Here is a 72,089-nt window from a genome sequence, read left to right as displayed (position 1 = left end):
TTAATAAACTGGGTTGTATCCCTTATTCGGTAAATGTTGAATACATTTTCGACTACTTTGTCTTTAGTTCTTAGCACAATATTTAAACTTCGAGTCAAATTGCTTTTTAAAATAAGGATATAAAGGAAAATAAGAGAAAACTACGTAAAAATTTTAATCATTAATGAACTTGGTTATATCCCTTATTAAGAAAATTATCACTGTTCGGTAGATGTTCATTTTTTGTGTAATGGTCAAGCAAAGCGTCTATCGTGGCGAAATAATTGAGTTTATCGAGAGAGTATTCGTTTCCGGAGCTGTAGATTTTGTATTCTTTCACGTGCAAATTGCGAGTTAAATAGGACAGGACTTTATCGTCGCTCTGGCGCGATTTCCGGATCAGGTAAGTTCCGTAAACTTGTTTGGCTTGCAACAGACAGATCAGGTGATCGCGGTCTGGGTTGGGGTCGTCGACCGTACACATGGCCTCTAGAGATGGTTTACACTCGTCCAGGGTTTGGTACGTTTCTTGTATTTGTTTTAAATTGGCGTAATCCGGTTCTGGGATTACATTTACAACCTCGCTGTACCGTGGGGGAGGTTTTGGCTGAGGGTCGGATGGCGATCGCGTGAATTTTCTTTTAGGTTTGGTTTTAAGTTCGTCTTCTTCCTTACAGACAGGCAGCGGGGTGATATCCTCGTATGTGCTGGTACCGGAAGACAACGCTTTAAGTTTGGCGGCGAAGTCTGAGGGGACATGCGGCAAGGATTGAGATCTTTTAGTTTTATAAACCGGCGCGACCGGTTCTTCAAATTCATCCGAGCTGTCCGAAAAATCAGAATCGGTGTCATTGTCAATGTTTTTATCTTCCGGTGGGAAGACGATAGATTCGAGATCGTTGTATTCTTCCTCGTTTCCTAATGAAGAGAGCAGCCCTCCTAGTTCTGGAATCTGAACGTTGTTGGAAGCGTAGATTTGGTTTTTAATTGCCCGCATCCAGTCTTTACGTTCTTGGTCGCTGACGCACGCGAAAAACTGTGACTTGACGGATTGTTTTTTCTGCGCGGGGACGATAACAAAGCACCAGTCATGTGACTTGGAGTCCTCTCGTTTCACTCTGTTGTAGCCGGTCAAAGAAAACCGGTTGGAGGCCGTCTTAGAATTCTCGTCGTGGAAGACGTAGACGGCTTCCTTGACCAGAACGATGAACCGGTACGGCCACTTGCCGATGGTCAGTTTGGAGTTTTTCTTGCGGAGGAGGCCGTACTTGATGGCCGCCTTCATCTTGATCAGGTCCTGGGCTGACAGCCCGCCGTCTGACACACGGACGTTACTGGGTGCTGACGTCATCGCGAGATCATCGGCTAAGGATGGAGGTCGTCAAGTGGACCTGGAAATAGAGGTGGAGGTTAGTTGTAAGATCTGAAGTTGTGTGCTTGTTTATTAAAGGTTGGAGAATGTATTCTGAATGTTAGTTGACACATCGGATGTTTTTTGTCTGTCGACAGTTGGAGAATTGGAGGGGAAATTTAGAATGTGTGATCTAGAAGTTTCTGTCTGTTTGTAGAGGGATGGAGAATAAACTTCTCTCTCAACATCTGCTGGGTATCGTGTTAGGTAGTGCTGAGCGGATGTGGCCAGATCAAACAAGGAAAGGCAGACTCAACAATACTCAGATCATTCTTATGCTGGGTACTGGTGTTTACTAGAGCTAGGTGAGAAAATGGGGATGGGGGGAGACGAGTAATTCTAGATTTAAATTCTCGGTCTGGTCTGTATTTGAACCCATAACACCATTCAGTATATGAGGTGTGTTACAGTATACAGTGTCAGTTTTAACACCAACACAACCTAAACAATTTTTCAACACAACCTATCGGGGTTTCAGCACAAAAACATATTTTTATCAACACAACAAACGGATGTGTCGCAAATTTTAATAACTTAAATTGCACTGTCCAGCTCAAAATTAATTAAATAGAGAAATAAAATGTTCATTAACCAATAATATCCTATGTACACTTAAAATTTTAATTGACTACGAATATAAAAAAAATTAGGTAGGAAAATATCGAATACAACTAAGGTTTGCACTGGCCCTGTTCAAACATGTGTATATATACATATACATTATATATATATATATATATATAATGTATATATATATACATATATATATATATATAATGTATATATATATACATATATATATATATATATATATATATACATATATATATATATATATATATATATATATATATATATATATATATATATATATATATATATATATATATATATATATATATATATATATATATATATATATATATATATATATTCCCTTTCTTCTGAGAAACGATTTTTTTCTATTGCAAAGAGAGTGTTGAATTACAAAACTCTGACTGTGACCTCATAATGTGTTATGACATGTGCACTAAAATTGTCTTCGTTTCCCAACGGCTGAAATAATTCTCAACAAGGACCACTTTACCTAGTGAATGTATAAAATCAGGACCGAGGTTTGCACCAAATGTAGTCAGTAAATGAAGAATAAACAGAAGGTTTGAGTAAGCCGGATATGACGTCATGTATCTCAAGTGTGAAAGCTACTGTTTTGTTGGTTTAACGTTTAGATTATTCAGGCTGTTTGGAATTGTATACAGATAGGCTTGAACTCTGATTGTTGCTACGTAAGTCACATGCCAAATAAAATTGACTCTGAGAGATTAAGACTATTGCAGTAAAGGCTCAATGTAGTTGGTTTAATGGGAGAGAGGGTCGTCCATAAATGACGTAAAATTTAGAGATAATTTCCAACGCAACGCCTGCAAAAGTCATGTGTAGACAAAAGCCATGGAAGCAAATCCAGAAAGAAAAGTATGCTGACGTCACAGGCAAAAGGCCATGTGACGCAAAACTACTTGACACGTCTAAAAATAGTCTAGGAGAAAATCCTTTATTTTACAATTAAGACCTAGGAAGAAGAAGTAGATAAAACCAATGTGAAGTTTAGTTCATTAAATTGTGTGAACTAATCCCTAAGTAAGGATAAAGTAACAACCTGAACAGAGCAATTTTGTTTTCTTTATACATCAGAAAAAAATTACCTAATCGAAGTTCATTTTACTTCTTCAGTTTTCATACGAATTATATTATTGTATTTTATATTGATATACTCTATAAAGGTCTATTCTACCACATAACACGATAGTAACATTTACAACTGTCTTTACCTGTCTGATATAAATACCCGAATTTAAATTTTCAAAATTTTCGGTTATTTGAGAAATGTTGTTCTTGCAGTCGTTGGTTTCGGTGTTTGTGTACAACAAAAGTGAATTCGCGCACTAATTTGAGGACCATAATAAAAACAACTCAAAACTGTGACTTGTTTAAAAACTATATATATATATAAATATATATATATATATATATATATATATATATATATATATATATATATATATATATATATATATATATATATATATATATATATATATATATATAATATGTATATACATATATGAAGTTTATCATAAAATTATAATAACATCTTATTATTTCGATATATTCTACTTAATCAAACCCGAAGTAGCTGGTATTTATATTAAAAAATGACAATAATTAGAAATGTGTGATCTCTTCACGTTTGCTTTCTATTTTACAAACATACTGTATTTGCATATGTATGTAAGTAAAACATGTAAGATCTTTTATTTAGTGACTTTATTCTGTGGGGATTTTTTTTCGGTGACTCCATTCGTTGAATTTTTTTTTTTACTAAAGTACGTAGTCCCAACAGGCTGTGTGCAGTCAACCGTGAAATGCTGTAACACACCTTTTGTACAGTGAGTGGGTAGGTGAGTGGGTGGTGCAGCTGGGGAGGGGTGGGGGGGCAGCCAAGGGTTGTTGGTTCTTGTGTAACCAGGTCATGGTTGACTAGGCATGCAGTAACTGGAAGTGGGCATGTTGACGGCGTGTTCCACATGGCTAGGACCGGGTGGAGTGGGGGGGGGGCACATTCAGCTACCGCCTGGCTTAATTCGGTGCCCTGGCGTGTTTACACCCCCACCCCCACCCAGGAAGTATAACTCGGGTAAACAAAACAGAAACCAACACGCTTCAGTAACCAAGGTACCAATCGTTAGGCTACGGCTGCTTCGGGTTACATTAGAGTTTGTGTTCAATTTATTAGGACGCTTAAAGTAGGATCGTTGTCAGATTAAATGTATCGTTAGTTTAGTTCCAACCCCCCCCCCCCCCCACCATCAGTTCATGCTGTAACTTCCCCCACCCCCAGGACTTGTGGTCTTCAAGAAGCAGACTTACATAATTCTACCCTGAAAGACGTGCCAATAATCTGAGATTGGATTTGACAAATGAAAAAAAAAACCTAGTCCATCACCTGTAGACATAAACAGCTGTTATTTAATATCTAGTAGGTGGTGTATGTTGAACACTTGCACAGACATTGAGCATAGACGAGGTTTTTGATTCGTGTCCGAGTTAAATTGGCTTATACCGGGTTTGTAGTGTCTCGTTTTTGTCTTATTAAAACATTGTTTACAGATTACTATATGTACCATATGTCATGACGGAATGAATGGCCGGATACAAGTATACCTGTCATATCAGATGACCAGATGACCAGATACACACATACACCTGTCATAGCTGATGCTAACATACACCTGCCATATCGGATGACCAGATACACCCATAAACCTGTAATAACATAAAAGCCCTCCACCCCCACCCCCATACACGCACACATCGCCATTCTTTCGAACACACACCTCATTAAAACCCCATACATATCCCAATACATCAAACAGATCAATACAACATACTCACACATATACACTGTACTAAAACACACATATTAACACATACTCATACACACACATACTCACACACAACCTACTCTCCCACACATACACTCACATACACACAACTTACACACACATCCTCCATACATACAAAAATACACACACATATACTCTCTCTCACACACACCCTACTCTCCCACACATACACTCACATACACACAACTTACACACACACATCCTCCATACATACAAAAATACACACACATACACATACACACATATACTCTCTCACACACACACACCCTAGTCTCCCACACATACACACAAATACTCACGCTCACAAAAACAGAGAGTCTACCGCCGCCCCCCCCCCCCCCCTCCCCCGAACGAAATGAAATGTATATAGAAAATATATACTTTTAACAGTGTCCACATTTTAAGTCATGTGATTTTCTTGTAAAAAGTGTATATATTATATATATATATATATATATATATATATATATATATATATATATATATATATATATATATATATATATACAATAGAAAAGCATTTAAAGAAACCTAAACACAAAAAAACGACAATAAGCTTCCCAAACTTACAATAGTCAGAATCACAGAGCAGACGGCACCGGTCCAACATGAAACCACGTGACCCTACTCTCCCAGCACAAGACACCCGGAGTTCTTGGAGCGGTTTATCAATTTATGAACTAACACCCCCAGTCCAGAATAACTCAGCCGACACCGCTATTGCCAGGCACTAATCTAATCACAGACCACTAGAGCCCTTTTCTTACATTCCCAATCTACTGATTTTTTTCTCAACCTATCTACTTCCGGGTGGCTCAGCCGGTTTCCCCCATATCCTATCCTTCGTTGGTCTCCGTCTATTTATAACTCGTCCATTCGCGTATTTTTAAACCGACGCAATATCGAATCGTTCACGGGTGAAACTTGTTTTGTAAACAAGAATAGACCGCGGCATACATAGACAACCTTCATGCCTGCTATGTTTACAAAAAACTTTCAGTAGGGGGTCTATAGACAGTAACAGATTTTTAAAAATAAATTAGACAGGTAAATCGTATTCAGATAATTGATCGGGATTTTCCAGTCGATATCTTAAATGAATAGGCTAAACGGATGTATTGCTGTTTTAAAAGTTTAGCTTTTTAAATAAAAAAAATCAATTAAGTAAAAGCCTACAACAAATTAATAATTTATTTCAGTTTTTAATAATGCAGTTTCTGATGTATAAAATTTTCTTTTTGAACCGGATGGTCCATGGGGCAAGTGAAGTAGAGTTCACCTGTTTCTAAGACTTCAACATATGAAAGGATAGTGTGGTCAGCACTATACCCAACCGACTTAGATTTCCCTAACATGAGTTAGGTACCCAACAGAGCTGGGTGGACCCTGGAACTTAAAGCCGGATTCGAACTCGAGACTTTCGGGTTAGCAGTCTAGCGCTCTACTTCTATTTAATTAATGCTTGGCTTAGTCGTCTAATACGTTTTGTCATTCTGCTAATCTTAATTAACTTTCCACTAGCGTAGATTTGTAATTTTGGTAAGTGCAGGGAAGTGGAAGTTTAAGAGTGTGTGTGTGTGGGGGGGGGGGGGGTTACCCATGTAGAACAGGTAAGGAAGTGACGTCACGTGGTGAGGATGTAATATACATGTTCGAATCCAGAGACACTTTTTTTGTATTGACGCACAACTGAAATGTGATCCTTGGTTAAATGTTCCGTGATATTCTCAATATAGACAGTCAGGATGGTTAGGTTTTAAGGATGGGGATGGGTGGGGAAGGGAAAGTTAGTTACCTAACTGTTTGGTTAAAGGCTTCACAAATTACTTCAGTAATTTGATTTTAAACACGTTTTTTTTTATCAAGAATCTGCAAGTACACCAAACTAACATCAATTTACCCGAGGAGGTTTCTCTTTATAACAGCCCAAGATGCATAACAGTGAACGCCACAGGGAAGTTAGCCTTCTGCTCCGAGTATCACGTGGGCTCAACTTAAAGCGTTACCCAAAATAGAGTTCGGCGGAGAGGTGTAACAGGGGCCATTTGGTCCCCATGGGATTCACATGGTTAAGTCAAGTAAGTCAAGTAAGTCAAGTAAGTCAAGTAAGTCAAGTAAGTCAAGTAAGTAAGTCAAGTAAGACAAGTAAGTCAAGTAAGTCAAGTAAGTCAAGTAAGTCAAGTAAGTCAGGAAAGTCAAGTAAGTCAAGTAAGTCTATGTCAAGTAAGTCAAGTAAGTCAAGTAAGTCAAGTAAGTCAAGTAAGTCAAGTAAGTCAAGTAAGTCAAGTAAGTCAAGTAAGTCAAGTAAGTCAAGTAAGTCAAGAAAGTCTAGTAAGTCAAGTATGTCAAGTAAGTCAAGTAAGTCAAGTAAGTCAAGTAAGTCAAGTAAGTCAGGTAAGTGAAGTAGGTCAAGTAAGTCAAGTAATTTTGGACAACAAGCAGGGATCAGCGTGGTCGAGTCGGTTAAAGCCCATGGTTGCTAAACCGAAAAGTATCAAGTCCCGACCCCCGGGCAGATGAGGCTCGATATCTGAGGACAGCCACTCTTCTAGGAGATACAACTCCAAAATCAAACACCTGCTGCCTTGTAGTTTGTTCTTGGTTGGGCAAAGGCTTTGGAAGCAAATCCAAAAAGAAAAGCATGATGAAATATCGGAGTCCACGGCCTATAAGACGCATTACTCGTTGACACGTAATCAGAGTTTCTTCCAGGCATCTCTTCGGGGGTGCAAAGCCCCCCCCCCCCCCTCGAAAAAATTCTACCGCCCCCCCCCCCCCCCCGAACGAAATGAAATTTATATAATTTATATAGAAAATATATACTTTTAACAGTGTCCGCCCCCCCCCCCCCACCCCCGAAGAAAGTCTACCGCCCCCCCCCCCTCCCCGAAAATTTCAAGTGCCCCCCCCCCCCCCCCGGAGAAAAAAGTCTGGAAGAAACGCTGCACGTAATACTTAATTAAAAAATTAAGAACCAAGAATAAGACAACAAGCAGAGAATACAAAGCATAAAGAAAATAAAATTCTATCTCAGCATTGCCATGCAGATGAAGTAGAGTTCCTCTATTTGTTTTTGACTCGGCCCATGAAGCGATTGTAGAGTTAGCACTATAACGGCCGCCTTGATTTCCACGAGTCATCAGAGCTTGGTGGAGTCAGGAGACTCCGGGAACCGAACTCAAAACGTACAGGTTAACAATCGTGTGCTCTACAGTGTTTCTTTCAGGCATATTTTTTTGGGGGGGGGGGGGGGGAGTACACTCCCCCCCCCCCCCCCCCCGAAGCACTTCTAACGCCCCCACCCCTTCCCTCCTCCCCGAAACGAAATTTAATGTATACAGAAAATATATACTTATAACACTTTCCACCCCCCCCCCCCCCCCGAAAATTTAGTCCGTCCCCCCCCCCCCTCCCCCCGAAAGATTTAAGTGCCTCCCTCCCGGAGAAAAAAGTCTGAAAGAAACACAAGTGCTCTACCATGTCGCCGACGCAGACTACACACACTTGGCTAGAAACAAATAAAGTAATTAATTACTGAATAAATTAAAATTATTTCTCACCAAACAACGTCACTGTCACGTAAAATCCAGATCTTAAAATAGGTCACTTTACCCGTATAACAATCTAAAAATAGACACTCTAGATTTGCTTAAACTGCTTGCGTATTTGTTCATCTCGCGTTGGTCGTTGACACCGGAGAGTTTCAGTTAAGGGGACAAAACCGAGGTTTGAAATGTAAATATACAGTAGTCAGCGGTAACAATAGAAGGTTTATTGACGGTGTAACGATGAAGACTAGTACTTGTAACACAACATGGTATTACTTGCTGACGAAAACGGTTAGCCTAAGCATTGCGACATTTACTATAAGGAAGTCAAAAGGTTTAGAAGATCATATCTCATTAATGTTTTTTGTTCTGAAATTAATTATTACAGGTATATTGGACCGAGAATGAATGGTGGAAGTGGCGTCTTTTAGAAATTCCGAAAATTATTTTTGACTTGATTTGCAGTCGTCGTCAATTAAAATGTTTCTTATAAAACGTTTGTGTGGTTGTAATTTATATAATGAAGTTACGTTTGACTTTCGGTTTCGGCAGGGCTATGGTTAGTGTGAGTGTGTGTGAGTGTGTGTGAGTGTGATTGTGGTATAAGTGTGGGTGTGTGAATGTGAGTGTGGTGGTAGTGTGAGTGTGAGTTTGAGTGTGTATGAGGGTGGGTGTAAGTGTGAGTGAGTGTGTGTGTGTGAATGTGAGTGTGTGAGTGTGGTGTAAGTGTGAGTGTGTGTGTGAATGTGAGTGTGATGTAAGAGTGAGTGTGAGTTTGAGTGTGTATAAGGGTGAGTGTGTGTGAGTGTGTATGTGTGAGTGAAAATGTGTTAGTGTGAGTACGTGTGAGTGTGTATGAGTGTGTGTATGAGTGTGTGTAAGTGTAAGGCGAGTGTAGGTGTAGGTGTAGGTGTAGGTGTAGGTGTAGGTGTAGGTGTAGGTGTAGGTGTAGGTGTAGGTTTAGGTGTAGGTGTAGGTGTAGGTGTAGGTGTAGGTGTAGGTGTAGGTGTAGGTGTAGGTGTAGGTGTAGGTGTAGGTGTAGGTGTAGGTGTAGGTGTAGGTGTAGGTGTAGGTGTAGGTGTAGGTGTAGGTGTAAGGGTAAGGGTGAGGGTGAGGGTGAGGGTATGGTAAAGGGTTAGGGTTTCGGTTAGGGTTAGAGTTATTGTTAGGCCGGTTAGGCTAGGGTAGTTATACAGTGTAGCAGTGTCAGATTGAGGTTACTTTTTGTATATAAGAAATCGAAGGCCAGTTAGCTATTGATTTTCTCGAATTTAAAAATGCTAGGTTTCCATCCGTCAATATTTTCTTAAATGAGACAAGGTCATTAGGCTTTACGCATGAATAAAATATTATCTCCTTTAAAGAAGGATACACTTATTTAGAGATATTTAAAATTTAAGTCTACTTGAGTTCAACAACCAGCCAGGTTAAAGGTGAAAAGGTCATGCTCTACATTTGACGCTTGTCGAAAACAACAAGAATGCGTCCTTAACTCAATGTACGCAGTACTGATAACATATTGTTTGTAGCAACAGGTAACATTTGTAACACAAACATTGACCAAAGACTCTTTTCGTGATGTTTTATTTTAACTAATACAATCTCTTTTTTTTTTCGAAAAATATAATCAATTTGTATCATCTTTTTTTTGTAAGGGATGAAGTGGTTTGGAAGAAAAGAGCATGATTTCTAACTCCTAATTGTCTGAGTTCGAATCCCCAGGCAGATGAGGTTTAGTGTTAAACGTTAAATGTGATTACGTTTATACAGCAATGATTTCGAACATTTTTCTTAATCTCGTAAAGGACAGCAACCCATCTTTTATAAGAGAAGAGAACTCCAAAGTCAAACATTTTAACCAATTAGCGAGTCCAAGCCTGCATAGACCAATTAGCCAGTATGACATAGACTTCTTTCTTCTTCTTCTTCGTTCTTAATTTTTAGTGTTGGATGGGATCGAGCCTTATCTGCCAGAGGGTTTGAACTCGAGACTTTTTCGCATTTATCATCCATTACCTTTGGCCGACTCGACCATACTTCCATCACAATTAAGGATACGTGTCAACTGGTTATGCGCCATTGAGGCCATTGACTCCGATTTCAGCCTGCTTTACTTTTTGGATTTGCTTCCATAGCCTTTGTCTAACCAAGAACAAGCTACAAGGCAGAAGTTGTTTGATTTTGGAGTTGTCTCTCCTAGAAGAGTGGCTGTCCCCAGCTAACAAGCAGGGGCGGAACTACAGTGCCGCCAGACCCCGCAATGCGGGGGGGGGGGGGCCACGCCAATTAGGGGCCCACAGCCGACCATAATAAATTTTTTATTGTTAAAAAAAATAATTTTCGTGCATTTTTGACTTGATGGTTGTTTTGTAAAAAAAAAGATTACCGTAGCTGCGGTTGGATTATCTTTATTCTATAGACAACACCCCACGCTCTTGTATATTCTCTTTCCCTTTGTTTTTAAACCACTCTGAAAGCCGTCCTCTTTCTCCTACAATCAAACTTATCAAAGATAAGCAAACGTTCACGCCACCTCCATTACTTATTTCCCTTTTTTAAATAGTCAAATAGGGGTGCTCATAAGCTCCTTGTAATATATTTGTACTAAACAAATTAAAAAGCAATTATTTCTCTGAATGATTATTTTTTATTAACTACTTAAAGAATGACACTGTATAAAAAGGAAATGTAATTAATATTAATAATATAAATACAAAAATTAAATAAAAATAAACATAACACGAGACACCATTACTTATACAAAGCTGTCATGGTTTATATTCTTTTGACCGACTAGAGGTTGAGAGGTCTTATAGAAGAGATAAAATAAAACCGATTTTCACAGAACACACTAATGCACTTACACACATGACATGTTATTGTAATTTGTTTTAAATAAAAAAAAACCCGAACAGGCCTGCAATGAGTATCCCATGTTTGTATTTTGTATATATATATATATATATATATATATATATATATATATATATATATATATATATATATATATATATATATATATATATATATATATATATATATATATATATATATATATATATATATATATATATATATATATATATATATATACATATATATACATATATATATATATAGGGGGGGGGGCCTAAAAATTTTTTTGCGGGGTGGCCCTTTTTTTCTAGTTCCGCCACTGCTAACAAGCCTCATCTGCCCAAGGGTTCGAACTCGAGATTTTTCGGTTTAGCAACCATGAGCTTTTACCGACTCGACCACGCCGACCCCTTTGACATGGACTAATTAGCCAGTATGTCCTGACATAGACTAATTAGCCAGTATGTGTTGACATAGACTAATTAGCCCGTCAGGTTATTTAAACGGACTGAGATGCCTGACATCAAACTACCCGTAACTATGACAACAGGGCATCAGCATAATCTGTCAGTTAAGAGCCCCTCCACTACATCCTTCTTTCAACTAAGACAGAATTCCTACCTACATCATTGCCCAAATTTATCTTGGGTGGGCAACTGATTGACAATGATCTGGTAGGTATGATTGTTATATATCAAAGATAATTTTTTTTAAATTACTTTTAAGGGACGGCGTGGCCTAGCCGTAGAGTGCTAGAGTGCTAGCAAAAAATCTCGAGTTCGAATCCGGGTTTAAGTCAGTAGAACGTCCCTGAGTCCACGCAGCTCTGATTGTGTACATAACTCACGCTAGGGAAAGTCAAAGCGGTTGAGCATAGTGCTGACCACACTATCCTTTCATATGCCGAGGTCACAGAAACAAGTGAACTCTACTTCGTGTACCCCATGACCGTCATGTTAAAAAAGTGAACTTTACTGTATTTAATAGGGAAAAGTTGGGTTTTTTTAAATCGTTTTTTTCGGTCCGTTAGGTCAGCTTCCATGAAATCACCTACCGCCCTGAAATTAAATGGGGGGGGGGGGTGGACACTTACATTTTTGAGAGGCGAACAAAGGTTGCAATGTAGACCTATATTTTCTATATAAAATAGTTCTTCTATTTAGTTCGAGTGGTAGTGGTGGTGGCGGGGGGCGGGGGGGGGGGGGGGGAAGCGGGTTAGACTTGCTGTGCCCCCCCCCCCAACTCGAAGAGATGCTTAAAAGAAACTCTGCCTTAAAGTATGTAACTACGACGCTGCCAGGCTGCAAAGATTAAAATAAACTGATCAGTACTTACAGTTTTGCACGAAACTCTAGCAGGTATCTTTTTAAGTGCTAAATTTTATCTGATTAAAAATGTCCTTTCCTTCCTAAGAAGTCGATAATACTTGTTTGTAGCCTAACTGTAAAAACTGATTTATCTTTGTAGGCACCCATAATTCCATTAATGTCACGAGTTCACAACTTTTATGTAAACAAAGCAAAGCTATCGTAATGCGCATGTCAATAGGGTCGCCGTGTATTTACTTCCTGTTCCACTTACCCCCAGTTCTTCCATTTCTGATTCGCTCTACCAGTTTTGGAGCATTTAAAAAAAAAAATAACCCGGTTGTTATCGATAGATTACAAAAGAAATTATAGATCCTTAAAGACGCGGGTTATTTTTACAAGCTTTTATTTAGTTCTCAATGTTTGTTCGTTTATTCGTTTGTTCGTGTGTTCGTTTGTTCGTTTGTTCGTTATTTCGTTCGTTTGTTCGTTTGTTTGTTCGTTTGATTGTTTGTTTGTTTGTTTGTATGTTTGTTCGTTTGTTTGTTTGTTTGTTCGTTTGTTCGTTCGTTTGTTCGTTTGTTTGTTTGTATGTTTTTTTTTGTTTGTTTCTAGTTTGTGGGTTTGAGGCAAATCTTGTAACTCAATTTTGACCCACTTCTAATTGAGTGATTTTGTTCAAACTTTCCAGATAAATTCCACTTCAATGACAATATAAATCTAACTATTTTTTAATTTAATTAGATGATAAGTTGGTCATTAAAAATTAATTAAACGGTTTCGAAACTAAGGGGAGATAACAAAAAACGGATTGTGTTTTAAAGCAACTATTTATAAAAGCTTTGGTTGCTAAAATCTGTAAACGATCTCATGAGCGACCAAAGCTTTTATTAAAGAAAGTAGATTAGCTTTATTTTCTTATTCTCAGTGCATTTAAAAGCTTGTTGCTAAAAAATGTTTTTTATACTTGTTTTATATAGTCTTTTTTCTTCTTGACTTGTGGATCATAAATCAAGTCTTTTGTGCATGTTTATTTCATATCTCCAGCCATGTTAATCCAGGCTCTCTTATTTCCTTTACAAAAGATCAATTCAAATACATCATTGCCTCGTTTCCCCTTTTCTCAAAGAATTACACTCTAGTATCTGCATTGTTGTGTTATGATGTAATTTTGAAATTCGTATAAAAGTTTCCTCCCGGCACCTCTTCGCGGGCGGGGTGGGGGGGGGGGGCTGGGAAAGAGCCACCCAGAAGCAAGTCCATCGCCTGCTCCCCCCCCCAGTCCGTCCAGACAAAATAGGAAAAAAATAAAATGTATGTAGAAAAAAATATTTCACCAGCGTCTTTTTTCCAGGAAATTTAAATTGTGTATAAAATCAGCGTTACTTTTTGGTATGCACGGAGAAATGCCGGGAGAACGATCGGAGGCAGAAAAGGCTTGGAGAACGATAGGGCGCTGAGATGCCGATAGAGAACGAACGGTTGTTTGCAGAGATCGCAGTGAGGACAGAGACAGAACGATACTTGATAACAGTGCCAAATGAGTTGACCACGGCCTAGAGGTAGCATTCCTAAGCCGTGGATGAATACCTAATGGACAATTGGTTACACCCCTCTGTTGCATTTGGGTGGTGCTAGGTGGGGTTGAACAATACCTAATAAAGAACGTCTCTCTCTCTCTCTCTCTCTCTCTCTCTCTCTGTATATATATATATATATATATATATATATATATATATATATATATATATATATATATATATATATATATATATCCCCCAGTCCCCAACCACACATCTCAAGTGAAGTCTACTTTGGACATTTCTCTTCAGTTGGGCCCATAACAATCTTCAACATTTGTTATCTCCCTTATGGCGTACATAGCAAATCTTCTCAGGCCAAGAGACGATGTTACCACCTTTGTTGAAAATCTGAATCTTCCTGCTATCAGGGTTGATAACTCTCAAAGTCAACGAGTCTAACAGGTTAACATTAGAACTGAAGATCTACATTTTCTTGTGGAGGGATACTGGTCTGAAGGTTGTGATGGTGCCTGGGATATAAGAGGTCTTGTAGGTTGTTGGTCAATACGTAGAAAGGATTGTAGGTTTTTTATATATATATATATATATATATATATATATATATATATATATATATATATATATATATATATAGTATTATGTATTGAGACAGACTGGCCCTTGAAGAAAGATTAACCAAATATTAAATGCAATGAGAAAAACAGTAGATAGACAACACTGATTAATAAGAGAAGAATGTTGAATTTATTTTCCATAAAAAACATTTGGCAGTACATACACATAGACTCATGACATTTTAAGTCAAATCTCATTCATATATGCTCAATTTAAACTCAAATCTCATTTAGATATGCTCAATTTAAACTCAAATTTCATTCAGATATGCTCAATTTAAACTCAAATTTCATACAGATATGCTCAATTTAAACTCAAATATCATTCAGATATGCTCAATTTAAACTCAAGTCTCATTCAATATGCTCAATTTAAACTCAAATCTCATTTCGATATTCTCAATATAAACTCCCATAGAAGCATACAGATATACACAAAGAACTATGATATAAATCTATTGATCGTTAAAAATATACCCCCCAAAAAATCAATAATTCTGCCTATACTGTGTGCTACTATTTATAGCAGACAAGAACACACTAAACACTAAAATTACAACATGTCAAGTTACTTAACACGAGCATTGTATTACATAAATGACGATGTGCACTTAATAACAAGTCCATTGTGTTACACAATTACGGTACAGATTTTTGTTTTAATGTTCGCGTTACATTTTTTTCCATTCGACAGTTAACCTTTTAAACCTGGGTTACGGTCGACAGTTAACCCTTTATACGTGGGTTACAGTCGACAGTTAACCCTTTAAACCTGGGTTACAGTCGCGTAGCTAGGGTGGCAATGAATGAGGGGGGGGGGGGGGAGTCCACCTACCATGACAGTTTTACCCTATATAAATGATATATTAGAGGGGTGTCCGTCCACCTATTGGTATGAGTTTACCCTATATAAATATTGTATTGACAAATAATTGAAGGGGTGTTCGGCTAGTATGACAAATCAAAATGTCGTTAAAGACTTGGTACAAGTGAGGTCTTTGGACTATCAGTAGGTCGTTAGGAATTCAATACGAGAGGTCTTTGTACTATCAGTAGGTCGTTAGGAATTCAATACGAGAGGTCTTTGGACTATCAGTAGGTCGTTAGGAATTCAATACGAGAGGTCTTTGTACCATCAGTAGGTCGTTAGGAATTCAATACGAGAGGTCTTTGGACTATCAGTAGGTCGTTAGGAATTCAATACGAGAGGTCTTTGTACCATCAGTAGGTCGTTAGGAATTCAATACGAGAGGTCTTTGGACTATCAGTAGGTCGTTAGGAATTCAATACGAGAGGTCTTTGTACCATCAGTAGGTCGTTAGGAATTCAATACGAGAGGTCTTTGGACTATCAGTAGGTCGTTAGGAATTCAATACGAGAGGTCTTTGTACCATCAGTAGGTCGTTAGGAATTCAATACGAGAGGTCTTTGGACTATCAGTAGGTCGTTAGGAATTCAATACGAGAGGTCTTTGTACCATCAGTAGGTCGTTAGGAATTCAATACGAGAGGTCTTTGTACCATCAGTAGGTCGTTAGGAATTCAATACGAGAGGTATCTGAACTATCAATAGGCCGTTAGGAATTCAATAAAACAGTGGTCTTTGAACTATTTGTTGGTGGATGTTAGTAGCTAGGTGTTAGTGAGGTCTTTGTTTACTTCACCTTTTTGCCCAGATACTTAGTAGATATAGAGACACATGGGACCGCCCTATAAATACTTGGTAGATATAGAGACACATGGGACCGCCCTATAAATACTTGGTAGATATAGAGACACATGGGACCGCCCTATAAATACTTGGTAGATATAGAGACACATGGGACCGCCCTATAAATACTTGGTAGATATAGAGACACATGGGACCGCCCTATAAATACTTGGTAGACATAGAGACACATGGGACCGCCCTATAAGTACTTGGTAGATATAGAATGGGACGGAAAGTGTGGCGTAACAGTATCAGATAAGCAACAACGGTATGTGTATGTTTACACAGATAAGTGAAATCAATAAAAAAACTACAAAAAATAAAAAAATGAATATCACAGAGTCGGCTACAACATAACTATCTAAATTATCTTTGGAAAAAAAGTTGAATGTTTTTTTAACTAGATGTGCTGTCTATTTACAGTTTTCGTCTTAACATTTATATATTTCAAATTGTTCATCCACAATTAAGTGGATGGAAATCTCAACACCAGAAAATGCTTCCACCAATTGTCTTTATCGGCACTGCCGTACACGACGGTTAAATGTTTAGGATTAATAACTTAGTTTATGTCTTTAAGTTTTATTCTTCAAATGATAAAACTTATCTTTAGAGTTAAAATATTTTAACTAACTTGGTGAAAACCTCGCTTTAGAATAAAATCTGTACTGGGCAATGGGGTTTTTGTGTAATTCTCTAGCAGTTCGTCTATAGTAGCGAAAAAAGCGTGGCTGTCTAGAGAATACTTGGGCTTCTTCCCGCGGATTTTGAACTCCTTAACGTGCATATTGCTGGTGAGGTAGGCAAGGACCTTCTCGTCGCCTTGACGTGACTGACGGATCAGGTATGTGCCCGGCTCCCCCTTGCCTTGCAGCCTGCGGATCATCTCGTCACGGTCCGGGTTTTTGTCTTCAACCGTGCACAGCTTTTCTAAGGAGATCTTCGCTTCGAATGTCTCAGGATAGTCGTATGTCTCTTGCAGCTGTAACTGTTGAGTGTTGACGTATTCCGGAGGTTCTGGTTCGCAGACTTCACTATAACGAGGTGGGGGTTTGCTTGGCGCGTATTCTAAAGGAACATCCGGGCATTTTCGTCTGATTACTTCATTCGTTGCCTGCGAGTCGACTACGTCATAGGTCTCTCCCTGTGAGTTATCGTCTATATTCCCCGCGTCGTTATATCCGCTAGGTATCGTTAACGACATCGACCTCTGGGTAACGATACTCCCCCCGCTTCCCGAATCAGACGACGTATCAATGTCTGCATCAGGCTTGGCGTGGTTCGGATCCCCAGAGTTAAAAATCGGTTGTTCTAACTCGTTGTATTCGTCGGCGTCTTCCTCGGTTAAAGACAGCGACCTGAGTTTATCTTTGTAGGTGGTGTCGGGTTTGGTGATGTTGTTGGCGTGGTACATCTGGTTCCTAATGGCTTTCATCCACTCCAGCCGCTCCTGGTCGCTGACGCAGGCAAAGGTTTTTAATTTGACTGACTCCATATTACTGGCCGGGATGATAGAGAACGCCCAGTCTTGACCTTTGCCCTTGGTTGGTTCCCGTTTGATTTGGTTGTAGCCCTGTAAATAAAAAACTGACTTCACGGCTTTGGCGTTCTCGTCGCGATAGACGTACAGGCAGTCGTTGACCAGGATGGCGAACCTTCGAGGCCACTTGCCGAAGTTTTTTAGGCCCGGTTTTTTACGCAGTAGTCCGTATTTCAGCGAGAATGATGGGGCCTTCATGGCGTCCTGCGCTGATAATGATGGTTTCAAAAGACGAGAGTTCGCGGGTAGCGTCGCCATTGTTCGGTTTGATGGTGTTCACATCAAAAAGGAGATTCTGGAAATAAAAATCACAAAATTAAAAAAACAACTTTAAAATATAAAAACTAAAATGTAAAAAAAAAACATAAAAATATAAAAAATTTAAAATGTAGGAAAACATTAAAATATAAAAACTTAAAATATAGGAAAACATAAATACATAACAGCCAGTAGCGTACGCAGGGGGGGGGGGGGGGGGGGGGAAGCTGCCGCTCCCCCTCTGGCCAATTTCAGCAAAGTGGCGCCTTTTTGGAAACTTTTTAAACTCAAAGTTTTAAACAATGATATTTGTTAAAAAATATTTTTGGTCGACACATCTATGTAAATCACAACATTTCGTTTCATGCAGCAATTAAGCATTATTGTACTAGTCTAGTAGTGTCTACGTTTACAACACGTATTAACAGCTGCATCAGTTTGCCATTCTAAAAATAACCATTACGATGCATTGAAATGTTTAAAAAACCTCTACGGTAGTACCATTTGGCAAGAGGGGTGTTAAGTTTAAGGCAACTGTATAATGTATTTGCTTACGAATAATTCAATTAGAAAATGTTATACATAAAACTTCACACATAATTACTTTATATATATATATATATATACAGTTACAACCCTCCTCCCCCATGGACCCCTTTGTAAAAAAAAATATTGTCATAATACCACTGCTACTTATTTAAATCTATTTCTGTAATATATATTTGTGTAATATATATTTGTGTAATATATATGTATATTTAGAACAGTCATCTAAAAACTGACGCTATGTTCACTCTGAGTTGGTTCACCCCCCCCCCCCACACACACACACACTTCACCACCACAATTGTGTAGAGCGACATTAATGCCACACCTAGGTATACACTGGGTTGGATAATTGACCTAAAGTGAACGGACAGAGGTGAATGAAGTTGAACCCCCCCCCCCCCCCCCATACCCACCCCGAACTGATCTGTTAAGTACATGTAGAAAAACGCATAATGATGTACCAAAGTACCGTGCCGCCAGAAAATTAGCTTTTTAAACGTAAAACTCTGTGAATATTGTTATAGTAATTACCAGTAAAAAGGTGTGTGATCAATACAGTGATCTAACCCATACCTATCACTAAGTTAAAAAAAGATCTTTAAAGAACTCAAAGAAGCAGTAGTTAACTAAAATATATGATCTGAACTAAAAGACCGATATTTAGTTAAGTGTAGGCTGTTATTCCGAAAGTTTTTCTATTTTATCGAAAAGCGTGGTTTTATACTTTCATTATGCTGTAATACTTAAGCATTTATGATGACGATATATTAAATTCTGATTATAGACAAAAACATTTTGTAAACACGAATAGTGTTAAACAATTTCACTATATTCAAAAGTAATTATTTATTTGTTTGACATTTATAATTAAATGTGTAGGTATATACATATTTATATTAAGAGAGTGATTATTTCCCCTATTTCACTTGTCTTAAATAATTTCCCAGGAACTATTATGTAAGAATTTTTTTTTTTGCAAGAATTACAAAACAGATTGTGTTACGTTCTTTGTTTTTGGTTGTAGTGTAAATATATATATATATATATATATATATATATATATATATATATATATATATATATATATATATATATATATATATATATGTATATATATATATATATATAAATATATATATATATATATATGTTTAGATTGATACAATTTTTTTGTTTTGTCGGCCTACATTATGTGTTTTTTCTTATTTCTTTAGAGTGCTACTTTCAATTTATTTTACATCATAGCGAAGTTATATATATATATATATATATATATATATATATATATATATATATATATATATATATATATATATATATATATATATATATATATATATATATATATATATATATATATATATATATATATATATAATAAACGTATATAGAACGTGTTAAAAATTCGGCGCCTTTTTTTGCTCTTCTCTTTTCGCTCCCCCTACAACGAAAACCTGGATACGCCTCTGATAACAGCCCTCATGTATGTAAGTTAACATAAAAACAAAACCATTAAATGTAGGAAAACATTAAATATAAAACAACCTCAAGTGCAGGAAAATATAAAATTAAAATCCTCAAATATAGGAAGAAAATTAAAATACTGAGAAAATAAAATAAAAATAAGAATAAAAACATAAAATGGATGGAAACAAAAATAAAATCCTCCAGAAACTAATTGAATCTGAACATTATACATCTAAAGTTTAAAATGTTTAAAATGTGTCTTATATGACGTTGTTCGTGTAATCACTCTTTTAATATGCAGTTTTATGCACTTAGATTTAAAACTATAGCACAGCTAGAAGTCTACGTGCGTTTTTTTTTTTTATTACTGCCAAAGTATTTTCATTTAATTAAATTTTTTTTTTTTTTTAAAATGAGCCTTTCTGGTTTCCAGAAAACCCTCTGAATATTTAAGGTTTTCTTGAAAACTAAATAGCTCATTTTTAAAAGATATATTTCTAAATTTAATGGACTTAATATGTAACTTAATACACCCTATCAAAATTCACACCATACAATGTTACGCTTCAGTTGTTCTGTGTAATGGGATTTTAAAAAGTCGGAAAATCTTTGTACACGAAACGCAAACTTTGGTGAAGGAATTCCCTATGTCGTTTACGTGGATTTGATCATCAGATAGAGGTTTTGATCGGTTTCCTGTGGTGGTGGTGGAGGGGGGGGGGGGGGGGAAACTGGTAGCTAAATTGTTCAGTAAACTAAAACATTATACACTAGGATGCATTTTTAAAATAAATTTTAAGGTGTTTAAAATGTGTTTTTAGTTATATCTGGGTCGAAGGTCACTTGGGTTTTATAAAAATGGGTCGCCACCGGATCAATATTTAGGACCCAGTGAGATGGAAGGTATATTAGGATACTTACGTTTGTTTTGACAGTATCCTGGAGTGTGTGTAGTTGAACTTGTAGGGGGGGGGGGGGGCGTTTTTATTTACATGTGTGTGAGTGGGGTTATTTTTTTGTTTACTTATGTGTGCGTGTGGGGGGGGGGGGGGTATTAACTTGTGTGAGTGTAGGGTTATTTTATTTACTTGTGTGTGAGTGCGTGGGATTATATTATTTAATTGTATCTGAGTGAGTCTGGTTGTTTTGTCTACTTGAGTGTGAGTGTGGTGATTATTTTGTTAACTTTTGTGTGAGTGTTTATTTTTTAGGTTTATTACTTGTATGTGTGTGTGGGGGGAGGGGGGCTCGATTACTTGTGGGTGTAAAATGTGGGTTATTTTGCTTATTTATATGAGGGGGGGGGCTTTGTTTACTAGTGTGAGTTTGGAGTCATTTTAGTTGTTTGTGTCTGAGTGAGTTTGTTTATTTTTTCTTACTTGTTTGTGAATGTGGGATTGTTTTGTTTACTTGCGTATGGGTATCGGGTTATTTTGTTTACTTGTGTGTATTTAGCGGGTAATTTTGTTTACTTGAGTTTGTTTAGCGGGTAATTTTGTTTACTCGTGTGTGTTTAGTGGGTTATTTTGTTTACTTTCACTTATGGGCGTAACGTTCAATTATTGTTCCATGACAAATGGACCAAACACTATATTCCGACTAATTAATTATATTTGAGAAAATTGTTGTAAAACTCTCAATAATCTGCTCAAATGTGGTTATGAACTGTTAAGAGCTATGACTAAACAATTTAAACCAGTTACTTAACTGTTGAAATTTTAAAAATTGTGAATTTAGCTGTTTCTTCTCTTACTGCATTAAAAATTACCGGCATAAAACTGTTTACCATGTTATATAAGATTCGTATTTTTGTTTTACAGAAACCTCAACATTTCAACAACAAAAAATAATTATTAACTAGAGGTTTTTCGAAAGCAAATTTAGTATATTTTAGATCTTGCAGAAAATCATTTACCATTTATGCCTCAGCTGGCCATAAGATTGTAACTTCAACACATAGCTAAACATTTTTTTTACTGCTACACAGTCTTATCAACGAACACACACCTCATAAATCAAGCATGTATTCATTCATTTTTATGGTAAAACTGGCTAAGCTGTATAAAGCCACAGTGTTAGGTTTAAGTTTGAATTAAAATATAGATAGTTTATAGATGTATTTTAAACTAATTGAATATATGAATCGAACTGTATAAAGCCACAGAGTTAGGTTTAAGTTTGAATTAAAATATAGATAATTTATAGATGTATTTTAAACTAATTGAATATATGAATCGAACTGTATAAAGCCACAGTGTTAGGTTTAAGTTTGAATTTTAAAAAATCGATACTTTAAAGCCGTATTTTAAACTAATTGAATATATGAATCGAACTGTATAAAGCCACAGAGTTAGGTTTAAGTTTGAATTAAAATATAGATAATTTATAGATGTATTTTAAACTAATTGAATATATGAATCGAACTGTATAAAGCAACAATGTTAGGTTTAAGTTTGAATTAAAATATAGATAATTTATAGATGTATTTTAAACTAATTGAATATATGAATCGAACTGTATAAAGCAACAGTGTTAGGTTTAAGTTTGAATTAAAAAATCGATACTTTAAAGCTGTATTTTAAGCTAATTGAATATATGAATCGAACTGTATAAAGCCACAGTGTTAGGTTTAAGTTTGAATTAAAAAATCGATACTTTAAAGATGTATTTTAAACTAATTGAATGTATGAATCGAACTGTATAAAGCCACAGTGTTAGGTTTAAGTTTGAATTTAAAAATCGATACTTTAAAGCTGTATTTTGAACTAATTGAATATATGAATCGAACTGTATAAAGCCACAGTGTTAGGTTTAAGTTTGAATTAAAAATTCGATACTTTAAAGCTGTATTTTAAACTAATTGAATATATAAATCGATCTGATTTCGGACGACAGTGTGTGTTTGAAGATGGATCGTGATGGTAGTAAATAAGGGAAATATTTTTTTTCAACTTATCACCAACTGGAAAAGAAAACAAACAAAAATCCTTTTTGACCTTAATTTTCTATAATTTTTTTGCATTTTTTTTTCTGTATGAAAATAGAAATGATGATTCATTCATTATTTGCATATTTTCTGTATTAAAATAGTGCGGTTGATTCATTCATTAAATGCATGTTTTCTCTAAAAAAAAACAGTGAATTATTCATTGAACAGCTTTGATCGCCGGAAACTTATCAGTAGACTTAGGACTAATCCAACATCAATTAAAATACTTCCGTTGTCTAAATGACAACCTTACAAACCTGTAGACACAACCTTGAATGACAACCCTCACCATAAAGGCGGTTATATCACTAATACAATCTACAGATTGTAATCATAATCCTACCCATATTTTCTACCCAATCAAATAGTGTCAATTTGGCTTGAAATATTGCTTATCTTCGTTAAATATTTATACTTCGATAATAACTTAAGCAACTAAAGTATTTTTAAAATACATACACACACGATTGATTTTTAACTTAAACAACTTACTTGTTACTTGTGAAATTATTGTAGCAAACTCATGTAACTTTTTACCTCTAAATGAGTTTTAACCGCATTGCGTAACAAATAAACATTAAATGTAAGTGTGTTGATTAAATACCTATACACATCTATCTTTAGCACGGTAAAATTCCCAAGCTTGTATTTAAAATACTTACGTGAGGCGAGGTGTACTTTGTTATCTCATTACTTCCTGGTCTCAGGTTGTGGGAGCTTATGCAGGTAGGTTCTGGGGTGGGGAGGGTCGGTTACGTTGGACGTAGGTTAAAGGTTATCTGTAAGTTAGGATAGCGGAGGTTAAGTCAAGTGACTGTGTTTGAAGTCTTGAAACAGAAAAAAGATAATTTGAAAGGATGAAACAAAATGAGGCAAAGGAATTGAAAATAGATAACTTGAAGGATGAAGTAATGAAACAGAAAATGGATAATTTGTAAAGATGAAGCAAAAGGAACAGAAAATAAATAAATTGTAAGGGGTGTAAAGGGTGGGTTTTGGTGTGAGGGGTGGGTTCTGGTGTGAGAGGTGGGTTTTGGTGTGAGGGGTGGGTTCTGGCATGAGGGGTGGGTTTTGGTGTGAGGGATGGTCTCTGGTGTAAGAATTGGTTCTAGTGTGAGGGGTGGGTTTTTGTGTGAGAGGTGGGTTTTAGTATGAGGGGTGGGTTCTAGTGTGAGGGGTGGGTTCCGGTGTTAGGGGTGGGTTTTGGTGTGAGGGGTGGGTTTTTGTGTGAGAGGTGGGTTCTATTGTGAGAGGTGGGTTCTGGTGAGGAATGGGTTTCCATGTAAGGAGTGGGGTTTAGTGCATGTGGTCTCTGGTGTAAAAATGGGTTCTGGTGTGAGAGGTGTGGGTGTGAGGGGTGGGTTCTGGTGTGAGAGGTGGGTTCAGTGTTTCTTCCAGACTTTTTTCTCCGGGGGGGGGGGGGGCACTTGAAATTTTCGGGGGGGCGGTAGACTTTCTTCGGGGTGGCGGACACTGTTAAAAGTATATATTTTCTATATAAATTATATAAATTTCATTTCGTTCGGGGGGGGGGGGGGCGGTCCCGAAGAGATGCCTGGAAGAAACTCTGGGTGGGTTCTAGTGTGAGGAGTGGGTTTTGGTGTGAGAGGTGGGTTCTGGTGTGATGAGTGCTATCTTTTAAGAGTATACTTAAGCACAGAGTGTTGTTCTCTCGGGCATATACACACACACACATATATAGGCCTGTATATATATATATATATATATATATATATATATATATATATATATATATATATATATATATATATATATATATATATATATATATATATATATATATATATATATACATATATATATATATATATACATATATATATACAAAAACACACACATTTTCTACTGTCTAATAAATACTTTACTTTTCAACAAAAAGGAATCAAACCAAAAGAAGGAGATGGTGTTCCAACATTTTTACCATGCCTTTAATAAGTCAAACATATTTTTCCAGTACTGTTTAGATCTATGCAAGTCTATTGAACCGTTTCAATCAATATATCTTTCAATGTGGGCCACTTTCATATAGATTTCAAAATGGTATGGCAAAAAATGTACCAGGAAGTATTTGATTAGGCCAAATTTTAATCTACCCAATGCTCGAGTTTATCTACCTTAAAAAGCGAGAGAGTTCGGCCAATCTTTTTAAATGCGCTTCAGCAATGAAGCTTGGGTCGCAGATACTCCAAATAAGCTACAGTAATGTGTACTGAGGAGGTCATGTGATTGTTAAAAATATCAAAGCACGTGACACAAAAATGTATTATTGTAAACGATAAAATACTTTCCTTGCTGCATAGTAATTGGCCCAGTGTAGACATGGCACATCTTTTAAACGTGGGTAGGTGAAGTAGAGTGCATATTATGTTTTGCTGGAGGAGACCTGTTTGTCAAGTATGACACTCTGAGACATGATTTAAGACGGGTATTCAATATGGCTGAGTGTATAAGTGTATAGGGTTGGTAGTTTCAAGGGGAGGAGGGTGTGAGTGTAGGCCAGGGGTCGGCAACCTTTTGAAGCGGAAGAGCCACAAGTTACAATTTTCAAAAGTTCCCTGGTTTTAAAGAGCCACTAACATTTTTTTTAATTTGAAATATTTTATTTTTTGATTAAGATTATTAGTATTTGTTCAAGGAGCTGGAGAGCCGCATCTTGATATCAAAAGAGCCGCAGGTTGCCGACCCCTGGTGTAGGCCTATAGGGTTGGTAGTTTTTTTTTTTTTTTGGGCGGGGGGGGGGGGGTGAGTGTAAAGGTTTGGTCATTTCGGGGGAAACTGAATATATAGGGTTGGTAATTTCGGAGGGGGGGGGGCTGAGTGTATAAGGTTGGTAGTTTGGGTGGGGAGGGGGAGTCTATAGGTTTGGTAATTTCGGGGGGGGGGGGGGGTGAGTTTATAGGATTGGTAGTTTCATGGGGAGGAGGGGGGAGTCGTTTAGAGCTCAATACTTCATTCAACGATCGTGGTCGATATCTCTCCATCATTTCGTTATGGGTGATTCTTATCTATCCTATCTTTTCATCACTTGTCACTAAATTGAGGTGTTTTGTAATGTGAGTAGGGTTAATTTATTTTTTCCTGGGAAGGGGGGCTTTAAACTATAGGGCGGAAGGCACTGATTGTGTGTGTATATATATATATATATATATATATATATATATATATATATATATATATATATATATATATATATATATATATATATATATTCGTCCTGGGAATGCCTGAAAGAAACACTTAATATGAGGGGGATAGCGGCCTTGTGAAAATGGTATGTGGAACAGGGGTGGTCTAAAGTTTTAGTTTTCTATAATTATAATGTGCACTGCCCCTGTTGTTACGGGGCTACACATAGATGTGCTGACAACGAGGCTACCACCGGCAACGTATAGCAAAATTCTCCAAACATGACCACACCAACAGACCTAATGATGGAGTGCTGGTGTATAACGGTGGACGGTGCACCACCCGGAGCTAAAGCTGGGCAGCCACGCCACTGGTTTGGTTGATAAAAACTTGTTTTGGCCGACCCGGTACTTCAAAATAAAAAACCTGCAGCCGATATTAAATCGGGGTCATGGTATGTTTGTTTCGTGTAAAGCATGGTCACAGTTTTCTCGTTTTGTTTTTATCTACTGGTATCTTAGACTAAAAACTCTACCACTGAAACCCGAAACTTTTGCATCAGAAACCTGAGACCGGTTTTGTTATCCCTAAATCGAGCGGTCTAATTTCAAACAACATGTTTGGTTGCACCCAACGCCCAGGCTGCTCATGGCGATGTGAACAAAAACTATTATTGTATCGTCGTCTGCTGTGCAAATAATTGTGTATCACGTGATAAACACAAAGTGTGTGCCTATTGAAATAATTTGTATACGATGTTTGGTTGACGCGGCCTATATTAGAGGCTCCTGAACTCCCCATCATCTTTGTTGCCACATTAATATAACGGTGACCAGAAAAAAGTGCGCAAACAGATAAATGCGCACATAGAAAAATGCGCAAAGAGAAAAGTGCGCACACAGAAAATACGGAAACAGAAAATAAATTGCATACAGAAAATTCCACACTTTCTTTTAGCGCATTTTTTCTGTGTGCACATTTTTTAAAATTTAGCGCATTCTTCTGTTTGCGCTATATTCCGTTTCATATTTTGCTGGGAACCTAATGTAACACCAACCTGTGGCATACTAAAAATTTGGAAGCCAAAAAAAAATATATATATAAAAAGTTGCCAGCCAACATATTATTGTTTTAATAACATTTTAGTTGATCTATAAGCTTCGCCAATCGCTTTTTTATGAAGCTGTTAAAATCACTTCTATTATTTAATTATGTGACTCCCAATATTTATTTTACAAAACACCACAGTCTGTGAAGAAGTAGAATAAAAAAAAACATCGTGGTCTGTGTGAGGGAGTGGAGGTTGGGACTACTTAGAGATAAATCCTTTCTAAAACCTATGAACAAGAGGGAAAACCTAATCTTTTCACCAAAATCTAAAAATAACAAGATATTAATTTAGTAAAAATTAAGATTATTGTTTATTATTTTACAAAATAAAATTTTTAAAATATAATGTGGATGTTGAACTAATTGTTCTACTTAATTGATTTTTAAATAATAAACGCTAGCTTCAATCTACAATATTAATAGCTTTTAAGAAATAATTCATCAGTAACACTGCTAACAGCCATTTTTTTTTTCTTTTTTTTTTTATTTATTTAACAGCCATAACTATTGAAGTAGGCCTACTATTACAATTGAACATTCGTCAGAGTGCATTCTGTTAAAAGGAATATTATTTGTTAGAAAGTTGATTAGAAAACCGATATTGTTTTATGTATAACTATTATTGTTATTTAAAATGATTTGTAACGCACAAAATACTTGTATTAATGTTTATAATTATTTCGTTTTGTACATAACAAAGCTACATAACAAAATATTTTGTCAACAAGTTGCTTATTTTAAGTTTTAAATTAATTTCTTTTTACTTTTTCAAACAATTATACATTACCTCCCTTGTATAAGTTTATTAAAGCAAGAATTAAAATGAAGGCTGGTGATAAAAAAAAAATTAGAGTACTGCTATAGATAAAAAAATTCCCTCTTTTACATAGCATTCTGTAAATAACAGATGTCTTATGTAATTATGTGCAAATCTTATGTAAAGTTTATGTCAATTGGTTTGCTGTAAATCTTTTATATATGTTACTACAGGCAAATGTACTCACACACATGTTGATGTTACTTGTTTTAATTGGAAATAAAAGTATTACATTTTTTTTTAAAGGACTGTTATAGATCTAGATGTTTGAAGGGGAAGAATAGTTGTACTCAAAATATTAAGTTACTTATATTTTTTTAAATCCCAAATATATTACAGCTCTACTTAAAAGTCCAAGCCCTCCTTTTCCCACCCCTGATAAGGTAGAAATATAAAAGTTATACTGCAGATAACTAGTTCATGTCATACGAAAGTTATACTAGCACATAAATAGTTGACTTGATATCATATGAAAATTATGCTTCCAGATAATTCACTTCATGTCAGTTCAGCTAGGTATTACACTGCCCACATAACCCAAACCTAGAGAAACAGAAAAAACCACTATAAGCACCAAAGTTATATAAATACCAAAATATATAGACCTAATCAGACAAACAATAAGAAAAACAAAGATTTTGTAATTTATTCATACATTTTATTATATTTTAGGTAATTTGACTGTCACTAATCAAAAATATTTTTTCTTACACTATAGCAGGTAAATAGAGAATTAAAAAAATTAAAAAATAAACATGTGGGGGTGTAATCAATTTTAAATAAAACATTTTTGTTCTGTTTTAAAATGACAGAAGTAAGAAATCAGGCCAGCATTAATTTAGAGTAGAAATCACATAGAACTACTGGCATATGGCAAACATTCACTCAGAAGAAATCAAGGCTAAACAGGAAATTATTCCAAAAACAACAAACAATTTAGTTCCAATTTTGTAAAGATAAATCAATATTTTTTTTTAGCATATCCTTCCTTTCCTATTGATAAAAAAAGTGTCATTAGCGTGAATATTTTTAAAAAAATTTGTATTTTATGCATTATGCAACTGGACACAGCCATTCAGGGATGTAATTTAAACATTTGTTTACCAACCTGTAGAGTGTGACTAAGCAGCCAAGCCATATCTTTACAAAAACTACTAAACTTGCCGGAGTTAACATTTTTCTTCAAGAACTTAAATAATTAGTAGTAATTAGCACCAAGATTGACTACTCTGTATAAATTAAGCTACATTTCACATTAAAAGCAATGTAATATATTTGTATTATGCATCTACATGTTGATATTTTACATCAACTACTTATTTTTTTTTAAATGATTAAATAAAAAAACTAAATGTTGAATAGCTAGTTGTTTATAAAAACTAAAATTAAAGTATTGCATAAAATCATCACTTCTTTATTTGTTACATAAAAATAGGATATTGCTTGTAAAGGGGAACCAGTGTTTATCTACTTAAAAGCCAAGTTTTAAAGAAACACATACAAAGTGGCAATATAAATAAAGAAACCCAGCTCGATCATTTAGACCTCTAGTTCCCACCATTTGTTAAAATAGCCCTTCAAGTGTAATCAAGTGGGGAGACATTTCAGGTCACAAGAAACATTATGGGCCTTAGTTCAGGCTTCAAAGTGGCACTTAAATTAGGGAGGTCCCCACGTTGGAAAAAATAATATCTATAAGTATGAAATGAGAGATTATTCAAAACTTTAGATCTGGAGCACCTTTCCAAATTTATCCCAGATAGGATTATTTATCCTATCCCTATCACAAACCAAATTGCTATCCCAACCTTAAACCATATCCTAACTTATCCTTAACCTATCCATATCTATCTCTAAAAAGTTGGGGGTAATTGACAGTGGGGTAATGTCCCACTGCAGTATTTTTAGTGTGGGCTGGGGGGGGGGGGGGGGGGAAGAATAAATTATCATGGGGTAAATTATCCAAGGGGTAATGATGAAGTGGGGGAGGGAGTAACTAGGGGGGGGGGGGGTAATTGGTGTGGGGGGGGGGGTGTGTAATTTACTGCTCCCTCTTTACATCTACATGAATTTATTTGAAGGACATTATTGCTTGTGTATAAAAAGTATAACATTCACCATAATACCCGTTCATGACAGGTAATTAGGCGACCATTCAGTTATAATAGCAGTGGAAGCTGTTGATCTAAGTATAAGCATCAAGCAAACAAATATACATCAGATCAAATAGACCAACCTACATACTTATTATGCCCACAAAAATATTTTTTTTTACATCAAAGTAAAAATGAAAGTGAGTAATATAAATGAATATTCCAAAAAATACAAAAAAATGGCACAGGAAAATTGTCAATCCCACCTTTGTAACAAAGTGTTAATAATTAGTGACTTGAATATAGAGATATAAAAAAATACTACAGATATACATTGTAAATTAATGTCTCTCTACAGTATAATACAAATATACATGGCACTATAAACAAAATCCAAGCCACCAGAAATGGTTTTTGTGTGGTTAAAGTATCTAGCTTTGTTAAAGAAAGTGTTTTACAGTTCTTCTAAAAAGTCAAATTTCAACCTTTTTGATTGCAGCCTAAATACTGAATAAAATATGGTGTAAATTTGTTTCATGTGTGAAGGTGGGCATCTTTTGTAATGAAAGAATTAATTATTGAGCAATTAATGTAAAACGGTAATAAGAATCAAATGATGTGAATACATTTTCTATGGTCTATTTGAGAAAATAAAACAACAAATATAATAAAATAAAAAATGTTCTTATAGTTGTTTTTTAAAGCACTTCTAGTGGAAATAAAAAGGTTTGAATGGCAAATGTTTAAAAATATGCTGCCAAATGTTAAAAATAAAACTCTGGACATAAAAATGGTTAACTAATCAATATACTGTTGGCTAAAAACTAAATCACAGAAGAAAATAAAAAAATGTATAGATTTGGCCTTCCTTGTGTTTACCTTCCTGGTTTATATAAAATATCACTGGCCACTTGCCAGGTAATACACAATTTCAATACTGTCAATATACCCTTTCAAGCATTGAGACTGAAATATCTTTACAGTACTAACACAAAAAAACAAACAGGAACAGCTAATTACCCTTTGATAAAATTCATAACACATAAAGACATTTTATTTTAACGACATAACTTGGTTTTAATGAAAAACCGTTTGAGATTTAACTACACACCCCCCAGGGCCTAACAAAAACTGAGCAGAAATACTCTACTCTCACAGTTTTTATTTTGATTTATGGCCTAAATTTAAATGGACAACCCTGCAAGATATAAAATACTGCATACTTGACCATCACTTACCCCAGTCACAGTGATCAAGGTATATTTTTAAGTTAAATTTTAAACAACTGAGTATATCAAAATATTAATTGTACCCGAAGAATAAAAATGATGAATGAGAAATAATTCTTTGGTATAATGACACAAGTGCGTGAGAAAATTAAAGAATATTCAAAGCAAAATATTTTCACAAACCTTAAAACAATTTTTTTTAAAATAAATAAATATATGTTCAATAACTACAAGAAAATGTATCACAATTTATAGAAATAAAACACAACCAGTATTTGCTTTCTTCTAACAAGTGAAGACAATAGATGTGTAAATAACAGCCATTAATTCATTTGAACATGTATGTGAAGACAGTATAATGTAAATAACAGATAACATCTAGTGTGATAAAAACACTAATATTTGCTGTAAATAATGCAAGTTTTCTCATGTTCGTAAAGTATAAAATAGATTATTTACTCTGCTTTACCAGGATAAATTTAAGTAGGTCATTCGCTATTGTAAGTTACTTTTACTTTTAAAAAAATGTTTTTATCTTGGTGAAGATCTGGTATGATTTGGAATGTCAACAGTGTATGTGACAGTGCCAACACAGCAAAATGGAATGTGATAAGATAACAAGTGATAACATGTTGAAGATGCCAGATAAATTGATAAAAATGTGGTTACATTTGTTGGTCAAAGAAATACATTGTGACATGGAATGTAATGTTTGGTGGATAAAAATACATCCTAAGTGATCAAAACCATTATATCAGCAGATTGTGCAACTTTTTAAATTGTCAGCTTCTTGACAGTAACATTCACTGCACTTGCTAATAACCAACTTTTACCTTCAAATTTTACAATTTTTATTTGTTGTACATTTATTTTTTTTTAAATTCCAGACAATTTTTGCATCTATGTAGTTGGAGAGATGTAATTTTGTTTTAGAATGCTAAATCCTTAACTTACAACACTAATTTGAACCATAATTTTCATACATTAACAACCATCTATAAACTTGCATAAACCTTCACCTTAATACAATACTTGCTTGAGACAGCAGTAACATCTTGAGTATATGCTTGTAATATCTACGGTATATCTACGTATAGTTCATTCCTACAATATAATGTTAGTTGTGTTGTGGTGCATCAGTGTCTATAAATAGATCAGCTGTCCTCATCTTGTAAGGACCAGGACACATCAGGTGTGAACTCTGCACTGTCCTCGTTGACCCCCATAGCAAACCTGCGGTCAATCAGTGCCTAACGGGGGACCCAAAATTAATATAATTATTTCATGTCATTTAACTTAATTATAATCAATTACTTACTTTCAACCAGTGACTATATATAAATTGGTAAAGAACTTCGTTATAGAACCAAATCCAGTAAATCTGTTAATAACAGCCATTAATTAATTTAAAATGTAACTTAAGACAAGGTAGCTGTATAAATATTATACAGGTCTGAATAAATAAAATACTTTTATTCAAAAAGCAGTTGTTATAACTTGGGAAAAGTTAAGGAAGACAACTACTCATGCTATTTCTGGACCATCGGTTGCTAATGGTAGATAATCCTAAACTTATCCTTCTTTTTTAAAACTAGATTCACATTATTAAAAAAGATAAACTCTTTTAAGGTAGTAAAAAAGAGCATGATATTCCAGAAATGTGGCCACAAACTATTCAACAGCTGAACGGAAGAAATATATAATGCTCTGGGTTATCTGTACACTATAAAATTAGTAAGAATGGTAGGAGTTGTCTTACCTTCTTCAAGATGTTAGCCACAGACGGCATCTGACCCTCCTCCCTGACCACACCCAACAATGGCGCCGGCTCCCTTGTCTGCACTGCTCTCAGTTTACCTTTCTGCATCAACAGAGCATTGGCCTCCAGAGACAGGCGCATGTTGTTCTGAGGACTCTCCTGTGGTTTCTGGACATCCGGAATAGTTTTCTGACCATTACTTTGTTGTGCTACACTTTTATAGTCTCCTACAGGCCTTTGAAGGTCAGGCTTGTGAAAGCTTGATGCGCCATTTACTCTGGGGGAATTAGTACACTGGTCAAGTTTTTGTCTCTCCATTAACGATGTCCTATATTGTCTGGGAGAATTATTTTGCATGTCCAACCGTTGGACATCGGAGTGATGGCTGCCATGTGTTGCATGGGTGTCCTGTTTTAGATTGTCCACTAAAGGACTGGCTTGTGATCTTGTTGGGGCTGATACGTGTGTGCCACCTGGCCGTGAATGACTGGGTGGCAACCTGGGGGTGTCTGGTCCTTGTCTGATGCCAGCTAGAGCATCCTGTTTCACCAACACAGGACTTGGCTCAACCCTCATGCAATTTAATTTTGTACTGTCAGCAGCTCTGGGCTGAATGAGGGAGGTGTTATTGTCCAGCTTCAGAGACTGTCTTGGGGAGGTATTATTGTTATAGTTCAGAGTCTGCTTTTGGGAGGTATAATTGTTAAAATTCACATGCTGCTTTTGGGCGGTATCATTGTCCATTTGTAACATTTGTGTATTGTCAAATTCCAGTGAATCCCTTGGAGTTGCGTCATCCTGACTTAGGTGAACATTCAACTCACTAAACTTTCTAGCAAACTCTAACCTGATCACAGCATCATTAGAAGACACAAAATTTACAGCAGTGCCTCCATTACCCAAGACCCCATCAAGTGAGTCTACTGTGTTCAGGCTAAACCTCCCCACTTCTGGCTCTCTAAGGTTTCCCATAGTGTCATCAGGGGGATGAAGGAAAAAGCTTTGGTAATTTGTGTTGCTGGTAGACCTGTTGCTTTTTAGTGGCTGTGTTGAACTGACAACACTGAAGTGGTTGTGCTTGTCAGATCTCTTGGGTTCAGGCATGGAAACCAGTTGGTTAAGTTTTTGTTGTTGTGATGACCTAACATCTGGTTGGTCAAGTTTTTGTTGTTGTGATGACCTGGTTACTGGCTGTTCAAGTTTTAGTTGTGATGACCTAACAGGTTGGTCAAGTTTTAGTGGTTGTGATGACCTGATATCTGGTTGGTCAAGTTTTTGTTGTTGTGATGACCTGACATCTGGTTGGTCAAGTTTTGGTTGTGATGACCTAAAATCTGATTGGTCAAGTTTTTGTTGTGATGAGCTGACAACCCTAAAGTGGTTAAACTTGTCAGATTTTCTGGCTTCAGATTTAGGTGAGGAAGTTCTGTGCCTAGTTCTCAATGCTTCACGTGTCACATCATCTGTTAATTTGACACTGCTGTTATATCTTTCATTTGTTTTGTTATTTGTTTCCACTTTTAATCCAACTTTTTCACAAACCAGGCTATCTAAAGAAATATCTGTACTTAGCTCAGAATATAAATCTCGAGCAAGAGGTCTGTATCTGACAGGCTTAGTATCTGAACACACAGTGTCAGTGAGTTGGCTGGTTTTGTTTTGTAAAAATGTTGGGTCAGAGTTTTTAAAGTTTTTGTCTATGTCAGCAGGGCTAGAAGTTGTGTGAGGTGTGGTAGACAGATCTTTATGTGTTGTTTCAGTGGGATCACGAGACATGGAGTCACTGAGACTGGATGGACTAGAAGGTGATTTAAATGGCAAGAAAGACAACTCTGTAGGTTTGTTAATTCCTAGTGGTGCCCCTTCGGCATTGGACACGTTTGTAGTGTATGTATCTTTGGGAGGGCTAATTTCTGACTTTTCTGTCATTGTACTTTCAGAAATATCAGGAACCCGACAACTGTTATTTTCAGAAAATAAAGGATTTTTTATCCCTGGAGAACTATCAGACAAGCCTTTAGTTGGAGTGACTGTCCCTGATGGTGTGTCCAACACAATTTTACTAGAATTATCTACCCCTGAAAGTCTGTGTGACAAAGTTTTAGAAGGATTATCTGCCTCTGGGGATCTGTCTGATAAAATTTTAGCTGGATCGCCACCCCTAAGGGATTTGTCAATTAGGTTTTTACCATCTCCAGAATTGTCAACCAATCTCTGTCTTCTATGTCCCATTTCATCAGCTTGTAAGTTCCCTTTGATTATTTTTCTCTTAGGTTGAATGTCCTTGTAGAAAGATGGCACATAAGACTGACTTTCAGACTGGAGAGTTCCAGTCTTGTTGTGCTGATCAGAGTTAGGTTTCCTGGTGAAATTCACTGATGCAGTGATAGGTAGCTTAGCTGGCAAGGTAGGGCTAACACTAGTGGTCAGGGGTTGTGAGGTTGTGACTGATGACAGTGGTAGTGGGTGGGGCTTGTCTAATGAATGCCGGAGAGGAAGCAGTTTCTCATGATTTAAATGACTAGGTTTTTTCTGATCAAATGACTTGCTGGGGGTTGAGTGGGGGCGTGACAAGGGGAGGTACCTCTTCATGATATCTTGTAATGATTCAGAGTTATCCTGTAGTGATTGAGAGTTATCCTGTAGCAATTTATCCACCTGCTGATTTACATTGGCTGCAGGCTCTGATTTTTTAGCAATATTTGGTTTATAGTCTTCAGCTTTCTCATTGTGTGCCATCACATTTATTGTACCAGGGGATGTAACTCCTGGGAGTAAATCACAGTCACTGCTACTGCTCTCCCTTACTTCACTTCCTTCTGATGAAAATGAAAGCACTTCCATCCTAGCTGAGTCTGGAACTTCCTGTTCCAGTACTGGAGTGGGGCTACAGACTTGAGCAAGTTTTTGTAACATTTTACTAGACACCTGCTGCTCAACTTCTTGGGCTGCTGCTACAACTATTTGTGCTGACTCAGCAATCTGGCACCAACTCTTGGAAACTTCCTGAAATAAAACATTAGTCCTAAGTATACAGTGATATATTTAGGCTTCATACTGAAGCTTCTCTCACTGTTATTATTCTGATATTTATAGAATTAGGTTGTTAGTAAACATAAAAATAAAAGTTAAAAATGACTATCCTTGGGTTTACTTTTTAGCCTTTAGATTCATTTTTTTTGGTCAGGTTTAGTAAATTACTAGTAATTACATAAAAATGTCATGACATTCTGTACCATATGGACAAAATGGTAAGTGACTTATTCAAGGGTAGGTTAAATTAATTACAGGGCTCATTCCTAGAGTGTGACTATTTGTGTGTCTCATCTATATTTATAGTAGATAGAAGTTATGTCATAAATAACAAGAACTATTAAGTTAGACACTGATTCACTGAATATATTTTCAAAATTATGTTGTTATATATTCACCATTTTTAATTTTAAAAAGATTGCATAGAAAAAATAAGCAGTATACTGTAACAATCAGTATACACTTTGAATAAAGTAGGACCAGGAACTGACAGTTTGGGTACCTTCAACAAGGGCCAGTAACTGAGAGTTAGAGTACCTTAAACTAGGGCCAGTAACTGATAGTTTACCTTGAAATTGGGTCTGGCAGCAGGGTTCTGGTCCCAGCACCTCTCTATCAGTCTGGTCAGTTCTGTTGGACAGTGGCCAGGAATCTCTGGCCTCTTCTTCATTCTCACTTGCTCCAAAACCTGACACAATCACAAATCAAATTTAAAGTAAACACTGCATCTATTTATAGCATAGGTAACAAAAAAAAACCTACCCGTGTTGATCTAATTAAGTTTTATTTTATTTTTCTTTGTTACATTTGTAGCACTCAACCTATAGAATTTAAATCTTTAAATCTGTGACAATAATTTAAAACGAGTAGAATTTTCTCACCTGATAGACTGAGCATCCATTATAAGGTGTCTGCCTGGTTAACATTTCCCATAAGACCATCCCATAGCTGTAAACATCAGCTTTAGCAGTGACCTCCCCTATAGTGATCAGTTCTGGGGCCATCCAAGCAGGTGCATGCTGGGGTTGCTTTGGCTTACCTGCCCTTGACATTTTAGCATCCGCCTCATGTCTAGAAAACGAGTAAGGCAAAATATTGAAGCATCCTGTCTAGGTCACTGTGCACACTCATATAACACCACCCACACCACACAGTGACAGCTTAAAGCTAGTAATAATAAAACATAAAACAGATATATAAACTAGATGCACAAGACACTGAAAACAAATGCCTTGAATGTTTAAGCCAGTTTGCAAAACAGCTGATTTCAGTTTCAGGCTTACTTTAGCTTAGAAAATCCAAAATCAGCCACTTTGGCAAGCAGATCCTGGCCAAGTAAAACATTGGGAGATTTCAAGTCCAAATGTAGAACAGGAGGGTTGTGTTGGTGGAGGTACAGCATACCAGAGCTGATATCCTGGCCAATTTTACAATACTCTTCATGCTTCAGAGATGGCCTAACACAATCATAGCACATGTTCATCAAAATTTCTATTTACTAACAGTTAGTGAAATGTTTTAAATTAATACAAAAAAAGAGTTTAATATCAACCTTTAATACATGCACTAAGGAAATAAAAAATTTTCTTTAAATATGTAGAAGTGGACCAACATTTAAATAGCTAAAAAGAAAGTGTCTTTAAATCTAGCCCTACCTGGTGTGGTCATGTAGTAGCGTGTGAAGGTTGCCACCTGACATGAACTCTAGGACAATGAGAGGAAGTCTGTCTGTGATGCAGACACCCAGCAGCCTGACAACATGGGGGTGTTCAAGTTCTTGCAGCATTGACACCTACAAACATTATTGGGTCATGTTAATCTGGTTTGTGATTTCATCACTGACACCAACAAACATTATTTGGTCAAAATAATTTATGTAATTTCTAAAACATAATGTACCTTGCTGCTATGAACATCATTTCTAAAATGGCTTTACAAATACAAAACATAAAATTTCTCACCTCAGCAGCAAAGTAGTTCCTATCAGCAGCCACAAGAGATGTCTTCAGCTGTTTCACTGCCACACCTGAGTCCTGGTATTTACCTTTATACACCTGAGAAAAGGTTCCGTCTCCAAGTAGATCTATAGATAGACACATAATGTGTTTTATTTTATAAGCAATGTTGCCTCTAAGGGGGAAAAGCTAGTGTGCAACTTGTATTTTCTGTGCGCGCTGTTCTAAATATCTTATACAAGAGTATATTCATTTTACAAAATTACTCGTGGCAGCTCAAAACTACGCACAGCTTAGAGGGAACACTGTTCATAAGTGTGAAAATAATTGCAGGTTTTAGTTTCAACACAAACTAAAAGATAAGACAAAAGTTTCTAACATAAATGAAAATAAAGCTTTAGACATACCTGAAATATTAAAATCAATGTCATGTCTATTGAGTTCCACTTTCTTCAGGTTTTCAATATGGTAGCCAACAGTCAGTAGGTCTAGTCTAGATCTATTTCAAAATAATTTCATGATAAAACCAACATGTAAACGTTTTAATCCTCAATCAGAAAAAAACAATTATGTTGTGTAATATATTCAAACATAATTAATTTTTGTTATATCATGAGGAAAAATAGATCTGAAACTTTAATTAATTAAAATGTTTAAACCTTTTTTCAAGTTTTTTATAAAAAAGTTTCATTTTTTCAAATTGTACAATATTTCAAATTAACTAAACCCGAGTCAAATGTACTGAAATCCTTTGTTTTACATATAATCAATATTGTTATATGCTATTTAAGAATACTGAGATATTTTTATTTCTCTTAACTATAATTATACTATAATTAACAATAATAAAATATACATTATGGAATTTTTTTATTCATCATTTTTTTAATACCTCCAGATTTTTAACATGACATTCGTTACCACTGCAAATGATCTATAAAAGTAATAAATAAAACATTTTCATACCTGTTAGTTGGTTTGGAAAATTTACTGTCATCAAAAGTATTTTGTTTCTTCTTTCTAACAAGGGCTGAAGATCCCACATTGTTATTCTTCAACTTTTCATCCTCAGTTACCTTATGCTTTCTTTCATCCATGTCCACAGCAAATAATTTCCTTATATCTGACTGGTCAGTAGCAGCACCAATAGCATTGTGTATCTCTAATTCTAAAGAGGGCTCTGACTTGTAAAATGGTGAAGTTAAGACCAAGCCTTCACCCTCCTCATCCCCCACCCAGCCCATCGCGGCTCTTTTCCGCCTCCTTTCTGCAGCATTTCTCCTCCTGGCAGAGTGAGCTGGACTGTGGTCATCCTCTGACTGCCTGGCTGGACTGTGGTCATCCTGTTCTGTGACCAGATCTCCACAGCTCTCTGGATGATCAGGGCTCTGGTCATCTTGTTGCTGGATGAGATGCAGCTCTAGCTGACTCAGCTGTTTCTGTAGCTCTCTCACAGTCCCTAAGGCAGCATCTTTGCTGTAAGTACCTTCCCTTCCTGCATCTCCATCCTTAAATACAGATTTTAACATGTTGTACACTGTGTGATGGCCCATAAATCACAATCTAATATGTAGTTATGGAATTAAAAGAATATATTTTGCTTATAATCTGATATTTTCTTGAAAATAAAATTATTTTATCGTAAGGACAAAAAGAATTTTCTATTATTAAAACAAAAGACCAGTGTATGAACTTAGATCACTAAGATGAAGATGGATTTACATCAGATGCAAAAATATCCAGTTTATCCAGGCTTTTATCCAGGTATCTTTCCTCTTGATGGTTGCAAGCTGGATCTACAGATAATATATAAACAAAAATGAATGAATCTGCAGCACTGATTTTTGTCATTCAATTATTTGTGATATAACATTACAAGAGAGTAGAAGTGAGAGACTTAAAATGTAGGGGGAGGGGTGTTACAGCAAGCTCAAAATTTAGAGAACAATATATGTAAACTAAGCTAAATATTTAAATCTTTTGAAGTCTTATTCAATAAATAAACATTAAATGCAATTATAAATAGCTTAAAATGTGTTTTTACTGTGTAGAAAGTGTGAAAAAGAAATCCTACTTTGTTTTGGTTTTAAACTCCTAGTTGACAAAAAGTCTTCCATGCCAGAGAGCTGATGCAGAAAAATAAATTAATATTTAATAAAGAAATTACCTTTCAGAGTTTTAATGATAATTACAAACACTGGCTAAAATTGCAAGAGCAAAAAAGTGACTAAAAAACTATTTTAAAAATGTAATCTAGTAAGGATGATAACAATAACAACTGTATTATTTAAATATCACAATATAAACAGAATTCTGAAGACAATTAGCTGAGAAGATGTACTCACATTGTTAGATTCAATCTTTGGTGATGAGAAAGATGAAGACCTCTCTAACCCAGATTTTTTGGGAACTGATGTTCTCTCCAGGCTAGAGCTTCTTCTGGTCACATGCTTGGCAGCCATGTTGTCTCTTATCTGCCCATGAAAAAAATATTAAAATTTTGTCTTAGAAATACTGAACTCATCCATTCCATAAAAAAATCTGTAATAAAACTTTTATATTTACATTTATAAATAGTTTCAATTTAGTTTTAATAATAAACCCTGCTTATATTTTGTTTAAAAAATCCTAATTCAAATCATTTATAAAAATGTTTTCCCTGTGATGTATCTAAGAACCAAAAGTTTTTTTGTGTGTATAAAATACACAAGGTCTGATTCTAACCTGTTTTCTTAGAGCCATGTTCTTCTCATCTGCCAGCTCTTTCTGACGCTGTTGTTGCTGCTTGATAGAAATTCTCTGGGCAGCAGATGCTACACCTGTTAAGATAATAGCCAGGTATAATAATCAATCACAGGTATAGGTGTACACATCTGTCATAGCTAAGACGTCTGTAAAATATCTATTACAGGTAGTATACTGACAGCAATGTAGTAACACATTTTCCCACATGTGGCTGACTTAATTTTGTAGTCTGAATCAAATTTATGTTGCTTAAGTAGAATAATCTCTGAAGAATAATTAGAATGCCTTCCCTATCTACTCCATGGCCAGATTAAAACCAAAAGAACTCACAAATACCTCTAACTACATTATGGATGGGTAAAAATAAGAATTCTATCTACAGGTAAAAATCAAAAGGAAATAACCATCTATATCTACACCATGAACAGGAAAATAAAACCATCATCACTATCTACACCATGAACAGGTAAATAAAACCATTATCACTATCTACACCACGAACAGGTAAATAAAACCATCATCACTATATACACCATGAACAGGTAAACAAAACTCACCATCATCACTAAGTTTTGTGGCAGCTGGGGGTTTGCCTGTCACTTTCAAACTTGAATTCTTTCCCTTGACTTTGTTAGATTTCTTAGCTTTCCCTTTTAATTCAACAACAGGTGTAATTTCATCAACACCATCAGAGAGGTTGTTTTTAATCTTCATGTTTGCCAGTTTGTTTTTGGTTTTCTGAGAAGGATCAGAGTCTGAGGGGAGAAAACTCTGGGTATTTTCTGCTTCATTTAAGGACTCCAAATGTAATTGTCCTTCTTGGTCATCTGGGCTTTTGGTTAAATGTAAAGATGCCAGATTTGCTATCAGACTTCTTTTCTCAGCCAAAAGTTCACTTCCTGTTTGTGGACTTTGTTTATCCTTGTTAACCAAAGGAACACTGTCTTGTAATTTCTCACTTTCATCAAGCTTTGGGTTCTCTCCACTTGGTGTAGATGGTGGGTTATCCTCTCGACACAAAATCTGAACACCTTTAATAATTTTCATGATGGGGCCAAGAGCATTGATGCCCATGGCTCTCAGGGAGTTGGCAGACAGGAGTCTAACACTAGCCATGTCCATCTGATGCTCAGCAAACAGAGCAATATAAGACTCCACAGACTGGAGACCCAGCTGATGGAGCCAGAACTCAACCTCAGCGTCACACTTCACAGGGGCTGGGCTTTGTAATGAGGTATCTGGAATAAAGAGATAAATATGTATATCTTCAGAGGGTTAGTAAGATTTTCTTTCAAAAACGTAAACAAATAAAACGATTATATACTGTGAATCAAAGGTAGAACTCAAGTTTTTGAGCTTAACTTCAAAATAACAGTAGTCCAACTTTCTCTGAATTGGAACCACACAAAAATTTGTTGATGTTTAAATAATATAATTTATTATAATGTAAATCTTTCTTAACAGAATTGCTTATGGACTTCCTGTAAAGGTTTAATAAAGAAATACATTCTAAAAAATTAACTTACCTTTCTGGAAAAAAGTTCTTCCCTGTGGGCTAAGAGAATTTTCTTTGTAAACACCACCACTATCTGTAAACAATGTTAGTATTTTGTTTACGTCCTGCACAGGTGAGAGCACACCTTGTGATGGCTGTGTGTAGATGTTGCCGTGCTCCCATGATGCAGCAGGCACCACAGGTGAGAAGTGGCTACCTGTGCTGTGGTGGAACAGGTTAAAATCTGAATAGCTATCTTGTCTTTTAGTGGGCACTGGGCTGGTATTAGATGACAAGGACAGGGGAGGAGAGTGGATGACATCAGGTGAGAGGCAGCTGGCGGAGTCTGGTCTCCTCATGGATGACCGGCTGTTACTTCTGCTGCTGGGTGTGGAGTGCATCTTGGTAAAACTGTCATCCCCATCTACAGTCTGGTGCCTCCAGGTTTTTGATTCAAGGTACGACACACCTTGGCTGGTCACTGCCCACTTGTTTGACAGAGGGTCATTATCGACACCTGTGGTATGTCTTCTAGGCTTTGAATCAGAGTGCGGTTTGGTTTTCTTCAATGCACCGTCACTGTTTTGTCTCTCCAGGCTCAGTGCGTAGCCTGGTATTAATGGGGACATGAAGTTAGGAGTCTGGTTTTTATTGTAGGATTCATTTTGTTGCTTTTCTGCATTAACTTTGGTTGGAGTGCTGACTAACTTTTCTACATTAATTTTGATTGGTGCTCTCTTTGACTTTTCTGCATTGGCTTTGGTTGGTATGGAGTGCAACTGTGAAGCCTCTAGTCTAGAAAAATTAGTATTGGTTCTTTTACTGTGAGTATTTTCTGGGGAAGTTGGAGCATAAGTTTGAGACTCTTCAGTTTGGCCTGTCTTTTTCCTAGTTGTCTGGCCACTTTTTGATGAAAGGTCACCACTTTTTAATTGTTCCTGGCCACTTTTTGATCTAGCCTGACCACTTTTTGATTTTGTTTGATCCCTGTTTGATGTCACCTTTTCAGTGACTTCACTAAAATCTTTATTTCTCCTCAACTTTGTAAACTCTTGGTTGTTATTCAAAGCATTCTCATTTCTTCCAGCAGTATCCTGAACGTTATAACTTCTCCCATGACGAAGGCCAGGATCTACAGTATCCTTCACCTTCCTAACCTCATCGTCTTGTTTTGACCTTCTCCCTTTAGACTTGGCATCACCAGACCCCTGGTGTTCCACATATTCCAGTACAGGCCTGACACTTTGAATCTCAAGCTTTGTTGGGGATTCACTCCTTCTTTGAGTTTTCTTTGGTTCTGCTTGTCTTTCTGATGATTTGCCTCTGTTTCTTGCCTATAAATAAAAAATATACCTATTTTACTCATAGCTGAATTCTATAAGAGCTACTAAGAAGAAATATTATTAATGAAAAAATGTGCTGTGAAAATAACATTAATATATGACAATATTTAACTCAATGCTAAAATTAGTTGATAAAGTTTTTAAAAATTATGAAACAAATAATTTTATAAATCAATTCAATGTATCTAATAAAAAAACTCTGAAGAGCCTTATATAGAACTAATAAACTATCTTGTGGTAAACAATCAGCAATAACAGACCTTTCTGTGATGGTTGGTCTCTGCTTTAGAGCTCTGAATGTGTTGATTGTCTCCCACAGCTGACACTTGATTCCTCTTGTCTGCACTCTCCACATCTTTTCTAGATCTGTCTGTTGTTACCAGGTCTCTGTTAGACTTATAAGTTGTGAGTTTACCCTCACCACCATGCTCCCACCTGGAGCCTCCAATTTCTTTTCTAAAACATGGAATAATTTCCAAACACAATATGAGAAAACAAACTACGTTGAAACTATTTTTTAAATTATGATACAATGAGTTAAAACCTGGATATATAGTGCCAAGGTATGCATAAGTACATAAACTTATTTAATGGAGATATATAACAAGGACATTTGGTGCACAATACATGTTGAATGCAGTTGTTTATAGCATATGCACTAGATAACTACACACACACATCAACTACAAACTATTGCTGGGAAGAGATAATTACAACACCAGTTCCATGGAAAAAGTTTCAAGCCTAGAACACGAAAACAGAAATGTTCTAGTCTAATTGTAAATATGGTAAATTATGTAAAACTAAGACATACCTTATCATGCCCCTCACACTTTTTTCACTTTCAGCTTGATATCTATGATGAAGAATTAAAGCATTTTCCATGTCCTCAATTTCTTGTCGTAGTTTTTCACTCTCTAAATCTGCAGCCCTGTTTAAAGACGATAAGTTGAAAAATAATTGTAGGCCTAATCTGTCATAAAAAGCAAATTTCTTCTTCTTCTTCTTAATTTTAGTGTTGGAAGGGATCCCCTTCCAACACAATTAAGGATACGTATCAACTGGTTATGCACCATTGAGGGCATTGACTCTGATTTCATCCTGCTTTTCTTTTTGGATTTGCTTCCATAGCCTTTGTCCAACCAAGGACAAACTACAAGGCAGCAGTTGTTTGAAGAGTGGCTGTCCCCAGCTAATGAGCCTCATCTGCCCGAGGGTTTGAACACAAGACTTTTCGGATTAGCAACCATGAGCTTTACCGCCTCGACCACGCTGACCCCATAAAAAGCAAATAATATTAAGATAAGAAAAAAAAATTCTTTTTAAGTTAAATGTTAGTGTTGTTTTTTTTATCTGACTCACCTTTTAACATGATGACGTTTTTTATGAGTAGACATTTTGAAAAGTCACAGCCTAACCAACTGGATACAAACTGAAGTTTCTGACCGAAAATAAAAAGAGGAAATTATTAGAGTACACTTTAATTTAAAGTTAAAGGGCCTCAATGTCATCAGGCCTAGAAATCTAGATCTATAAAATTTAATAGCCTTAGAGTCTTAGTATTCACTCTTCACTCCAACTTACATTTTTAGGCCTAATTCGCTGTGCTGTTGTGTTGTAAAAAAAAAAGTTGTTTTGTTTATTGCAGTTTTGACTGTTTTTGTGGAATAGCTCGACCTAAGACGTAAATCCGTAGTACATCAATATTAAACGAAATTTAAGATATGCTGTAAATCGTTGGTTCATTTTGTGAATAGGATAGTAGATTCATAATCATGATAAACTAGTTAAAACAACTATGGTGGTATGTTAAGCTCGTATCATTAATCACTGTCTAACGTTTTGTTTTTCTCAAGAATGTTCATGTCTGCAATTTCAACTCTTCATCGCGTGAAAATAACTTTGTAGGTTGTTAAAGAATACAATCAATAAGGTCATGTTATATTACCAAATCATTATGGTTCACATTGGATCTGGATTATTTTTCAATGTTGCTATAAAAACTGTTATATTCACTTAATCTTTTAAAAGCTAACACAAAAGAAAACGTTATAATTAATATATATCTTGATTCCACTCAATAGGTCACGAGGCTTAATTTTGAGTGTTTCTCACAGTCATCTCAGATCTCTCCATGGCAGTGCCCCAACCCCATTTGCCCCCCCCCCCCCCCAACCCACACCCCAACAAAACAGAAAAAGCGTATTATAATTGTAGGTCTACATGTAGAATACACAATTGTCTACAACCTTAATTGTTAGCCTAGTCTTTAGTCTATTTTGTTGTTTATAAGACTGCAAACACTGCACACATGTAGTCCTCCATACATGCATATATAACCCCACATGCATATGTTCATAAATATAGGCCCTAAACGCTACATGTGTGTATAGAAAAATATATACCTATATGTTTAACTACTTGTAAATGCAGTCATCTTAATGATATGCCTTCTGTATATTGCATCAGTCATGATCCTGCAATTTGTTCCAGTTATGAAAATACAATTTGTTCCAGTCATGATACTGCAGTATGTACTATAGCTGTAAAAGGTACCTGGTGTTTATAGGTTGGGCCACCAAGAAACTAAAACTAAATAAAGGATCATAGACCTTTGTTGAAAGCTAATCTAGAAATCAGAAAATTGAAACAAATCTTCAAGTAAACTTCATTTTTGAAAAAAAATAGAATTTTGTCTTTTGTTTTTAATGTGACTAAAATCTTTTGTAAATATTTTTACTTGTTGCCAATATTATTAGTGCGATACATTCTTTTGATTTTAGATTTCTTATTGTATAAAAAGTTTTTTTTTTTCTCAGAGCCAAACTGGGCTATTCACAATGTGATAAAATTATCAAGTGAGGCTTTTTTTTTTTAACTGGTTAAACAAATCCTCACAGTTCTCCATGGACCCTAGTTGTAATCTCTGAATAATGAGGAGAAAATTCCAATATTTAAATTTGTAATAGCCCTATTTAGTTGATATAACTTTACTAAATACATTTGTTTGGGGTAAATGAATAAATAAATAAAGTAAACCTTTGCTGAAAACTGGTTCTCAGGTAGGCCTACTGAGGCCTAAGGTATTGTTTGACCAGTTCATGGGCGATTTAAAAGAAATTGTTTTAGGGTTCACAGTACAGTGAAATTATTCATGTTGCATCATCTAGGAAAGTATCATTTTGAACCTGACACTTCAGAAACAGGTGAAGTAGAGTTCACCAGTTTCAGTGACTTCGGCATAGGAAGGGGAAGTGTATTCAGCACTATGCTCAGCCACCTTTATTTTTGCTAATGTGAGTCTGGTACATTTTACTAACACAACCTGGGATTAGAAGTATAGAATTTTGGCTTAGCAGTTAAATGGTCTGCCTTTCAACCTATTTGACTACATGACACCAGCAATCCTATAGGTATTTAGTTGTTTTTTTTTTAATTATTTCCTTCATTCTTCTTTGTATACCATTTTAACCTTTTATTTGGATCATGTCATAAATAAAAAAAAATAAAAAAAAACTTTGTCAGATAAATTTAAAAGAAAGTAAAAGGACTCAGGTAGATTTAGAAAAAACTCTGTGTATTAAATATATGGGTCACATTTTAACAATGATGGCAAGAAACTACAGCAATAACAAGAGGTTGCTTCAATATCATTCATGTTCAGTTATGTCCCCTACTTAAGGTATGCAATTTTGTAGGAAGTAATATATATAATAATACAGTGCTCAAAACAAAAAATTTAAAAACTTATATAGATACAACTGTTTTATGTAACAATTTTGACATGAACTATAGTCTAATTAACAGCAGCATTTTAAAATTAAAAGTGTATACTTACATACCATACAAGTTTAAAGGAGGCAAAGGGAAATACATTGATGTTACATTCTTATGTAATTTATGGTCTCTTAATACCTTTAAAAGGTTATGCTTCTTGATTTAATTCAATATCTATTAACTTTAATTTAATTCTATAATTCCTGTAAGTTTATCGGTTATTTTTTCAGGTAAAAAGTTTAACCTTAATTTGTTTCTTTAGCAAATAGTGCAGAATTTCTTATCCCAATAAAGGATATTGCTATTAGTAAAATACTTCACTTATTATGTGGCTAGCCTTCACTAAATCAAAAACAAATTTTTCTATGAGATAGATGGCCTTACAAAAGTGAAAACTAACTGAATAACTGATACTATATCAATTGACTATGCTCAATGACTTGGTATACTAACAGCATTAGCTGGTACTGAACAAAACTGATCACTTACACTTAGTCAAATCACAGATATCAAATCACATTAATTGAAACACATAATCTCCTGTTTATAACTTTGAAGAGCTTCTAATTAAAACAGAATGCATTAACAGAGGGTGGGGTTAAGGAGGGCCAACAAGCATTCTTACACGGGGGCTTACACTAGCGAGAAACTATTTCATTATTACAGCAAGATAATGCATTCTTAAGACTCATATATTCAAAAAACTTCTATAGAACTTATGTAATTTTAAAGTTTTATATATAACTTATGTACTTCAAAAATGTATGTATAGCTTGTGTATTCATAAGAATTCTAAAGGTATAAAGAAATTTGTAGAAAATGATGGGAAAAACCCTAAAAATTCTCCAGTTGAAATTTGACTCTGAACTGTGTAGATTACAATTTTAAGGATAAATGTTTTTAGGATCCATTTATTTGTGATATTGTTTGAAAACTATTAAATAGGTACACAATATATGAAAATGCTACAAATTTTATGCCCAGATTTGAGTTATTTTCTAAATTTTAAAACCAAACTATTTCCAAAATTTTAAATAAGAATGATTTTTTAGCTACATAAAGCACTGAGAATGCATCTGCTAGTCAGAATTATCACTCTACCCAGCATTAATAAGTACCTAGCATAAGTCTGTCGCCGTAATGAACTCAAATAAGTATCTCGCATGAGCAAGGTGACAAATGGGCCTCATTTAGCTACTAAAATATCTACAATACAGCTACACCTGCCTTAGGGATTATATTGTTTTACACTAAAAAATGTACTGTATGTATACATATTTACAGCAGTGCATGAAATAAAACACATGGAATCTTTAGCAGGAAATATTTATTATATCACACATCAAATCTTTATCTAACTCTTCTTTCAGAAGCCATATGAAAAAAAGTAGAAAGTAAATACTAAGTTAAGCCTAACTACAAAAATATCATTCCTTAATTTTGTGAAAATATTAAACATGATTAAAAGTATATTTTCTCTTTAAAATAACACAACTTATAAGCTAGGTACACATTTTGTTTAGTTATCAAACTAACCTTATACTTGCATTTTTTTACAGCTCAAGTATCAAAAAATTTATTTAGAATAAAAAAACAGATGCTGTTAAGCTATAGAAAACCTAGAAAATCGACCAAGAACAGATAACTCTTATTGTCAATGCTGTCATTGAAATGTGGACATATTCCCATCTGTGTGTTATTGATTGTAACAATTTTTTTAATCTGCAACAGTAGGTAGAATGGAAGTAATCATGTGTATTGCTTCTGTGTAAAAAATATTGTATTTAAAAAACATTAACTCACAGTAGTTACAGTAAATAAAAAGGAGCAAAAAGGTTAAATGTTATTTACTAAGTCAAAATAGTATTTTCTTTAACAAACCTTTATAAGTTACATTTGGGCAATTAATTGACAACAAAAACGTTTTTCTAAACATATATTCACAATTAATTACAAAATGAAACCTTATAAAATAATTAAATTTCATTGATTAAATTCAAACCATTTATATATTATTTAAAGTAAACTTTAAAATCTTAAAGAAAAATCACCTATATAGGATATAAATAGGAAGATCAGTAAAAAAAATGTATTGCCTTGTAAAAAAAAACACACCTATCTACGTTCAGTTTGTAAGCCTATCAGCAGCATTTTCAACACACACAAAAAAAAACTGATCAAATACAACAGCAGTGGTAATGGACTGATGGCTGAAGCTAGTTACAGGCATCTATTATTTAAACTTGACACAACAGGTGGTGTTAAATGAACCATGGCATTGGCCCATGTAGTCATTTACCAATTCTAACACTCAGTTTGACACTTTCATTGATCGCATCTACTCAAATTACACATTATTGTTTATGGTGAGCTAGAAATAACACTACTTATACTTATAGCCTTTTAAAAATTGCCTTTCATTTTTTTTTTCATACATACAGATTTAACAAAATAGTATTAAAAATACTTCTTCATTTTGACATTTTACAACTCATGCTGACTGTTATGAAAAAAAACATGATTAGCCTACAAATCAAATGTTTGTAGTCTTATTCCCGCCAATAAAACAGTCGCATGTTAAGGGCAGACTCTTTTAGAAATCATAGGAAATTAAAAATTCCATTTATGTAAAAAAGTAGTTAAAGAATAGCAAGCTTGCAGGCTTTAGCAAAATACCCAAATCATATTAAAAACAGTCGAAGTCACTCCAAAGCTAGAACAAGTTACTTTATTATATCTACAAACATAGGTAACTAGCAATCAAACAATTAGCTGCTTTGGTTGCTAAATAAAGGAGACAGTTGTGTTCATTATATGCTGTTAGATAAAATTTCATTCGCAATGATCTTTCAGTGATGTGACAAATGGTTGAGGATAGAATGATAATCTCATTTTGGTGTTTGGGTTAAAACAAATCAACATCAAGCATCAAACTTGGAGAGGCACATAACTGTAATGAGTTTGATTGACAGCTCAACTACTATCTGACCTAATTACCAACAAGATGGGAATATCTTTTTATATCTTTTACTCAGAATAATATTTTAAAAAATCACATTCATTACCTGTACATTGAATTATAACGCCTTAATTTGTTAAAATAAACTTTGTAATTGAAAAATAAAATATGCTGATAGTTATCCCCCTTTAGCAAAATTTCTGCTAAGTACAGAGAAAAAAAAGAAAAAGGCATCACAATTTGTTTCATTATATCACACAAAACTCTTTTAGCTTAAAAAATGTTCAGCTACATAGTATTGTTGAAAAAAATAAATAGGTTATGTTATAGGAATAATAAAATCTTAAAATTTTTTCAAAATATAATTTTATAGTAGGCCTAATAGTCTTTATGTTATTTTATTAACATATAAACATTTATTTTTCATCATTTTTAAGTCTGCTGCTAGTCTCCTAAAAAACAACAAGTACTTAACACCAAAAAAAACTTAAATGCAAAATCCTTCACCATTTAGACATGTTAATGACAAAATATTTGCAATGATAGAGACTGAACAGTAATAGTACATGAAGTTATTTGGCTTCAAAATTAGTGTAGGTTTTTTTATTTAAACATCAGAAAGACTGTTTAGGGGGGGTTGACAACAACGCATCAGCAAATATTGAAGTATAGAACTGGGAACACAAAATATACAGCATAAAACTCAGCATATTGAACATGAATAAAGCTTTTTTACATGCTCTTCACAAAACACAACAAAATTTAGCATGAGATTTCAGAAGAATCTGAACATTTGGCAACTTCATTTCAAATGAAAGGATATTAGTATAACACTGGTATGTTAATGATCAAAGTATCATACATGGGGCTTAGTTTCCCCGAGGTCACTAATCTGAATAATAGGTAACAAGTTATTATTTATAGAACAATACATGATGATACTGAGAATACAGGCATAAAATTGCCATGTTGAAGTTGTTGAAGTGATAAACAGGTTATCAGTACAAAGTAGCAAACATGTTTCAACAAAATTGTGCAGTCCTGTATTGCTTTCACTTGGGGCAAATCTCTAGTTGACAAAGCCTGAGCGTGTTTTAGTTTTGTTTTTATTTTAAATTATAAAATAAATATTTTAAAAAAAAAAGTTTTTCAATAAAAACTGGAATTTTCACAGCCAGGTAATGTTTAACAACCACATAATGGTTTTGTTTTTTTTTCTTCTGTGTAAAAAATGTTTTTGTTTTTTAAAAATCTCTTCAGCTATATCGTTGTATCACATTAGCTTATTGCCAATCTAGGTCGACTTGAGTGAGTCAGTCTCACAAGGTCTCTGTTAAACAGAGAGACTCTCTTGGGGAAGCTCATGGACAGCAGGTCCCACTTGAGGAAAAAACACAGCACTGCCAAGGTGACTGTGCAGGAAAGAGTTAGCCCTTCTTCTCAATGTAGTAGCTTCAATGTCTTTTCATGTGTAGAGAGAGGTGATCTGATCGGGAAAAGGCACGTTCACAAACTTGGCACTTGAATGGTTTGTCTCCTGTGTGTTTGCGAAAGTGGCGGGTTAATTCATCAGAACGAGCAAAACGCCAGGTACACCCGTCCCAATTACAAATGTAAGGTTTTTCACCTGAAAAATTGCAAAAAACAAAATAAGTAATTAAAACTTTAAAATCAAGAATTTAAAAAAAAATTAATTAAAATTTTCTTTGATAATAGTTTCTTGTGATTTGAAACACACAAAAATTTAAAACATTTTATGAAAAATTTCATATTTCATCATAAAATTATCAGCAATAGGCTACTCCACTTGTTTTTCCAATTTTTTTTATTTTTTAATTGTTTAACTCAATAGCTATTCAAACATTAAAAGATCAGTCTGCTCTTGGGTTAACAAGGGATGATTTAGATTAGATGATCTATTAATTAAGCCTCAGTTCTAAAAAGGGTTAAGGGACTTAGATTAGATGCTCTGTTAATTAAGCCTCACCTGTATGTGTTCGCCGGTGGGCTTTCAGATGTGAGCTTTTGGTATAGACCTTATTGCACCCTTCAAAGTCACAGCGGTGGACTCGTCGAGATTTCTGACTGTCGATGTCGTCATACATTTCTTCTATTTTTGCTTGGGACCGAGGGGTTTGGTACATCAGTTTTTTACTCTGTGTTTCTATAAGGCTCATAACACTTGAGTGAGACTTGAATTGTCTGAAAATTTTAAAAAGTATTTCTTTAAAATAAATGCACTTTTTTAAAGTCATTTTAGAAACTCAAATGAGCAAATCAGTCGTACATATTTTAGTCTGAGTTTACAGAAGCAAGGGGATTGTATAAAAAGTTAAGTTGAAAAGTACCCATCTAATATCCTATATATATTAAAATATACGAGCCGGCCCGCGGCATAACATACGCCGCTATTTAGTTGTTTCTAATTTTCAGTAATTCATAATTTGTGAATTCGACAGTACCAACGCTGACACTGAAAATATTTCTTTAAAACACTATAAGTAGCTCGTTAAGGACCATAACCCCCCCTTCCTCCCCCCCCTACGTTTAAAATCGTTGGCTCTGCTTGTAAACATTTAGAGTGAACACAGCTTACTAAAACCATGTAGGGGTGGGGAGGTAGGGAGCGCGTTTACAGCTTGTTTTCTAGGCGCATTTGCAGCTTGTTTTCTAGCGGCTCCCAGAAGAGAATTATATATATAGATTATAAACTTAAAAGGGGAACTTACTCTGATGCTTCTTTAATTCTCTGGAGAGACAAAAGGGCAGCTGATCCAATCTTATTGACACCTTCTGATGGTGAATCTTCTGGCTCTGTTAATAGATAAAAGAACACCTAATGTTAATATAGTCACACTAACATCAAAGTTACACAAAAAGTGACTTGAACAATATTAAAGTTAATATTACACCTAACTTACTAACTAATGAACACAAGTATATTTTTTTACTCCCTAAACCTGAGTGACCATGATGATGAAATGGGCAGGTATGAAGCAAGGACTTACCACGTTTAGGAACTCTAAGATCCAGGCCTTGGTGGGTATCTGAGTCTGATCTACGTGCTCGCTTGACTAAAGAAAGATCAACCGGCTCGTTCTGGTCCTGCAAGATAAACCAAACCAATTAAAAAATTAATTAACTTCAATTCTTGGAGATAATATATTTTTAAAAAGCTCTTGACATGACTGAACTGGAACACTTTGGTTCCACTAGAACCAATGGTTAATGTTAATGTTTTGAGTACATGTATAAGCAGATAAATCTAATGGGATTTCTTTGTAGAGCAACAAGAACATATTTTAAAATACACTGGGTGTTTCTTAAAGAAAATAACTTTTACTTTATAAATTGTTATATAGAAAAAGTTGAATGAGCTCAATAAAGTGATAAGAGTTTTTAGTATATAAGTTAAAATAACTAAATTAAAATTAAAAAGAATAACAAAGAAATGAAAGAAAAGAAACTCACTTTATCATCAGAATGGTGAGACAAGGCAGGAGAATATGAGGGTGAAATATAAGCAGACTGGTCAAACTCAGTTTTGATAGTGACTTTCTGGCTCAGGTCTGGGATATTCAAGGCATTCCACGGTTCTCTGGTGATCATGCTGGGCTCGTGCATGAGTTTCAAACGCTTCTGTAAAGCGTACTTATTATCTGTGGTGGTGCTGTCCGAGCTGTCGTTGAATGCTACCGGACTGTTCTTCTGTTCTATCAAATACGAAGAGGTTGACGAGGCTTGAGGGGAGAGAGACAAAGGGGGAGAGGGGGAGGATAACGGAGACGGTGACTGTTTTTTAGTACTCATATCCATATGTACTGATGAACAATGCTGAGGGCTGTGGGCCCCTGCGTCGTTGTGACAGCACTTGGTACTCTCTACACTATGGGATTTTGTTCTGCTGGTTTCTTTTTTCTGTACATACGAGCTCTGCTGGCTTCTTTGTTTAGCAGGGTCCACATCTGGACTAGCCCGGGCTGACCCGCGCTTGCCTGAATAATAACAGTCTGGGGTTTTGTTGGGCCTGCTTTTGGAAGCGGCCAGAAAAGTCCTGGCTTTGGATGAAGATAACACGATGCTACTGGAATCTCGGGTTATACTGTTGTGTTCGCTGTCGCTGTCCGCCCCGTCACCATCGCTGCCACTGTGGTGGCGCTTGTGTCCGTGAGCAAAGTGAGTCCGGGTGGTGAACTGGGGGGACAGGGGGGACAAGGTGGACACTGAATGTGCTGGGACACCCTCCGGTGATGGGCTAGGTGTTACAAATGCTGACGATGAATCTTGAGTCATTCTCTCTTCTAACTGCTGTTGAGGAAAGAGAAAGGAAATCAGCCAAGTTAATAAAGTTAAATTTTATGAAGTATACAAAGACATAATATTTTTACAAGAATTTAATCTTTACACAAAATAATAGCTGGGAACTGTGTTCAGCTTTGGCAGTAAACCATTAAAAAACAAAAAATGGAGGCTGTTAATGTAATTTACTCCATTCTGTAAATATATTAAAATCTATAACTCTCTACTTAAGAACAATGAATGAAAATGATGAGTAATGATGGTATACTTTTAACAATGTTAGCATACACATTACAAATATAGTCATTAGCAGGATGAAAGCTGACTAATATTTGTTAGTTATTGAGTCAGTAAAATATTTCATTACATGTCTCATATGGCAAGTTCTGCACCACTGGTTTTGAGTTTCAGACACAATGACACCCCCCTCCCCCACCTCATTTAAGTTGACTAAGTTGCACCTAAAAAACTCCCCTGGACATGTAACTGATCTGCCACTCCCATCTGAAGGTAAGATACCTGCATCTACCTGGATCCATCACCTTATCAACTAGCCGTGTAAACCTATCTCAGAGATTTGTCAGGTGACAGGCAGGGGAGGGGGTAGTGGGGGAGAAAGGAGTGACTTTCAAACAAAAATAAAGAGGTTGAGGGAAGTGTTATAAATCCTTGAAGGGACAGGATCCCTGAGTCACCCTGTAAAGGAAGTGGATGACACAAGGGGGGGGGGGGGGGGGGGTCAAAGGTTAAGGGGGGGGGGGGGGGGGGGGGGGCTTTGGTTTGTAGGACAAACATCACATTACATTACTCAGTAACACAGCTACATTACACACAGTGGTTTTCTACAAGTAGAAACATGAATGTGTTAGGAGAGTTAGAGTAGAGTAAACTTGTTCGATGATCTTGACCTACAAACATTCTCTGACTGCTGTAAACAACATGTTTAAGTGGACACATAGCCCCAATGTAATTTTTAACCTGGGATTTAGCTCTGATTTTCTGTGACACATGAGTTTCTCACATCATACTCTTTCTACCCCACAGTCAGAAATAAAACTTCATTAGGGGGGGGGGGGGGGCAGCGGAGGGGGCAGGAGAGAGGGCAAAACAATAGTTTATTCTCTGTTGTCATTCAAGTGTTATGTGTTATCCAGATATTGTATGAAAGGTTATAGTACTAGATACAGACAAAAACTATAGGACTAAACTACAGAAATAAGACTAAAAACAGTAAAATGCAATGTTAGTAGCCACTACAACTTGCCAGTTTTTTTACTTCCAAAAAACCAAAATAAATACAACCAAAAAAAAAACTATGCGACAATAAAAGATAATAAAGAATGTTAATAGCATTATAGAAGACTACAAACAGGCGTTAAATGAGAAGCAGGGTACAAGCACGCGGAAAGTGCAAGGACATCCTTGTGCACGACAGTCTAGCTAAACTACAGCCACAGGCAGTGTGAAGGGGGGTGTGTGGCTGACTTACCGCCATGAAGACAAACTGAAGCGCCCCCTCGCGGGACAGATCCTGACACCAGACACCCCTGTACCCAGATGGGACCTGCCAACAAGGGTTCGGACTGTGTTCCAGCATCGGTTAGCGTTAACAAACCAAGACGGTTAAAACCTCCTGGTTTTGGGTTTGAGCTATTTCAAACAAACTATTAGCTGATGCCGTCACAATGAGGGTGGTGACAATTTGATAAGTCACAACAAAATGGAACCGATGTTATCCGATTTATTTATATCCAAATATTCTTCTTTAGTAGTCTCTCTATTAAAAAAATACAAAAAAAAGTGTCCATGTAACCACAGTATAATCTACTAACAGAACAAATCTTATTATTAACACACTAATTAACTGGGTTTTTTTTTTATTCAAGCATCTTGCAACTTGCTGAATATGCACCGTGTAAGCCCATGTTTACATAAAGATAATATCACAGGGAAGAATGAAGCTAGCACTCAGAAACTGTATACTAAACACAAACTGCCTGAGGTTATGTTGCTAGCCTATATACACATCACACTGGGAAGAATTGAAGAATGTGTTAATAAGCAATTTACGCAGTGTCTGGTTCTCACTGTATTTCTGACATTAACAGTTTGTCTGTACAGTTGTACATTGTCAATAAATTATAGCATCACAACCGCAAAAGATGCGTAAATAAGCAATTTTTGTAAGTTATCTCCCATCATGATACATATTGCAGTTTCATACACCGATGAATGTCTATATAAACGACATGTTATCTCCCTTTAGGTCCCTAGTCAAAATTTTATGTCTCCAGACAAGACAGTCACCCCTTCCCCACCCCCCCCCCCCACCCACATCATGTCCTCACATTCACCCCTTCCCACTTTCCTGGCATGACATTCCTCCCCTCCCACCCCCTATGTTAGTCAGCCCCCACCTCCCGGCCTGACATTCACCCCTTCCCCCCCCCTCCCCCTTCCTGGCATGACATTCCTCCCCTCACACACCCCCTATGTTAGTCACCCCCTCACCTCCCGTGCTGACAATTGCCCCCCCCCCCCCCCACCTCCCGTGCTGACAATTACTCCCCCCCCCCTTCCTGGCATGACATTCCTCCCCTCCCACATCCCCATGATAGTCACCCCCTCACCTCCCGGCCTGACATTCACCCCCCCCCCCCCGACAGTTCCGATGACGTTAAGCTCATCACGACCCTGCCCTATTGAACGTGTGGTGAGGTATCGATCTCCCAGCGCCGTGGGCGTGCGGCAAGGTGAACAGCCTATAGACCCCCCCCCCCCCCCCCGCTCCCTGCTCAGTGTATGGTAGGGGGTGGTGGTGAGTGTGGGCGTAGTCGTGGGACAAGGTGAACAGCCTATAGAAACCCCCCCCCCCCCCCACCCGCTTAGTGTAATGGTAGGGGGTGGTGGTGGTGAGTGTGGGCGATCTCTCGTAGTCGTGGGACTAGGTGAACAGCCTACGGTTGTGGTTGGGGGGGGGGGGGTGGTGTTGTTAGTTGTGGACGCTCTCCCTGCACCGCGGTCGTGCAGTTGGGTAAAATAACATACAAACTTTACACAACGATCTACGTATCAAACCGCTCACATACCCCCGGGGGGCTGATGTAAAGGGGGGGGGGGGTGAAATCAATTGGACAGTTTATCTAATGATTTATTGAACACACCGTGGTGCTATGTGCATGTCCTAACGAACACATAACCTTTTCATGCCAGACTTCGTGTTTCCAGAAAAAAAAAAATTGACAGCTGATTTTTTGTTCCACCTTGAGAAATATAATCGTTACAGGAGCTAGACAGTAGTAAGGACCGAACAGAAGGCGGTTAAAACAGTGATAGATAAAACCCCGCTGGTAGATATCACGTGACGACCCCAACAGGCGGTGGAAACGTAAACAGACGGACACACTTAAGCAGCTGAGATAGACGACACCTTGCATGACAGGCCAATCCTCCCCCCAGCGGCCCCAGGTCAAGTGTTGGTGACGCTTGGGGTCGACACTTGGTCATGTGACGTTATCGTCCGCACTCGTTTGTCACGTGACTGACAACCAACACCCCCCCCCCCCCCGGTTTTGTCAGCACGGGATCACAACGCGCGATAGTGTGAGTAGTATCGACAGACATTTTTTGACGTGGGAGGCGGAGCAGGGGGGGGGGGTTGCGGTAGGGTGGAGGTGGTGAGCACTTGAGGTTTCACGTGAGTTACTCAAGCGTTGGTGTCTGAGTACTAACATCACGTCATACTGTGTGAGTAGTTCGCTGTAGTCTCGTGAGTCACCATGTGTAGGAAAGGGGAAAATGAAAACAAGTCGCTGAAGATAGAACAACCGTGTGATTGTTAACGTTCACACTTTATGTCACCCTGCCACATATAGCTGACCTGGGGATATTTTTAACTCCACTTCTCTCTCACACACTACACTCGGTTTTAAGTAGTTGATTTTTTTTTTTAAATATGCGCATTTAAATAACAATATCCACGTTCGTAACGAAAATAGATATCCATTATTCAAATCTGACTTTGTAATGAAACCTGAACTGACGGTATACAAATAAACAAGTTACCAAACACGGTCCCATATCTAAATACCCCCCCCCCCCCCTCACACACATATCTTGTAAACAATAAGATATCTATTTATTATTTTTGGGGAAAATGTTTATGAACACAATGGACTGGAAGCGAAAGTACCAATCCTCGAAAAGATAACACCAAATTCGCCCCGCTACGGGAATTACACAAAAAGCTATTTATAGACCAAGATAAATAACCTACACGGTACATCCGGGAAAAGTCGAAGAAAATAAGATTTGCGAGTTACGTCAAGGTTAGGGAGGGGAAAATGGAGGGCTGGGTGGCATATGTCAACAAAAAAAGTTCACGTACAGTACTGTGTCAATATTTTGTATCATATTTTGGGTCCTGTATTGTACCGTGCCCATATTTTGTATCATATTTTAGGTTATGTACAGTAAGCAGGGAAGTGTTTGGGGGAGGGGGTGGGGTACACACAGAGTTTCTTCCAGGCATCTCTTCGGGGGGGGGGGGGGGGGCTTCGCCCTCCCTAAGAAAGTCTACCGCCCCCGAACGAAATGAAATTTATATAGAAAATATATATTTTGAACAGTGTCCGTCCCCCACCCCCCGAACAAAGTCTACCGCCCGCCCCCCCCCCCCCCCCGGAGAAAAAAGTCTGGAAGAAACACTGGGTACACAGACCTCAAAACGAAAGATGTCTCACGTAAAGCTGAAGTTAATCTATTTACGACGTCTCGAATAGAAACAACAAACTGACATTTTTAAAATGACTGACACCCCCCTAATAACACGATACATTCCTGGCTACTTGTGTGGTACTAGACTTGTCTATTACGATGTCCCATTGAATACAACTCACTGTTCTAGCAAGTCAGCACCTGTACACCCACCTGTTCAATAATGTCAGATTTCTTAGTTGAACGTTCTATAAAAGTGTCAGCCATTAGACAGGCAAAACCATATTCCATAACATTAACGAGGTCTCCATTATTCTCCATAACATTAACGAGGTCTCCATTATTCTCCATTACATTAACGAGTCTCTTTAACACCTTTGACTTTCAGCCCCGGCCAGTTAAGGTGGAACTAGAACATGACAAAGTTATTTCCCTTTAGTGTAATGATCTCCCTTCTACTCGATTTAGTCTTGTTTGATGTAGACAGGGGAAGATAATGTAGTATACAGCCCACCACCCCACCCTCCATAGACACAAACGTGGTTAAAACTTCCTTGTTTTGTTTTTATTTTTTTATCTATTTATTATTTTGTTGGAAATTTTTTATCCGCTTCCTTTTGTTAAATCTTTTTTTTTCAAATGTTTAAATCAGGATCTTTATAATACAACTCAGTAGAAACAGATTAGCGAACAAAAAAATTTAAATACCGAAACACCGGGTAGACTAAAGAACAGAAACAGCGGGTAGACTAAAGAACAGAAACACCGGGTAGACTAAAGAACAGAATCACCGGGTAGACTAAAGAACAGAAACACCGGGTAGACTAAAGAACAAAAACACCGGGTAGACTAAAGAACAGAAACACCGGGTTGACTAAAGAACAGAAACACCGGGTTGACTAAAGAACAGAAACGCCGGGTAGACTAAAGAACAGAAACACCGGGTACACTAAAGAACAGAAACACCGGGCAGACTAACAAACAGAAACACCGGGTAGACTAAAGAACAGAAACACCGGGTAGACTAAAGAACAGAAACACCGAGTAGACTAAAGAACAAAAACACCGGGTAGACTAAAGAACAGAAACACCGGGTCAGACAACAAGAACCTAGTTCAAATATCGATTCGTACTCGGTGCTAATAAATACCGTGACACAGAGTACCACAGATGTCTTCTTGTTATCGAACTCAACATCGAAATGGTATCAATACAATCAATATCAGAACCGCCCTTAATCGATAGATCGATAACATGACAGCCGTACTCTTTAAGCACTGAGCAGGCGGAGATTTTTAACAAGGAAGATTCTTGTCATACAAAGGGGGGGTAATCACTCCATTCAAAAGATTAGGAGTATTTTTGCGATACCCTGTGCTTCGTTAAAACAATTATGTGATTAAAACGTATGTGATTAAAACATTTCTTCCAATTATATCTCTTTAATTCTTAATTCTAGAAAATTAACAAATAGTCAACTATGTGAAACGGAACGAATTTTAAATGTTGAGGGTCACGGTTTAACCAGCCACGTTTGTTAATCTAAATTAGCTGAAATAATATAGTAAAACCCTCCCCTACCCCATACAGGACACGGGTGATGGAGGGGGAGGTGGTAGTGAGGTAAAAATGTATTATGTAATATTGCAAACATGACCATTATAACTATGATAATAAGAACAGTGAGTGCACACGTTGATTTCTATACACGGCTCGGGTTAATGTTCTTACCTGCCTCCCCCCCCCCCCCCCCCCCCCCACCACTACCACCACCCTTTCCCCAGCCGCGCCGTGAAACACAAAGCTGAGGAGAGATCGAATGTTGAATCAAGGTCAATATCTACCTACACACGGGCAAGTCACGCGTATTGAGAGGCTCGGTAACATAAGTTTCAACAATACACCACGGCGGTACGGCACATCGTACAGTACTCGTCTAGTCAGGTAGTAGGTAACAGATACTTTAACTGTTAGAGCTGGGGTTGTGTTTAATTTTAGAGCTAGGGTTAAAGTGTCATTCCTGGCGAGATTCTACGTTATAAACCCAGTAGTCCCCTGTTTAGAGCTAGGGTTAAAGTGTCATTCCAGACGAGATTCTACATTATAAACCCAGAAGTCCCCTGGGTTATGTCATATGACGTCAACAAAGGTCAGATGCCTGTACAGCATTCACAACAGCTGAGATTACATGTCAGTTAACTGTATGTGTGTCTAACATGACAACACACACTAGCCTACTTGATGTCAGTTAACTGTATGTGTGTAACATAAAATCACACACTAACCTACTTGATGTCAGTTAACTGTACGTATGTCTAACATGACACCACAAGCTAGCCTACTTGATGTCAGTTAACTGTATGTGTTCTAACTTGACATCACAAACTAGCCAACGTAATGTCAGTTAACTGTATGTGTGTAACATAAAATCACACACTAACCTACTTGATGTCAGTTAACTGTACGTATGTCTAACATGACACCACAAGCTAGCCTACTTGATGTCAGTTAACTGTATGTGTTCTAACTTGACATCACAAGCTAGCCTACTTGATGTCAGTTAACTGTATGTGTGTCTAACATGACATCACAAACTAGCCTACTTGATGTCAGTTAACTGAACGTGTGTCTAACATGACATCACACACTAACCTACTTGATGTCAGTTAACTGTATGTGTGTCTAACATGACACCACACACTAGCAACTTGTCAAGACTGATGTCCCTTTACACTTTACGTGACACACAGGGCCGGTGGTTAAGTCTGAGAACAATTACCATAACCAATGTGATGTGCTATGCATGTCGAATGGTTAACGTTCCTGTGGGACAACTGACTGAGTGAAAGTAAAGACACACTAAAGTTGGTCTCAGACTGTTAGAAGGTTTAACTTTAAACACACAAGTAAAACTGTGTTAAGATAAATAATAAACACCTAGATCTTAATCTAGATCTAGATACTAGAATCTAGATCTAGCTATGATAACATTAGGCCTACAAATAACTTGAATATAATAAAAACCATTCGCCCACTTATTTAAATTAAAAAAAAATATTTCTTTGTCTAGAATCTAGAAATAGTTAAGTTTAAATTTATTATTGTATTAATTAATTAACTCGACTTTGTTAAATTTTAGTGTACGCCGACCAAGGGATATGGAGTTTGAGATCAGAAATACCGAAATAGAGCACTCACGAAATTATTTTGTAAACAAAACATTTTAGAATAGGTGGGCGGTGCCAAGAATTAATTCAATATGTGAATATAATCACAACTAATCAATATACAAATTACAAAATATGGTCTATATATTACTAGATTCTATATAATAATTAATAATATCAAGAACAACAGTAGTGTCAGTAGTATAAAAAAAATAATAGGCTAAATAAATATATATTATAAGCCTATAGATCTAGTATTTAGTATTCTTGAGTCTATGACTCTATAGTCTATAGTTAGATAATATCAAGTCAAGTCCACTCACTGTCAAAATTTCACTCCCACCAATAAAATACCAGTCTCAGTCAGTGTACCACTGTCAGTGAGTGTCTGTTGTGTTGTGTTACTGTTAAAAATGAAAATACTCAACAATTTTCACTTTTTTTCTCACGAATAAAAAATAAAATAAAACTACAATTCACACGCTTTTAATAAAGGCTAAGCTGTATTTTAAAATAAAAATAAACGTACTTGTTCTTGTACATCCAGAACACATAGAAAATATAATATTTATCCCTAGGTCCTAGTGTAGTGTTCAGCTTATCCGGAACGTGTATGAATAACACAAGAGTTCTGCGTAGACTGTATTTAGAGTGATCTCCCCTCTACTTGGGCTTGGCCCAACTATTTTTTCTCCCCTACTTTTTCCGCCTGGTGGGTGTGTCTAGGAGTGGCCCATTCGCCTATCGGCCAAGATAATAATAGACGAGGGGGCGAAGAGGGGAAAAACGAGTGGATGGGTGGAGGCGGGCAGAGGCGGAGCAGAGGTAGGGGGGGGGGGACTGTTATTTAGTGGTGGTGCAGTTAGTTTACGCGAACGGTGAAAGGACGATTTTGTTGTGCCAAAAACTAAACGATATAAACAACAGGGGGGGGGGGGGGGGAAGGGAAGAGTAGGCGTGTTATAACGGTAGTAGAGGGTAGAGTAGGCAAGTTATAACGAATAGAGGGTAGAGTGGGAAAGTTATAACAGGAGGTGAGAGTAGAGTAGGCAAGTCGTAACAGTAGTAGAAGGTAGAGTAGGCAAGTTATAACGAATAGAAGGTAGAGTAGACAAGTTATATCAGTAGTAGAGAGTAGAGTAGGCAAGTTATATCAGTAGTAGAGAGTACAATAGGCAATTTATAACGAGTAGAAAGTAGAGTAGGCAAGCTACAACGGTAGTCGAGGGTAGAGTAGGCAAGTTACAAGAGTAAGGAGGAATTAAGCCATTAAGGTCTAGTAAATAATGGTCAGTGTTGTTTCGAAATTAATGAGTTTTATATAGGCCCCTAAGTTATGTAACATTTATATTATAACTATATCAGTTAAGTATTAATTGTGAGGAAATATTTTGGAAAGATGATACAGTCGTTTTGTATGACAAAAAAAAAAGTACCCTAAAGAGTAGCAAAGAATCCACTAGGAGATCTCGAGGAGAACTTGAGCATCTATCAATGTAACCATTGTAAGGTAGCGGTATTGAAGGCACGCAGTTCGACACTGGCGTTCTAAAACCTCGCCACACAGGATACATTGAGGTGGGAGGGGGGTGCGTGGTGGGGAGGGGTGGAGAGGGGGGGGGGGAGTTTTCCGGTAGATTACAAATCATCTTAGATTACTAGGGCCCCATATAAGGGCGTGGGTGGGGGTGAGGGAAGGAGGGAGGGGAGCCCCGAAGGTGGGCGAGGGTGTACACAATCCAGGTATTTTCTGTTCACAAATTAGGTAGGTGTGACAGGATGAAACCCGTGCCAGGGGAAAGGAGAGATGGGCTGAGGAAGATGAATAAGGGGGGGGGGAGGTTGGTGGGGGGGGGGGGGGGGCAATGGGGGTGTGTGAAGGGGAGATGTGTGTGGGGTGGAGTTTTAGGGGGAGATAGGTGGGGGAGATTGAAGGTTGGAGTTGTGTGGGGAAAGGTGTGGTGTGGGGGATATTGGTGAGGAGGGAGTTGTGTAGAGGGTGTGGTGTGGGGAAGTGTGGTTGGGAGGGGGTATAATGGCAGGGAGAAGGGGGTTGTTTGGGGAGGGGGTGTAGTGGAGAGGAGTAATGTGGTAGTGTGGTTGGGAGGGGGAGAGGTATTGGGGAAGTGTGTGGTGTGTAAGGAGTTAGTGTGAGGGAGAGAGGGGTAGGGGAGAGGTGTGGAGGAAAGAGTATGGGGAGTAAGGGGGAGGCTAATTAACAACGATACAGATGCGGGGCGAGGATAGTGCTAACGAGAGGCAGGATGCTGGAGGGTACGTAAGACTTAATTAGCCGAGAGGGGGGGGGGGGGGGGGGGCTCTGACGAAGCCGGGTATTCGAGGACTAAAGTAAACAATGTACGACCCTCTCTCAACTTCAGGTCACCGAGAGTCAGAACACCCCCCCTACCCCCCCCCCCCACCACACACACACGCCTCCGTGCGGGGAGAATTATGTCACAGTCCTCTGATGACATCTCGGCCCAGAAAATTATGTCACCGCCCCTAGCCTCCCCTTCCCCTTACCGGTTGTGTTGGTTTCATTTAAGGACATCCCTGTACACGTCAAAATAAAAAAAAAATTAAAAAATTAAAATAAAAACGAAAATAAAAACACGCCAGGTAAAACGAGTAGGTGTAGAGGGCTGCTGCAATAAAGGGGGAGGGGTGGGGGGGGGGGAACTACCGCTACCTTCGCTGTTTGAAAACTAACCGAGGCGTGTACGGTAGGTAAAAATTTGTGAGGGGGAGGTGCGTTGTTGTAAGGGTTGGGAGGGACAAGCAAGGAAGGACAGCTAGATGGACAGCTCAGGACAGCTAACTGGACAGCAGACATCACTGACACCAACGTTAAGTGTCGTTACCGTCTGATTAAATGCGGTCATAAGCCTGACGTGTTTTGTCATTCATTAGACAACATACTCATATTACATACACACACCCATTTATATATATATATATATATATATATATATATATATATATATATATATATATATATAGAACATACTACTTTGTGATTTCGTATGTATAGTGTTAGTATAATAGAAGATTAGTCGTATGCTGGACATAGTCATTATGGATACAAAGGGCCCAAGTCGCTATCGTATAGGTATGTTCCCTGTAATACCTGTTGGTCATTTTAACTGATGGGAGCACTGTACATATTATCAGTGGGTATGTCATTTGACTAAATATTGCGATTAGAGATTAAATGAGATACGGTTTCTGAGTTTGTGTATAACAAAAAACCAGCTCAAATTTATTTTTAAAAAGTATTTTTTTTAAATTCACGAAAAAAAAAACTATCTGCCAAAGATTGAAAAATTAAGCCCTGAATGCAAGTTATGGGTGAATACAATACCTTCTGTTGTATCACATATACCTGCCTTATACAACCGTCAGCGGATGTAAAATGTGAATCGGAAAAAGAAGAAAGAGCAGCGTTGTAGAGAGAGTTAACAGTAGAACGTGCATACGGGAGAAGGCAGGCGAATATTTCTCGGTCAACAATGCTGATTGTTTCCAATGCAGCAGCCGTTTAGTGCAATTAGCACGCAGCGACTTATCGTTATAACCCTAAACAACCCAGGGGTATAAAAACCTAACTTGAATGTACTGGCTGTTTTAATTGGCTGACAAAAAAGTGAGTACAATATGCGCACAATTTGCGAATTTAAAAAATTGTAATCACAAAAAAAAATTTTAAAAAAAATAAAAATTTTTTTTTAAAAATTTGGTTCAATGCACGATTTTGTTAGCGTGTTACTGCAGACTGTGTATACTGTATGTACAATATGTCCCACGCACATTCTGGTCATGAAATATCATCGACAAAACCTGGCGACAGATGTACTAGAAGTCCTGGTTAGTTGAGTACCTGGTCGGTAAGAGGCTTAGTCAAATAGTAGGAAAACCAATTACTTGACCGGCACGGAATGATCGGGGTTTATAGACATTTTTTTGTTTATTGTGGGATTTGGTACTACAGGCAGCGTCGTTGTAGGAAGGTGAGTAGGAGGAGCAGCGTCGCTGTAGGAGCAGGCTGGGTAAAGGCAACATCGTTGTAGGTTGGGGACAGCGTCGTTGTAAGAAGGTGAGTTGGAGGAGCAGCGTCGTTGTAGAACCAGGCTGAGATAAAGACAGCGTCTTTGTATGAGCAGGCTGGGATGTAGGCCACGTCGTTGTAGGCTGGGGGAAGCGTCGTTGTAGAAAGGCGAATAGGAGGAGCAGCGTCGTTGTAGACCTAGGCTGGGGTAAAGAGAGCGTCGTTGTAGGCTCGGGCAAGGTGAGGGCAGCGCCTCGTTGAAGGAGCAGGCTGGGTGAAGGCAACGTCGTTATAGGAGCAGGCTGGGTGAAGGCAACGTCGTTGTAGAAACAGGCTAGGATGTAGGCAACGTCGTTATAGGAACAGGCTAGGATGTAGGCAACGTCGTTGTAGAAACAGGCTAGGATGTAGGCAACGTCGTTATAGGAACAGGCTAGGATGTAGGCAACGTCGTTATAGGAACAGGCTAGGATGTAGGCAACGTCGTTGAAGAAACAGGCTAGGATGTAGGCAACGTCGTTGTAGGAACAGGCTAGGATGTAGGCAACGTCGTTGTATGAACAGGCTAGGATGTAGGCAACATCGTTGAAGAAACAGGCTAGGATGTAGGCAACGTCGTTGTAGAAACAGGCTAGGATGTAGGCAACGTCGTTGTAGGAACAGGCTAGGATGTAGGCAACGTCGTTGTATGAACAGGCTAGGATGTAGGCAACATCGTTGAAGAAACAGGCTAGGATGTAGGCAACGTCGTTGTAGAAACAGGCTAGGATGTAGGCAACGTCGTTGTAGGAACAGGCTAGGATGTAGGCAACGTCGTTGTATGAACAGGCTAGGATGTAGGCAACATCGTTGAAGAAACAGGCTAGGATGTAGGCAACGTCGTTGTAGAAACAGGCTAGGATGTAGGCAACGTCGTTGTAGGCCCAACCAGGGTGGGGGAAACGTCGTTGTAGGGGCAGGTTGAAGGCAGCGTCGTTGTAGGGGCAGGCTGGGATGTAGACAGCGTCGTTGTAGGCTGGGGGCAGCGTCTTTATAGGAAGGTGAGTAGGAGGAGAAGCGTCGTTGTAGGAGCAGGCTGGGTGGGGGAACGTCGTTGTAGGCCCAACCAGGGTGGGGGAAGCGTCGCTGTGGGCGGGGTGAAGAGACCTTGGGGTTCTGGAATCAGGTAAGACAACAAGGGCTCGTGTTCCAGGTGGGTCACGTGTTCGGGGTCTATTTATAGAAGGCATGAAAGATTTTTTTTGAAGCGGTAGGTTGTCCTGAAGGCTGTAATCTGCCCGTACTATCGCCAGCCCCCACAGACCCCGGGCACACAGGGCCTCGCGTCAATACCGCCTCCTTGTAAGCCCGGGTGAAGCTTTTCATGCAGATTGGACCCAGGGCCCCTTGCCTATATGTCATCACTGAGCATGTAGCAACAAAAAAAAAATAAACACACACACGGACGTATCTGATAACGGAGAGGGGTATAACAATAGGATGGCTTTAGCTTAGGCGTAAGGTTTTTTTGTGTATCAGCTATGACATGTATAGCGGGGAGCGGGGGGCACTCGACGGCTGTACGATACCTTATTTCAATGCTAGAGAGCACCAATAGACTACCTGTAAATACGCTAGGACAGGATGTCCAGAGACGCTGTGGTAATCCTTGGCGTCACTAGGTCGGGTGTCGCCCAGGTGGGGTAGCTTAGGGTGTCACCCCACCGCTCTCCAACTATTTTGTATCAGTGTCACCCCAATCCCTTATTTATAATTCTAACTAGATAAAACTTTTGTATTTTACAGGTACATTTTACGATTTTTTCAATGTGGTGTCACCTCGTAAATTGTGTCACCCGGTGCGGACCGCCCCCCCCCCCCCCCACGCAACGCCCCGTGAAACTGCTAATGTATGATATTATGGTGAGGTACACCGTGCAGTTTGCTAACAACTGGTCACAGTGTCCAGATACTAAACAAAATTTGTTATCTGCCATGTCTATTCTAAAAAAAATGAAAAAAAAATGCTGATACAATTTTGTAGTAGAAGTAATAGAACCCGAACTGTATAGCAAAAGTATGAAGCAATGTGTAGTAATGTTGCGTTTAATAAAAATGACTGTTCATTGAATGTGTTGACACGACGAAAATAAAAAACGGGCAAGATAATTGCATGATTTAAAAAAATAATTCTGGAGTAGTCTATCTGTAAGGGGCCTGATGCCATCCGCTTTTGTGACTGGGTTAGAGTTAGATATGGCACGGTCAAGCCGTGGACTGAATTCAAATTTTAAGTTAGGAGAATAACAAGCCACACAAGGATTTTAATGGTTAATTTCACTACACTTGTAACTACGTGTAAATAGCGGTTTTACAGCTATGGCTGGCTAAAAAAAGAAGATATTCTAATAACTAATAAAGCAGACATTTTGATAGCTGGATATGTGTTATGACTAGATTAGCTTCTTAATTTATTTATTTTTTTGGTGCGAATTCCTTTATCAATAAGAATTTAAGAACTGTTTTATTTTATCCAGGTAAGAAAGAAGATTTAATAGTTATTTTATTTTTTTGCCAGGCGAGAAAAAAAAATTGAGAACTATTTTGTGTTGAGAAAGAAAAATTCGAGAAGTGTTTTGTTTTGCCCAGGTGAGAAAGAATAATTTGAGAACTATTTTGTTCTGCCCAGGTGAGAAAGAAGAATTTGAGAACTATTTTGTTCTGCCCAGGTGAGAAAGAAGAATTTGAGAACTATTTTGTTCTGTCCAGGTGAGAAAGAAGAATTTGAGAACTATTTTGTTCTGCCCAGGTGAGAAAGAAGAATTTGAGAACTATTTTGTTCTGTCCAGGTGAGAAAGAAGAATTTGAGAACTATTTTGTTCTGTCCAGGTGAGAAAGAAGAATTTGAGAACTATTTTGTTCTGCCCAGGTGAGAAAGAAGAATTTGAGAACTATTTTGTTCTGCCCAGGTGAGAAAGAAGAATTTGAGAACTATTTTGTTCTGTCCAGGTGAGAAAGAAGAATTTGAGAACTATTTTGTTCTGCCCAGGTGAGAAAGAAGAATTTGAGAACTATTTTGTTCTGTCCAGGTGAGAAAGAAGAATTTGAGAACTATTTTGTTCTGTCCAGGTGAGAAAGAAGAATTTGAGAACTATTTTGTTTTGCCCACGTAGAAAAATCTGGGCGGAGATGGGGCGTGTGAGCCTGGTTATCTGGTCACCTAGGTCACGTGCTCAGCTGACAATGAACCCGCCAATGAAAACGTGCCTAGGTATCTGCTGTCCCGTGTTATGATAAGACAGGAATGTCACATACAACGGAACATATTGTTGCACAGGACAAGGCACATACAACGATTTCCAATCCAGTTTAACGACATCTCTAACATCCGATATATATTCTTCATAAACATCGTCTAATTGACCTTAGCTCACATCACTCAGATCTGTTTTAATCAGTGTTTCTTCCAGACTTTTTTCTCCGGGGGGGGGGGGGGGCACTTGAAATTTTCGGGGGAGGGGGGTGCGGTAGACTTTCTTTGGGGGGGGGGGGGCGGACACTGTTAAAAGTATATATTTTCTATATAAATTATATAAATTTCATTTCGTTCGGTTTTAATTGTATGAAATACGTTCAAAGGACTATCAACACTAAGGTTCAATGTACTGTCTATCTCAGCAGAGATTAAATGTAAATCAGTAATCATTGCTATCGTTACGACATCACGTATACTATCGATAAACCATCACCTAATCAATACTTCCATCAACATAGTATAGGTCCAGTTTTATACTTGTATAAGGAGACAGAGGTACTCTATAATGAGAGAGGGCGTAAATACCGTTCAATGCATTGCTTGCTGGGCAGAAAGCCACAACGAGGCTATTAACGTGACCTAATGACTGGCGCTAATGAGACTGATCTGCCCGCCCCCAATCGTCTGACCCAGTTAGCTGGGGTTTTAGCCACGACCGAGATGGTCAGCGAGGGGTAAACGTGCCTGGCCGAGGGTTTGTTTGATGGATGGCTGTCATCATCAGGTCTAACAATGCCATCTCAAGCCTGGCATGTCATAGGTGTGCAGTGGCGTAGGCAGGGGGGGGGGGGTAGGGGGGCGGGTCATAACCCCACCATAGACCCCTCGGTATATATATATAAAAAGTAAGAGGGGGTGTGTGCAAATCGAAAGTTTGAGGGGGGGGTGCAAATCGAAAGTTTGTCTCCGGGTAAAAATTGGAACCCCCCCTTGAGATGATCCTGGCTACGCCACTGTAGGTGTGTCACTCTACAGCTGGGCATTTTTCTTCAGATTGAAAACGTTGATTTTAAACAGATACCAGGGCGTTTTTTGACATGGGTTTTTAAATTATGTTTAATGAAAGCTGAAAATCAAAAGTGATTAATTTTGCAAATCTTAAAAAAAAATAAAAAATATATTGTAGAATCTAATAAATAAAATTATGTTGGAAAATTTATTTTAATTAATTACACTGCCCTTTCAAATAAGAGCAGGCGAAGTAGAGTTCTGGATTTTCTGTGACCTCACCATATGACTGGACAGTGTGGCCAGCATTATCCCCAGACGCCTTACAATCTCTAAGGTTAGTATAGTTTACACAAGGACGTCTTACGAACTCGGACCCGGGATTCGAACTCAAAACTTTCGGGTTAACAGTCGAACTATTTGATGTTGGAAAACGAGGATAATGCTTTATTTTCTGATTGTTTCACCCCTACATCTTATGTCAGATTCCAAGTAATTTGTTTCAAATTCCAACCAACGTCTGAGATTCCATAATATTCGTCCTGGATTCAAGCTGACCTTTCCCCCGTTATAACACCCTAGTCTTTGATCACGATAGATATTCACGTGGCAAGAATCGCCTCTGATTTCCGATGACCGGTTGATTGTTTCAGCGTGTAGAGAAGTTCCGTGTCCAGAGTATCATAAGTCACAGAATAGAACACATACATTACTGGACTAAGAAATTATTGACAGTAAAGTATAAGTAGGACCAATACATAAAACAAAGCCTAAAGTTGGACATTCTATAACAGCTAGGACCAAAATAAAAGCCCACTTTCAGACGTTAAAAACATATAGGAAGAAAATAAAAGCCCACAAATGAACGTTATTGTAGCGCTAGGACCAAAATAAAAGCCCACTTTCAGACGTTAAAAA

The 72,089-nt window shown here is 37.2% G+C and overlaps 5 protein-coding genes across 8 annotated transcripts in view; all 5 read right to left on the bottom strand.

Annotated features, from left to right (window-relative positions):
* The window catches only part of LOC131928893 (SH3 domain-binding protein 2-like), a 13,525-nt gene extending 782 nt beyond the window's left edge, over positions 1-12,743 (bottom strand). Inside the window, exons 1-2 of one of the 2 annotated variants that reach the window (XM_059285051.1) lie at positions 12,594-12,743; positions 1-1,370 (exon numbers count right to left, since the gene is read on the bottom strand). The exon at positions 1-1,370 is cut by the window's left edge and continues 782 nt beyond it. In XM_059285051.1, coding sequence (XP_059141034.1) covers positions 161-1,330 — 1,170 coding nt within the window. In that variant the 5' untranslated portion in view covers positions 1,331-1,370; positions 12,594-12,743 and the 3' untranslated portion in view covers positions 1-160. Of the gene's footprint in view, positions 1,371-5,424; positions 5,657-12,593 lie in introns of those variants that run through there. The other variant, XM_059285050.1, reaches the window with a different exon arrangement.
* Positions 12,744-14,918: 2,175 nt separating this feature from the next.
* Positions 14,919-18,262, bottom strand: LOC131928885 (uncharacterized). The gene has a single exon (XM_059285038.1). The coding sequence runs from the start codon at positions 18,229-18,231 to the stop codon at positions 17,059-17,061; it is 1,173 nt and encodes a 390-aa protein (XP_059141021.1). The 5' UTR covers positions 18,232-18,262; the 3' UTR covers positions 14,919-17,058.
* Positions 18,263-32,602: 14,340 nt separating this feature from the next.
* Positions 32,603-33,986, bottom strand: LOC131928892 (uncharacterized). The gene is made up of 2 exons (XM_059285049.1): positions 33,392-33,986; positions 32,603-32,882 (listed from the first exon to the last, which is right to left on the bottom strand). The coding sequence occupies exons 1-2, from the start codon at positions 33,965-33,967 to the stop codon at positions 32,787-32,789; spliced, it is 672 nt and encodes a 223-aa protein (XP_059141032.1). The 5' UTR covers positions 33,968-33,986; the 3' UTR covers positions 32,603-32,786.
* A 30-nt stretch (positions 33,987-34,016) lies between these two features.
* On the bottom strand, positions 34,017-45,403 carry LOC131928886 (uncharacterized). The gene is made up of 18 exons (XM_059285039.1): positions 45,325-45,403; positions 44,777-44,893; positions 44,223-44,418; positions 42,651-43,953; positions 41,682-42,362; positions 41,104-41,198; positions 40,725-40,853; positions 40,454-40,505; positions 40,102-40,175; positions 39,346-39,887; positions 38,787-38,878; positions 38,386-38,507; positions 38,080-38,216; positions 37,708-37,881; positions 37,306-37,495; positions 36,993-37,112; positions 34,106-36,397; positions 34,017-34,040 (listed from the first exon to the last, which is right to left on the bottom strand). The coding sequence occupies exons 1-18, from the start codon at positions 45,357-45,359 to the stop codon at positions 34,017-34,019; spliced, it is 6,375 nt and encodes a 2,124-aa protein (XP_059141022.1). The 5' UTR covers positions 45,360-45,403.
* A 5,680-nt stretch (positions 45,404-51,083) lies between these two features.
* LOC131928889 (Krueppel-like factor 12) lies at positions 51,084-63,572 on the bottom strand. Of its 3 annotated transcripts, none has more exons than XM_059285041.1 (7): positions 63,410-63,572; positions 56,487-56,774; positions 54,170-55,006; positions 53,707-53,803; positions 53,428-53,512; positions 52,686-52,900; positions 51,084-52,325 (listed from the first exon to the last, which is right to left on the bottom strand). In XM_059285041.1, the coding sequence occupies exons 2-7, from the start codon at positions 56,592-56,594 to the stop codon at positions 52,153-52,155; spliced, it is 1,515 nt and encodes a 504-aa protein (XP_059141024.1). In that variant the 5' UTR covers positions 56,595-56,774; positions 63,410-63,572; the 3' UTR covers positions 51,084-52,152. The 3 variants fall into 3 exon arrangements, with proteins under 3 accessions (XP_059141024.1, XP_059141025.1, XP_059141026.1); XM_059285042.1 differs by having other exon boundaries at positions 54,170-55,003; XM_059285043.1 differs by lacking the exon at positions 56,487-56,774.
* Positions 63,573-72,089: the final 8,517 nt, after the last annotated feature.

The sequence above is a fragment of the Physella acuta genome, unplaced genomic scaffold (assembly GCF_028476545.2).
Source record: "Physella acuta isolate Inbredline_101_S28 unplaced genomic scaffold, ASM2847654v3 ptg001560l, whole genome shotgun sequence".
NCBI classification, from domain to species: Eukaryota; Metazoa; Mollusca; class Gastropoda; family Physidae; genus Physella; species Physella acuta.
The sequence above is the reverse complement of the archived record's forward strand: the minus strand, read 5'-3'. Positions and strand labels throughout refer to the sequence as shown.

Excerpts from the sequence above, each read along its gene's own strand:
- LOC131928892 (XM_059285049.1), bottom strand. The coding sequence starts at position 33,967 with ATGAGGGTTGAGCCAAGTCCTGTGTTGGTGAAACAGGATGCTCTAGCT. Across the intron at positions 32,883-33,391 it reads TGGCTAACATCTTGAAGAAG|GCACTGATTGACCGCAGGTT; the intron begins GTAAGACAACTC and ends GTCCCCCGTTAG.
- LOC131928885 (XM_059285038.1), bottom strand. The coding sequence starts at position 18,231 with ATGGCGACGCTACCCGCGAACTCTCGTCTTTTGAAACCATCATTATCA.
- LOC131928889 (XM_059285041.1), bottom strand. The coding sequence starts at position 56,594 with ATGCTGGAACACAGTCCGAACCCTTGTTGGCAGGTCCCATCTGGGTAC. Across the intron at positions 52,901-53,427 it reads AGAATTAAAGAAGCATCAGA|ACAATTCAAGTCTCACTCAA; the intron begins GTAAGTTCCCCT and ends TAAAATTTTCAG. Across the intron at positions 52,326-52,685 it reads CCACCGGCGAACACATACAG|GTGAAAAACCTTACATTTGT; the intron begins GTGAGGCTTAAT and ends GCAATTTTTCAG.
- LOC131928886 (XM_059285039.1), bottom strand. The coding sequence starts at position 45,359 with ATGTCTACTCATAAAAAACGTCATCATGTTAAAAG. Across the intron at positions 41,199-41,681 it reads CACAAAACTTAGTGATGATG|GTGTAGCATCTGCTGCCCAG; the intron begins GTGAGTTTTGTT and ends TTATCTTAACAG. Across the intron at positions 38,217-38,385 it reads GGAACTACTTTGCTGCTGAG|GTGTCAATGCTGCAAGAACT; the intron begins GTGAGAAATTTT and ends TAATGTTTGTAG.